The sequence below is a fragment of the Mirounga angustirostris genome, unplaced genomic scaffold (genome assembly GCF_029215605.1).
Source record: "Mirounga angustirostris isolate CCGP_5_RB_7025 unplaced genomic scaffold, mMirAng1.0.hap1 SCAF_11, whole genome shotgun sequence".
NCBI classification, from domain to species: Eukaryota; Metazoa; Chordata; class Mammalia; order Carnivora; family Phocidae; genus Mirounga; species Mirounga angustirostris.
This window is the reverse complement of record NW_026991719.1, coordinates 40,586,069-40,641,851: the sequence shown is the minus strand read 5'-3', so window position 1 is coordinate 40,641,851 and position 55,783 is coordinate 40,586,069. Positions and strand designations below refer to the sequence as shown.

The 55,783-nt window shown below is 38.4% G+C and overlaps 1 protein-coding gene across 4 annotated transcripts; it reads right to left on the bottom strand.

Annotated features, from left to right (window-relative positions):
- Positions 1-364: 364 nt before the first annotated feature.
- On the bottom strand, positions 365-54,865 carry RP2 (RP2 activator of ARL3 GTPase). 4 transcript variants are annotated; one of them, XM_064573987.1, is made up of 7 exons: positions 54,575-54,864; positions 47,378-47,691; positions 34,404-34,544; positions 33,183-33,848; positions 28,620-28,734; positions 4,561-4,646; positions 365-2,810 (listed from the first exon to the last, which is right to left on the bottom strand). In XM_064573987.1, the coding sequence occupies exons 4-7, from the start codon at positions 33,828-33,830 to the stop codon at positions 2,727-2,729; spliced, it is 933 nt and encodes a 310-aa protein (XP_064430057.1). In that variant the 5' UTR covers positions 33,831-33,848; positions 34,404-34,544; positions 47,378-47,691; positions 54,575-54,864; the 3' UTR covers positions 365-2,726. The 4 variants fall into 4 exon arrangements, with proteins under 4 accessions (XP_064430057.1, XP_064430055.1, XP_064430056.1 ...); XM_064573985.1 differs by lacking the exons at positions 34,404-34,544; positions 47,378-47,691 and having other exon boundaries at positions 365-1,627; positions 2,702-2,810; positions 54,575-54,865; XM_064573986.1 differs by lacking the exon at positions 47,378-47,691.
- Between the last annotated feature and the right edge of the window lie 918 nt (positions 54,866-55,783).

The following is a 55,783-nucleotide window of genomic DNA, read 5'->3' as shown; positions in this document are numbered from 1 at the left end:
TTATATTGGAAATTCCTAAGATATAAACAAGTTTTCTACTTCCTTTGCATTTCTCTAGAGTGCTTTGTACACACACACACACACACACACACAGGGTACACAGCTCACGTCTCATTAACATATGACAGAGATTAGAACCATCTATTTTACTTTTATCATTAAAAAATTTGTGCCATGATCAAATCTTGGCACATATATGAGTAGCTGTATGTTACAGAAGCGCACCTCAAAAATTAGTGTTAAGCCATTTTCATTTTATTTTTTTTTAAAGTAACTCTACCCCCCCAGCGTGGGGCTTGAACTCACGACCCTGAGATCAAGAGTCGCATGCTCTACCGACTGAGCCAGCCAGGCGCCCCAGCCATTTTTGTTTTAACAACATTTATTACAAATCACGTTTTATAAACACTAGATAAATTACATACAAAAGCTAGACAGAAATATACAGAAGCAAAAACAGCAGTACTAATAACACAAGAGAAATAAGCTAGTATAATGTTTAAACATGTATAACTTAATAAAATTACTAATTTTTCCTTGCTAATAAATGTTCATGAGTTAAAAGGCTATTAAAAATGAAATGTAGTATAATTACTATCAACATTTGTTATTATAGAAACAACAACCATAGCACTACTTATTTTTAAAAATCTTTTCAAACATTCAGAGGCCAAATGACTGTCCTTAAAGACAAATTAAGCTTGGGTGAAAGCTCTTACCCAACTGAAGAATATAAAATTTTAGGCTTTGGTTAATAGATACTAAATTTAGTGGGTATTTTAAAATTAACATCTCCCTTATATGTTATATTCCTGAGTTTTTTGCTAAAATACTAGATAAAGAACTCAGTTTACAGCTTTGTGTACCATATTTATTTTTAAAAAACAAAAGGTACTATAATTACTGTAAGTGTGAATAATGGGATTTAATAATGTAATCACAATCAGAAGAATAAGTTTAATTTAGCTTAACCGTGGGAAAAATCAATGCCCTCTGACTACTAATTGCAAAGCTTATTTGTAAATTATGATTATAATTATGTTAACCCTGTCACCAAGTTTTATTTGCATCTCATGAAATCATTCTGATTTAAAGAAGAGGTTGAGAATGTAGTATAGAATGCTCTTACAAAAGACTGAAATGATACAATGCTAATGGTTAGCACGAGGCCAGACACAGGGTAGGCAGTCAATTTTACTTATTAAAGTGAGAAGTCTTTGAATGTATTATTTCAGAACATCAACACACAGTTCAATATAGTAGTTATAAATTAATCTGATATATTCAAAAGCAGTTTACACATGAAAATACATTTTTAGTAACAATCGTAAGAGGGATTTTTATAAGCGGCTATTTTCAGTCTTGGTTTTACCAAAATAGATTTAAATTTAAGGTTCCTTTTAAAAATAGACCTATGAAAGCTCATTTCCTATTAGCTGCTATATACGATGTGCAAGGAAGGTTCAGTCCCTTCTTCTCCAGATCACCCAATCAACATCTTCTGAACTGATTACTTTAGCTTACAACAAACTCCTCACAACCGGGTTTCCCCTGGAGAATGAAGCAGGGTATCTGGGGCCTGGGTCCAAGGATGTGGATTTTTAAACAAGTAGCTCTCCCCTGCCTCCTGGTAAATAATTACAGTCAGGTTGATTTGGGAAATAATGCTTAAAGCAGCCAAAAACAGTTTCATCATGCTTGAACACTGCTTGATAAATTAGGTGTATCTGATGAAAATCAAATCTCTCTAGTTTTTTTTTTTTTAAATAATCTGCATAGCTTATCATCATGATTAAGCATTTCATACCTAAATTCACAAGATTTTGTTCTAATTCTCCTGAAAAACCACAAGAGCTAGTGATCTCACCTTTCGGAAAGCTGCCTGTGGTCGGGCTTCTATACGTTTAGCCTTGGCCTTGCATATGCCTTTCCTTACCAGGAAGTACAAAGGTCACCTAGCAGTTGTGTTCAAAAACTAAACGGTGTAGAATTTATTCACAGAATCCTACTACTCACAAAGTAGTCTTGAAACAGCTACACCAACATCAGTTAGTAGAGTTAATTGCAAAACTGGTTATCAAACCCCTATTAATTAAAAAAATGCGATTTACAAAGTACTATATCAATTCTGCGTACAAAATCTCACTTGCCACATTAAGCAATTATTTAACTGGCTATGTATACATGAAAAAAATGTGCAGAGGTTCATTCTAATTGATCAACTAGTAATGAATCTCTAAATTAAAAAAGAAAAGCAGCAATGGAATGTATTCTCAAACAATATGGAGCACTGAGGAAAGTTTAAATTCTTAGAGATTTGAAAGGATATTTAATTATGATTAAAATCATGAACTGCTAGCCACTTCTATGTTCTAATAACGATACCATAAGCAGAGAAACAAAACCACAACCTTACTGAAGTAGGTTAAATAGTTTTTAAGCTGATTAAAACTACTGAATTTAAAATGAACTTTTTTTTTTTTTTTTTTTGGTAGGCTCCATGCCCAACACGGGGCTTGAACTCCCAACCCTGAGATCAAGAGTCCTATGCTCTACCGACTGAGCCAACCAGATGCCCCAAAACAATTTTGAACCTGAAGTAAATGATGCAGTATTCAACAGTTTACTAAAAAATAAACATTAACAGTTTTATCATTAGGAAAAACCGTTGTTAATACACAAATTAAAAAGGGCTTAATACCAAGTCCTTGGTTCCACATTGCACTTCATATTCCCATCTGTATGTCAGCAAAGTTGTAGAAGCTGTCTACATCTGCAGATGCTGTCTCCTTGCTTTCTGATACAAACATCTATTTTAAATATAAAAGAAGCAAAAAATAAATACCAGTAATCCCCAAATTCCAAAGCCCATGTTGTCTACAGAAGTCACAAGCTTGCTATTAGAAGAAATTCAAGTACACCATTTATATAATATATAATCAGTATTCTACAGAATCCATACAATATAGTTTCAGTAGCTATAGTGTAAATTGAGCTCTTTTAAAAGCACTTACGATATAATTAAGGTCTTCGCTTCCATAATACTTCAGTTGTACTTTATCACACTTGGAATTTTACTGTTTTTTAAATATACAAGAGTCAATATTATGAAAGCTACTGAATAGAGGTTTATTTAAAGAATTCTTAGTTTCTTCTATTTCCTAATAACAATCTCAATAGGCTGAGAAGCAAGACTTGAGATTATAATTTTTAAAGCTGCTAAAGATATATTACTAATTTTAAATGAACTATCTGCTAAACATAAGTAAAGCAGTACTCAGCAGAACCCTCCAAAAATCGTTTTTACAAATGTCAGCCAGGAATTAGAGGAGACCTGGGCTCTATTCTAGCTTTATCATAAACTAGCTGTATGATGCTGACAATTCATTCAATAAATCTCTGTGGGCTCACTTTCCACACCTGCAAAATGAGAACATTGGAATTAGATAATCTTTGACTCCTCATTCAGATCTAAAACCTCCAAATCATATAACCATTTTCTCTTTGCTTCCTTTTCTATTCAACCTAATCATATTTGCCCTTCCCCTTAGTACTGTTGTGATGGTAAAATGAGACAAAAGACAAAGTACTTTAAATTATGCGAATTCAAGAAACTATTAGCCAAATCAGACAGCAAAACCAAAAATTTTATCTCAGATATTTATCAAAAAATTATTAGTTATATCTATACTCATTTAGTACTCTTAGATGTTTGGTTTTTAAGTTATATTAAGTCTGAAATTCTTAGATACACCAACCTAATCAACATATCTAGAAACTACCTACATGTAACGACTTCTAGATATAGCTCAAATTCATTTTTTTTTTTTTTTAATGGGCTCTGTGCTGGGCTCGAACCCACCACCGTGAGATCAGGACCTGAACCGAGATAAGAATTGGGACACTCAAACGGCTGAGCCACCCAGGTGCCCCCAAATTCAATGTTTGATGAAGCATTACTGAAACAAAAATGAACAGTGGGCAACAGGATCATCCATCTAAAGTATATAATCTTAGAAATATAACATTTTTCAACATATCACTAGTTTTCAGAAAAGGAAGGACTTAAAGAGACATTTAATGAGACTTTTTACTTTAGAAACTCATGTGTTATTGATGGTTTTTAAATTAGTAGATTCTTGGGACGCCTGGGGTGGCTCAGTTGGTTAAGTGTCTGCCTTCGGCTCAGGTCATGATCCCAGGGTTCTGGGATCGAGCCCCACATCGGGCTCCTTGCTTAGCGGGGAAGCCTGTTTCTCCTTCTGCTTGCCATTCTCCCTGCTTGTGCTCTCTCTCTCTGACAAATACATAAAAAAAAATCTTTAAATTAGTAGATTCTTATTTTGTAAATTTTTAAGCAGTTAAAATTTTAATTTGGCAAGGAAAGACCAAAGCTTAGCTCCCAATTGTTTACCATAGATTCTAAAAATCATGGTCTGTTCTTTTTTTTTTTTTTTTTTTAATTCCAAGCAACAACGGGGATAAAAGTACTATTTAATTGTAAGGAAAAGGAAATGACATGAAAGGTCTGACTGAAATAGAAATAATAAAATCTTGTACCTTGGTCCCATTGAATATCTCATTGACAATAAGCTGGCATCCTTCTACAGCTCCATCTCCATTAAATTCCAAGGCAATAACAGGACCTATAACCAAACACAAGAAGTGTTGTCTGAATATAACTACAAATCATTTATTTATTTACCTATTTATTTATTTAGAGGAAGTGTGGGGAAGGGGCAGAAGGAGAGGGAGAATCTTAAGCAGGCTCCACACCCAGCACGGAGCCCGATGCGGGGCTTGATCTCACAATCTTGAGATCATAACCTGAGCTGAAATCAAGAGTCGGATGCTTAACCGACTGAGCCACCCAGGTGCCCCCAAATCTATTTTAAAATTTATCTTTTTATTCTTTACATTGTAAAGACTCTCCAGCCTCTTCCTTGGGGGGTAAGAGAAGAAGTAGTAGACAGATGAGACACATCACCTTAGCTACTTCTTCCAACTGTAATCATAAAACAAATTAACACAGTCTCATCTTATTATGATGGGTAGCTTCACTGTTATTACAGGACTACGGCCACATTCTTAAGTGTTGTAAATAGTCTGACTTTTCTGGATTTCATTCGTTAAAAACCATAAAAAGTCGACTCATTGAGCAGTACAAAAAAACAGTTGATAAGATGACAAATAAGATCAAAAGCAATTCAAGTCACCCCAAGTAGGTTTTGCCAGGCAGCCAGTCTTGCTTCCAATTCTCCTACTTATCAGCCAAGTTCTGGGCCACCAATAATGAAGCTAAGCCAAGCAGGAATTGAAGCCAGGCACCAGAAGTAATGACCATCTGAAAGTAGTTTTCTTGAGTGTGCCTTAAAACTACATTCTAGAACCAAAGACCAAGTTTTTATTCTCTGAATAGAATATTTGTGCCTCCTTTCCCATACATTAATTTGAATACTTCTAAAGCCCCTGTACTTGAAATTCAAGTGTAAAGGTTTATGATTAAGTTTGGCTTGGATTTAAATACCGCATTGGCACTGCTGGTGTCAAACTGTTGGCAAACGTGGCCATAAGTTAGCCCAGCAAAATATGTCCTTCACTTCAATTACTACTTATTCAGTTATCACTATATTCCTTAACAGATTTTCTTTTTAACTTATAAAGTAGTGGATATGTCCTAACCTGTAGAAAATTATAAATTTCTTGAAAAAAGACATAAACCCATTACACAAACATGGAGCAACAGGGACTAAGAAGTACTAAGCAGGGCGCCTGGGTGGCTCAGTTGGTTAAGCGACTGCCTTCAGCTCAGGTCATGATCCTGGAGTCCCGGGATCGAGTCCCGCATCGGGCTCCCTGCTCAGCGGGGAGTCTGCTTCTCCCTCTGACCCTCCCCCCTCTCATGTGCTCTCTGTCTCTCTCATTCTCTCTGTCTCAAATAAATAAATAAAATCTTTAAAAAAAAAAAAAAAAGAAGTACTAAGCAATGAAGTACTAAGGTGAATGTAGGCATGTGCCATATGACGAGACACAAGAACAAGGGAGAAGACCACGCTACACTAGGCACCAAAAGACCTGAGGGCCTGTGATTTAATATAAACAACAAATACAGAAAAGGCATGATACATAACAGTAAACTGTACAATGAGATACAGAGAACAAAGTATGAGTTTTTCAGGATCACAGTGTACAGAGCAAGATAGGCGCTATATAAAGAAGATAACCACGGAACATTTTCTCAGAAAAATGCATGATTCTCTGTCTGGGGCAAGAAATGGGTAAGATTAACCTGGAATATCTTGTTGAGCCAAAAAGCAAGGAGGCTATCAAAGGCCAATACAGTTGTACCAAAAGGACACAGGAGCCAGCTTGAAGGGGCTCCCAGTGGCCAAAGATGAGACACTGACATCAGAAGGAATAATGACTGCGATTTATTAAAACCTACTGAATATATAAAAAGTCATGAGCTCAAAATGATATTTAGAAGAGAGAAACAAAATTCACTGGACGCCAATGTAGGTTGCTAATGCATCAATTCATTACTGTGAAAACTGATAATTATTTTCCCTTTATTTATTCTGCTTTTCTGTTATGAAGCATATTTCAAGTTAACCAAACGGCTCTGGTATACAAGAGGAGTTCTGTTAACATCCATTAACATATGCAGAGGTAGTGACATGGTTAGAAAATGATCACTTTGCAACTCCTAATAAAATAATTGGATCCTGGGGCGCCTGGGTGGCTCAGCTGGGAAAGCATCTGCCTTCGGCTCAGGTCATGATCCTGGGACCCTAGGATTGAGCCCCGCATCAGGCTCCCTGTTCAGTGAAGAGCCTGCTTCTCCCTCTCCCTCTGCCTCTCCCCCACCCCCGCTCGTGTGCTCTCTCTCTCTTTAATAAATAAAATCTTTAAAAAAATAATTGGATCCAGGCAATAATCATCAATGGTTTTAGCATCCCACAGAGAAGACTGACAGGAAACCCTATGATGAAAAGCTAAGACCGAGATCACCTAAACCTATTGATCAATCAACTAAAGGTTCAACAAACATTATAAGCCTTCTCATTTAATACTATAGGAAATAGTAACACCAAAAAAGTAACTAAACCTGAGTTTAAGAAGGCTTTGCTCTAACTTCTGGTCTACAATAACTCTAGAGGAACAAATGAAACAAACCCATGCATACTACAGGACAACTGACCAGGTTTTTTGTGTTTTGTTTTTGTTTTTGTTTTTTTACAAGAGAAAGGCATGTAACAAAAAGGGCGGGGGATGACAGACCACCTGTTTCTGGTTAAGAGCGATATAAGGTAACAAAACTACACACAGTGAGTGGGCCAATTTTCGATCTGGATCAAATTAACTGAAAATACAGAAAGAATGTTTTCAGATTTGAGGAAAATGTGAATATGGACTGGGTATTAGATGATATTAAGGAATTGTTGTTAATCATGATAGATGTGATATTATATTGTGGTTACTTAAGAAAACATCCGTCTTTAATTTGGTTTTAAGATACACACAAATACTTAGGAATGAATAACAGCACATATCAAAATTTGATTAAAATATTTCAGCAAAAAGGAGATTATAGATTACTTTTTGAAGTATGGCAGGAAGTTGATAAAACTGGGGGAGAGGTACACATGAGGTCATTGTGCTTTCTACTTTTGAGTAGTGATAGTACATTTGGAAATTTGCAAAAAAGAGTTTTAAAAGGCATATTAAACCAAATAAATACTGAATTAAAAAGAAAAAGTTGAGGGGTGCCTGGGTGGCTCAGTTAAACATCTGCCTTCGGCTCAGGTCAAGATCCTAGGGTCCTAGGATCGAGCCCCACGTCAGGCTCTCTGCTTGGCAGGGAGCCTGCTTCTCCCTCCCCCACTTCCCTGTTTATGCTCTCTTTCTCTCTCTGTCAAATAAAAAAATAAAATTAAAAAAAAATAAAAAAATACACAAGGGACAGAAGACTAAGACTGGAATTAAAAAAAAAGAGAGAAAGTTGATAATAAAAGTAGGGTTTCCAGTTTTTACGAGTGGAAAGTTTAAATTAAGGTAAAATAGAGCATGCTTTTATTCAGGATCACTACAAGGAAATACAATAGATACATTGTTTAAAGTCAAACATTTATTACTGAAAGTTCCTGTATTCTATAAAGAGAACATAAGCTAGAATTCAGGAACACAATTTTGGTGGAATTACCCATGCATGTAACTTGGTTGACAGTCGTCTTTTTTGTTTGTTTGTTTAAGTAAGCTCTATGCTCCATGTGGGGCTTAAACTCAGGACCCCGAGATCAAGAGTTGCATGTTCTACCAACTGAGCCAGCCAGGTGCCCCAACTTGGTTGATATTCTTTAAATAGAATATGATGAACTTCCAGGAAGTGACCTAATAATCTACCAACAAAGAAACGCCAACAAAAAAGGTAGACTGGTACATCAGTTTTGGTTAACATGTTGTGGATAATTCTAAATTAAAAAAAAAAAAAACCCTACAATGCTGACAATGCACTTTTTAAGCAGTCCTACTTGTATAATGATGCTGACTACAATTACTGTGATTATTTCAAGCTTAACTATGAGGTCAATAAAGATCACTGGTTAACTTTTTAAAAAGTATTTTAGTGTGAACATCTTATCAAATAGTTTGCAGTAGCTTTGGGGCACCTGCACCCCAATGTTTATAGCATCAATGTTCACAATAGCCAAAATACAGAAAGAACCCAGATGTCCATCAAGAGATGAATGGATAAGTAAGATGTGGTATGGAATATTACTCAGCCATCAAAACGAATGAAATCCTGCCATTTCCTACGATGTGGTTGTAACTAGAGGGTACTATGCTAAGTGAAATAAGTCAGAGAAAGACAAACACCATATGATTTCACTCATATGTGGAATTTAAGAAACAAAACAGATGAACATAGAGGAAGGGAAGGAAAAATAAAATAAGATAAAAACAGAGGGGAGGCAAACCATAAATGACTTTTTTTTTTTTTAAAGATTTTATTTATTTATTTGAGAGAGAGAGAGCATGAGAGTGGGGAGGGTCAGAGGGAGAAGCAGACTCCCCGCTGAGCAGGGAGCCCGATGCGGGACTCGATCCAGGGACTCCAGGATCATGACCTGAGCCGAAGGCAGTTGCTTAACCAACTGAGCCACCCAGGCGCCCCAAACGACTCTTAACTATAGGGAACAAACAGGGTTGCTGGAGGGGCGGTGGGTGGGGGGATGGAGTAACTGGGTGATGGGCATTAAGGAGGGCACTTGATGGAATGAGCACTGGGTATTACATGCAACCCATGAATCACTAAATTCTACTCCTTAAACTAATACACTATATGTTAACTAAATTGAATTTAAATTAAAAAAAATCTAAATATTTGAGCTGTCATGAAAAACTGAGATTTTGAAGCAAACAAAAAAGATTCCTGGAAGTCCTAATACCCTCCTTCTATGTTATTAAATGTGACCTTAGAATAAGTCCCTAGCATGTCTTTTTTTTTTTTTAAAGATTTTATTTATTTATTTGACAGAGAAAGACACAGCTAGAGAGGGAACACAGGCAGGGGGAGTGGGAGAGGGAGAAGCAGATTCCCCACTGAGCAGGGAGCCTGATGCGGGGCTGGATCCCAGGACCCTAGGATCATGACCTGAGCCAAAGGCAGACGCTTAATGACTGAGCCACCCAGGCACCCCTATTATGTCTTAATTAGATTATAGCAACAGCCTCCCAGGTGGTCTCTCTGCTTCCCCCTTAGTAAGACTTACATTTTAAAGGGACCATGACATTCTTCTGCTCTAAAACCTCCAGTAAAATATGACCTATATTTTTATTTTTAATTATTCTAAAAATAACTGAGTTTTTCAGATTTTTATTTTCATTGAAGTATAGTTGACATACAGTATTTTATTAGTTTCAGGTATACAAAATAGTGATTCAACAATTATATACATTATAAAATGCTCACCATAATAAGTGTAGTTACCATCTATCACCTTATGAAGTTATTACAATATTATTGACTATAGTCCCTATGCTGTACTGCTTTTCATCCCTGTGACTTAATTATTTTATAACGGGAAGTTTGTACCTCTTTATCCCCTTAAAAATAACAGACAATTTATTTTATTTTTTTTAAAGATTTATTTTTTTTTTTGAGAGAGAGAGAGCGAGCGAGTGCAGGAGTAGGGGGAGGGACAGAGGGAGAGGGAGAGCATCTCAAGCAGACTCCCTGCTAAGCATGGAGCCTGACGCAGGGCTCGATCTCACAACCCTTAGACCATGACCTGAGCTGAATGAAATCAAGAGTTGGACGCTCAACTGACTGAGCCACCCAGGTGCCCCCAAAATAACAGATAGTTTAAAGCATTAACAAAGCTATACAAGTTAACAAGGTATTTAGGTGTTTATAGCATATATAATAGTAAAATATATAACAACGATACAGGAATGGGAGGGAAGACTTGAGAATATAATGTTATTAAGTCCTTATATACAACAGGTAAAGTGTTATTCTTAGAAGATGTATTTGAATTATTTAAACATACATACTGTAAAACCTAAGGTGACCGTTAAATAAGTTTTAGAAAAAGTAGTATAAATAATAATAGAGGAGATTAAATGGAATCATAGAAAATGCCCAATTAAACAGAAGAAGAGGTAACAAGAAACAAAGAACAAATGGACTAAAAAGCAGCTAGCAAGATGGTAGATGTTTGTCAAGGCATATCATAATCAAATTCACAAAATACACAAAGAAAGAATCCTGAAAATAGCAAGCAAGGGAAAAAACCCCTTAACCTACAAGGGAAGACAGATCAGGTTCACAGCAGACCTGTCTATAGAAACTTAGCAGGCCAGAAGAGAGTAGCAGGAAATATTCAACATGCTGAATGGTAAAAAAAAAATATGCAGCCAAGAATTCTTTATCCAGCAAGGCTGTCATTCAGAATAGGAGAGATAAAGCTTCCCAAACAAAAACTAAAGGAGTTCATGACCACCAAACCAACCCTGTGATAGATTTTATAGGGGGACTCTTTGAGTGGAGGGAAAAAACCCCAAAGCAACAAAGACTAGGACCAGAGAACAACACCAGAAACATCAACTCTACAGGTAACACAATGACACTAAATTCATATCTTTCCATAATCACTCTGAATGCAAATGGACTAAATGGTCCAATCAAAAGACACAGGGCATCAGAATAGATAGAAAAACAAGATCCATCTATATGCTGCCTACAAGAGACTCACTTTAGACCCAAAGACACCTGCAGATGGAAAGTGAGGAGATGGAGAACCATCTATCATGCTAATGGACGTCAAAAGAAAGCTGGAGTAGCCATACTTATATCAAACTAGATTTTAAAACAAAGATAGTAACAAGATATGAAGAAAGGCATTATACCATAATTAAGGGGTCTAATCAAGAAGATCTAACAATTGTAAATATTTATACCCCCAACTTGAGGGCACCCAAATATATAAATCAATTAATAATAAACATAAACTCCTTGATAATAATACAATAATAGTAGGGGACTTTAATAGCCTACGTACAGCAACGGACAGATCATCTAAGCAGGAAATCAACAAGGAAACAATGGCTTTGAATGACACACTGGACCCGGACTTAACAGACACATTCAGAACATTTCATCCTAAAGCAGCAGAATAAACATTATTTTCGAGTGCACATGGAACATTCTCCTGAATAGATCACCTACTGGGTCACAAATCAGCCCTCAACAAGTACAAAAAGGGGCACCAGTCGGTTAAACATCTGACTCTTGATTTCAGCTCAAGTCATGATCTCAGAGTCATGAGATCGAGCCCCGCATCAGGCTCCACAATGAGCATGGAGCCTGCTTAAGATTCTCTCTCTCCCTCTGTCCCCTCCCCTGCTCATGCGAGCACGCGCGCTCTCTCTCTCTCAAAAAAAAAAAGTACAAAAAGATCGAGATCATACCATGCATATTTTAAGACCACAATGCTATGAAACTTGAAGTCAATCACAAAAAAAATTTGGAAAAACCTCAAATACATGGAAGTTAAAGAATATCCTACTAAAGAATGAATGGGTTAACCAGAAAATTAAAGAAGAAATTAAAAAAATACATGGAAGCAAATGAAAATGAAAACACAATAGACCAAAACCCTTGGGATGCAGCAAGGCAGTCCTAAGAGGGAAGTATATTGTAATACATGCCTACCTCAAGAAACAAGAAAAGTCTCAAATGCACAACCTAACCTTAAACCTAAAGGAGCTAGAAAAGGAATAGCAAATAAAGCCTAAAGCCAGCATTAGAAGGGAAATAATAAAGATTAGAGCAGAAATAAATGATATAGTAACAAAAAAATCAGTAGAGTGGATTAATGAAACCAAGAGCTGGTTATTTGAAAGAATTAATAAAATTGGGCGCCTGGGTGGCTCAGTTGGTTAAGCGACTGCCTTCGGCTCAGGTCATGATCCTGGAGTCCCGGGATCGAGTCCCGCATCGGGCTCCCTGCTTGGCAGGGAGTCTGCTTCTCCCTCTCCCACTCCCCGTTTGTGTTCCCTCTCTCGCTGTGTCTTTCTCTGTCAAATAAATAAATAAAATCTTAAAAAAAAAAAAAGAATTAATAAAATTGATAAACCCCTAGCTAAACTTATTAAAAAGAAAACAGAAAGGACCCAAATAGATAAAATCATGAATGAAAGAGGAGAGATCACAAGCAACACCACAGAAATACAAACAATTATAAGAGAATACTATGAAAGATTATGTGCCAATAAACTGGACAACCTGGAAGAAATGGACAAATTCCTAGAAATTTACAAACTACCAAAACTGAAACAGGAAAACATAGAAAATTTGGACAGACCAAAATCAGCAAAGAAATTGAAGCAGTAATCAAAAATCTCCCAACAAACAAGAGTCCTGGGCCAGATGGCGTCCCAGGAGAATTCTGCCAGATATTTAAAGAAGAGCTAATACCTATTCTTCTCAAACTGTTCCAAAAAATAGAAATGGAAGGAAAACTTCCAAACTTACTCTATGAAGCCAGATTACCTTGATTCCAAAACCAGACAAAGACCCCATTAAAAACGAGAATTACAGGCCAATATCCCTGATGAACATGGATGTGAGAATTTTCAATAAAATACTAGATTTGCTAGTACATTAAAAGAATCATTCACCATGATCAAGTGGGATTTATTCCAGGTCTGCAGGGTGGTTCAACATTCACAAATCAATCAACATGATACACAAAATTAATAAAAGAAAGGATAAGAACCGTATGATCCTGTCAGTAGATGCAGAAAAAGCATTTGACAAAATACACCATCCTTTCTTGATAAAGTCCCTCAACAAAGTAGGGATAGATGGAACATACCTCAAAATCATAAAGGTCATATACGAAAGACCCACAGCTAACATCATCCTCAATAGGGAAAAACTAAGAGTCTCCCCTGCATCAGGAACAAGACAAGGATGTTCACTCTACCATTACTATTTAACATAGTACTGGAAGTCTTAGCCTCAGCAATCAGACAACAAAAAGAAATGAGAGGCATCCAAATCGGCAAGGAAGAAGTCAAACTTTGACTATTTGCAGATGACATGATACTCTATAAAAAACCCAAGATTCCACCAGGAAATTGCTAGAACTAATACATGAATTTAGAAAAGCTGAAGGATAGAAAAATCAGTGTGCAAAAATCTGTTGCATTTCTTTTTTATTTATTTATATGTTTATTTAAATTCAATTAACATAGAATGTATTTGGTTTCAGAGGTAGAGGTCAATTTTAACTCTTACAGTTAGACCTATTATCCATTTTGAATTAATTATTTGTGTATGTATGAAGGGTCTAAATCCACCTTTTTACATTTGGCTATCCAAATGACCTAGTACCATTTGTAGAAAAGACAATCCTTCCCTCACTGAATTGCCTTAACAGCCTTGTAAAAAATCAATTTACCATAAGTAAAAAGATTTCTGAACACTCAATTCTGTTCCATTGATCAATATGTCTATCCTTATGTCAATACCACACTCTCTTAATTACTGTAGCTTTATAGTACATTTTAAAATTGGAAGGTATAAGTCCCCCAATTTTGTCTTTCAAGATTGTTTTTACTATGCTGGGAACCAGGCTTGCATGCCTGGACCAACTCCCACCTGTTCATGGTGTAGAATTATTTTTATATATTAAAATATTTGGCAATATTCTGTTAAAAAAAAGAAATCTGTTGCATTTCTATACACCAATAATGAAGCAGCAGAAAAAGAAATCAAGGAATTGATCCCATTTGCTATTGCATCAAAAACAATTAAGATACCTGGGAAGAGACCTGACTAAAAGCAAAAGATCTGTACTCTGAAAACTATAAACACTTACGAAGGAAACTGAAGAAGATATAAAGAAATGGCAAAGCGTTCCATGCTCATGGACTAGAAGAACAAACATTGTTAAAATGTCTGTACTACCCAAAGCAATCTACACATTTAATGCATTCCCTATCAAAATCCCACCAGCATTTTTCACAGAGCTAGAACAAACATTCCTAAAATTTGTATAGAACCACAAAAGCCCCAAATAGCCAAAGCGATTCTGAAAAAGAAAAACAAAACTGGAGACATCACAATTCCGGATTTCAAGCTATATCACAAAGCTGTAGTCATCACGACAGTAAGACACTGGCACAAAAACAGACACATGAATCAATGGAGCAGAACAGAGAACCCAGAAATGGGCCCATAACTATACGGTCAACTAATCTTTGACAAAGTAGGAAAGAACATCCAATGGAAAAAAGACAGTCTGTTCAACAAATGGTGCTGGGAAAACTGGACAGCAACATGCAAAAGAATGAAACTGGACCACTTTCTTACACCATACACAAAAATAAATTCAAAACAGATGAAAGACCTAAATGTAAGACAGGAAACCATCAAAATCCTAGAGGAAAACACAGGTAGAAACCTCTTTGACCTTGGCCATAGCAACTTCTTACTAGACATGTTACCAGAGGCAAGGGAAACAAAAGCAAAAATGAACTATTGGGACTTCAAGATAAAAAGCTTCTGCACAGTGAAGGAAACAATCAACAAACTAAATGGCAGCCTGTGGAATGGGAGAAGATATCTGCAAACAACATATCTGATAAAGGGTTGGTAACCAAAATCTATAAAGAACTTCTCAAACTCAACACCCAAAAACCAAATAGTCCAGTTAAGAAATGGGCAGAAGACATGAATAGACACTTCTCCAAAGAAGACATCCAGATGGCTAATAGACACATGAAAAGAAGCTCAACATCACTAATCATCAGGGAAATACAAATGAAAACCATGATGAGATACCACCTCACACGAGAAACAACAGGTACTAGTGGGGATGCAGAGAAAGGGGAACCCTCTGGCACTGCTGGGAATGCAAACTGGTGCAGCCACTCTGGAAAACAGTATGGAGGTTCCTTAAAATGTTAAGAATAGAATTACCCTATGATCCAGCATTTGCACTACTAGGTATTTACCCAAAGGATACAAAAATACAGATTTGAAGGGATACATACACTCTGATGTTTATAGTAGCATTATCAATAATAGCCAAACTATGGAGAGAGCCCAAATGTCCAACGACTGATGAATGGATAAAGAAGATGTGGTATATGTATACAATGGAATATTACTCAGCCATCAAAAATGAAATCTTGCCATGTGCAATGATGTGGATGGAGCTAGAGTGTATTTTGCTAAGTGAAGTAAGTCAGTCAGAGAAAGACAAATACCATATGATCTCACTCATGTGGAGTTTAAGAAAGAAAACAGATGAATAGGGGTGCCTGGGTGGCTCATTCATTAAGCGTCTGCCTTCGGCTCAGGTCATGATCCCAGGGTCCTGGGATTGAGCCCCACATCAGGCGCCCTGCTCAGCAGGAAGCCTGCTTCTCCCTCTCCCACTCCCCCTGCTTGTGTTACCTCTCTCGCTGTGTCCCTTTCTGTCAAATAAATAAAATCTTAAAAAAAAAAAAGAAAACAGATGAACATACAGGAAGGGGGGAAAAAGGAGAGAGGGAAACAAACCATAAAAGACTCTTAACAATAGAGAAAAACTGAGGGCTGACGGAGAGAGGTGGGTGGGGGATGAGCTAGATGGGTGATGGGGTATTAAAGAGGGCACTTGTTGTGATGAGCACTGGGTATTGCATATAAGTGATGAATCATTGATTTCTACCCCAGAAACCAATATTGCACTGTATGTTAACTAAAATTTAAATTAAAAAAAGATGGCAGATGTTGGTCCAAGTATATCCATCTCTTTTAATGTGAATGGTCTAAACACAACTGTTAAAAGACAGAGATTGTCAGACTGAATTGAAAAGGAAGAACCAAGTATATGCTATCTACGAAAACTCACTTTAAAATTAAAATTTTTTTTAATGGAGAGTTTTTTAAATTAAAAAAACTGTGTGTGTGTGTGTGTGTGTGTGTGTGTGTACGCGCAAGACAGAGAGAGAGGAGGAGGAGTAGGAGTAGAGGGAGACAGAGAGAATCTTAAGCAGGCTCTACACCGAGCATGGAGCCTGACGTGGGGATCAATATCATGACCCTCAGATCACAACCTGAGCTGAAATCAAGACTTAGAGGCTTAACCAGCTGAGCCACCCAAGCACCCCTAAAAACCACTTTAGATATACAGACATCAATAAATTAAAAGAACGGGGATAAGGATATATGATGAGACACTAAAGAACCAAATGAAAGCTGGAGTAGCTATATTTTAGACAAAGTAGATTTCAGAACAAGGAAGATTATCAGAGACCAAGAGGGACATTACATAATGAAAAAGGATTCTCTAAGAAGACGTAACAATCCTAAATGTGTATGCATCTAACAACAGAGTTTGACAGTTTACAAGACAAAATCTAATAGGATCTGACAAGAGAAACAGACAAATCCAGTTAACGTTGGAAACTTCAACACTCTTCTTTCATTAATTCACAGAAGTAGGCAGAAAATCAGTAAAGACATAGGTGAACTGACTAGCACTATGAATCAAATTGACCTAGGGGACATTTACAGAATATTCCACCAAACAACAAAAACAAAAAAACAGATTATACATTCTTCTTGCATGCAAATAAAATATTCACCAACATGGGCTATATCTAATTAAAGAAAATAGAAATCATACAATGTGTGTTTTGGGGCCATAACAGCTTTAATTTAGAAATAACAGAAATACATCTGGACAATGTCCAAATGTTTGGAAATTAAACAGTATACATCTAAATCAATGAATCAAGTAAAAAATCTCAAGGGAAACTAAAAAATATTCTGAACGACATCAGGGGTCAACACACATTTTCTGTAAAGGGCCAGATAGGAAATATTTTAGGCTTTGTGGGCCATATGGTGTCTATCACAACTAATCAACTATGCTGTTGTAGTACAAACAGCAAAACATGATAGATAAAAGATCCAATAAAACTTCACTTATAAAACATACAGTGAACCATATTTTGCCAAAGCCTGAATTAAATAAAAATACATGTCAAAATATGTAGGATGCAGTTAAAGCAGTGCTTAAAGGAAAATTTTTAACATTGAATACATATACAGTTGATCCTCATTATTCACAGATTCCTTATCTGCAAATGTGCCAACTTGGTAAAATTTATCTGTAACCCCAAAATGAGTACGTGGTCTTTTCATGGTCATTCACAGAGAAACACAGAACAGCAAAAATTTGAGTTGCCTGACATACACATTCCTAGGTGAAGTTGAACAAAGTGATCCTCTGCCTTCTTGTTTCAGCCCTCATACTGTAAACAAGCATCCTTTTCAGTTTTAGTGCCACATTTTCCACATTTTGTGGGTTTTGTTAGTGGTTTTGCTGTTTAAAATGGCCCCCCAAACATAGTGCAAAAATGCTGTCTAATGTTCCTAAGTTTAGGAAGGCTGTGATACGCCTTTCAGAGAAAATACCTGTTAGATAAGCTTCATTTAGGCAAGAATTATAGTGCTGTTGGCTCTGAGTTCAATGTTAATGAATCAATAATATATACTGAATAAGATGTCTTTAAACAGAAACAAACAGGCATGCCTGGGTGGTTCAGTCGGTTAAGCATCCGACTCTTGGTTTTGGCTCAGGTCATAGACCCGAATCAGGCTCTGTGCTCAGTGCGGAGTCAACCTGAGATACCTTCCCCTTCTCTTTCCTTTCCCCCCTGCTCCTCCCGTCCCCCCAACCCCCGCAGCTCGTGCGTGTGGGCTCTCTCTAAAATAAGTAAATAAATAGAATCTTTAAAAAAAAAAAGAAAATAAATAAACAGAAACAAACATACAAAAGATTATGTATGGATTGATTGACAAAAATGTTATGACCAGAGACTTGCAGGAACTTAACCCCATATTTCTCCTAGGAGCAGGAGCTCAGTACTCATTAATTCAGTGTTCACAGTGACTTTACAGAATATAACTACTGTAAATGATGAAAAGCAACTGTATTAGAAAAGAAGAAATACCTAAAATCAGTAACCTAATCTTAAATCTAAAGAAACTAGAGAAAGAAAAGCAAATCAAACGTAAAACAAGTAAAGGAAGGAATAATAATTAGTTCAGCAGAAAATAATAAAATTGAAAAGAGAAAAACAATAGAGAAAATCAATGAAACAAAGAGGTGCTTCTTTGAAATTATCAATAAAACAATAAACCTTTATCCAAGCTGATAGGAGAGGGAGAGGACTCAAATTACCAATAGCAGGAATATTAGTGGGACATCACTACTGATCCCACAGATGTTAGTAGGAATAAAGAAATACTATAAACAACTCTATGTCCATAAATTTGGTAACTTAAATGAAATGAAACCATTTCCTAAAAGACAAAAACTATCAAAATTCGGGGCGCCTGGGTGGCTCAGTCGTTAAGTGTCTGCCTTCGGCTCAGGTCATGATCCCAGGGTCCTGGGATCGAGCCCCGCGTTGGGCTCCCTGCTCAGCGGGAAGCCTGCTTCTCCCTCTCCCACTCCCCCTGCTTGTGTTCCCTCTCTTGCTGTATCTCTCTCTGTCAAATAAATAAATAAAATCTTAAAAAAAAAACTATCAAAATTCATTCAAAAAGAAAGCCGTAAGTGCCCTGTAAGTAAATAATTTAATAAGTAAATTAAACATACAGCTAAAAATCTCCCCAAATCTCCAGGCCCAGATGGTTTCATTGGTGAATTCTACCACACATTTAAAGAAGAAATGATACCCATTCTCTAAAATTTATTCAAGATCATAGAAGAGAAAGGATACATCCCAACTCATTTTATGAGGCCAGCATTACCCTAATATCAAAGCCAGACAAAGATATGATGAGAAAACTATAGACCAATGTCCCTCATGAACAAAGATGCAAAAATCTTCAATAGAATATTGGCAAATTGAATTTGGCAACATATTAAAGAGGTAATATATTATGATCAAGGGGTTCATCTCAGGAATACAAGGCTGGTTCAACATTCAAAATTAACAAGTCATTCACCAGATTAAAAAAACATATTATCTCAATAAATTCAGAAAAAAACATTCAACAAAATTCAGCACCCATGCATAATAAAAACTCAACTAGGGACAGAATGAAACTTCCTTAGCCTGATAAAAGGTATATATGAGAATCCTATAACCAACATCATTCTTTACAGTGAGACTGAACACTTTATGGTGAGATTGAATTCTGAAATCAGTAACAGTGCAATAATGTCCTCTCCTCACTATGCTCTACAACACGATAGTGGAAATCCTATCCAGCATAACAATGCCAAAAAAAAAAAAAAGAAAGAAAGAAAGAAATAAAAGGCATGTCAAAATGACAGAGGAACCAACCTAAAAGAATTTTCAATGGCTAAAACTGGAACAATTTGATAGTACTGGATTATAACCCAAAGAATAAAATGCATATTCATGAGTCTCTACTGATAGAAATGATTGAGTAAGTAAACAGGGGAGAAGGGCAAAATATTTCTTAACAGAAGAATTCCAAATAATGTGAACAGATACTACCCTCTCCAGGAGGTGTAGCTTAATTCTCCTTGCCTTGAGTGTAAGCTGGTCTTAGTGACTCAACTTCCAAAGAACGAAGTATGAGAAGGAAAAAGCAGGAACTTTATAGTGTTTGGGAAACCTGGCAGATAACACCTGAACCAAGCCACTAAGGTCAATGCCCCAGTGATAAGTCATGTTGATATCCTGTACCCCCGGATGTGATGTGATGAGGGGGGGCATTTCACCTCTTCCCCCAAAACCTCAATCTAATCAGAGAAACCCAAATTGAGGTACATTCTACAAAACAACTTATCAGTACTGTGAAAGTATTTCAAGGTCATGAAAAACAAGGAAAGACTAAGAAAGTATCACAGATTAGAGGAGACTAAAGAGACATGACAACTGAATGCAATGTGGGATTTTAAATTGAATTCTGGAACAGGAAAAGGACATAACTGGAAAAACGTAAAATCTGAATAAAGACTATAGTTTAAGTTAATAGTATTTTACCAGTGTAAATTTCTTAGTTTTGATAAATGTATCATATACTAACATTAGGGGATGCTGGATAAAGGGTATATGGAGGTTCTCTGTACTACCTTTGCAATTCTTCTGTAAAACTAAAACTAAAATTATTCCAATAATAATATAAAATTATTCCAATATAAAACGTTTATTTAAAAAAAACAACTGAGGGGCACCTGGCTGGCTCAGTCGATACAGCATGTAACTCTTGATGTTGGGGTCATGAGTTCAAGCCCCATGTTGGGCCTAGAGCTTAAAAAAAACATGGGGCACCTGGGTGGCTCAGTCGGTTAGGCATCCAACTCTTGGTTTTGGCTCAGGTAATGATCTCATGGGTCATGAGATGGAACCCTGCATTGGGCACTGCACTCAGCGGGGAGTTTGCTTGAGATTTTCTCCCTCTGTCCCTCCTCCCACTGGCATGTGCACACTCTCTCTTCTAAAATGAATAAATAAATCTTTAAAAAACACAACTGAATGGGAGAACATATTTGTAAATCTTATATCCGGTAAGGGGTTAATATTCAAAATATATAAAGAACTCATATAACTCAACAGGAAAAAAAAACACCAAACAATCTGATTAAAAAATGGGCAAAGGGGGTGTCTGGGTGGCTCAGTCAGTTAAGTGTCTGACTCTTGATCTTGGCTCAGGTCTTGATCTCATGGTCGTGAGTTTGAGCCCCGTGTTGGGCTCCATGGAGCCCACTTAAGATAAATGGGTAGAAGATATGAACAGACATTTTTCCAAAGAAGACATACAGATAGACAACAGGTATATGAAAAGGTACTCAACATCACTAATCATCAGGGAAATGAAAATCAAAACCATGATGAAATTGATCATCTCACACCTGTTAGAATGGCTATCATCAGGGGCGCCTGGGTGGCTCAGTCGGTTAAGCGTCTGCCTTCGGCTCAGGTCATGATCCCAGGGTCCTGGGATCTAGCCCCACATCGGGCTCCCTGCTCAGCAGGAAGCCTGCTTCTCCCTCTCCCATTCCCCCTGCTTGTGTTCCTGCTCTGTGTCTCTCTCTGTCAAATAAATAAATAAAATCTTTAAAAAAAAAAAAAAAAGAATGGCTATCATCAAAAAGATAAGAAACAACAAATGTTGGCGAGGATGTGGAAAAAAGGGAAACCTTGTGCATTCTGGGTAGGAATGTAAATTGGTGCGTCCAGTATGGAAAACAGTATGGAAGTTCCTCAAGAAATTAAAAATAGAACTAAAGTATGATCCAGCAATTCCACTTCTGGGTATCTATCTGAAGAAAATGAAAACACTAACCTGAAAAGATCTATGTACTCTCATGATCACTGCAGCATTATTTACAGTAGCCAAGATATGGAAACAACCATTGATGTCCATGAATGGATAATGAAAATGTGGCATATTTACACACACAGACAATGGAATATTACTCAACCATAAAAAGGAAACTTTTCCATTTGCAACAACATGGATGGACCTTGAAGGCATAATGCTAGGTGAAATAAGTCACAGAAAGATAAATTCCATATGATCTCATTTATATGTGGAATCTGAAAAAACAAAAACAAAAAACCCTAAACTTATAGGTAACAGAAACTTATAGGTAACTTATAGAGAACCTAAACTTTTAAGTACCTTATAGAGAACAGAGTGGTAGTTGCCAGAGAGGGTAGGGTGAGGGGTGGGCAAAATGAGTGAAGGGGGTCAAAAGGTACAAGCTTCCACTTATAAAACACATAAGTCATGGGGATATAATGCACAGCATGGTAACTATAGTTAATAATACTGTAGCACATATTTGAAAGTTGCTAAGAGAGTAGACTGTAAAAGTCCTTATCATAAGAAAAAGAATTTTGTAACTACATATGGTGACAGATGTTAACTAGATTTATTGTGCTGATAATTTCACAATACGCATAAATACTAAATCATTGTTATACATCTGAAACTAATACGTATATGTGAACTATACTTCAAAAAAATATCTAGTAGCTTCTCATCTCAGACTAGAAGCCAAAGTCTCTACAATGGCCTACAAGGCCCTCTATCATTGGACTCTTCCGCCATCTCTCAGACTTTATGTATGTTTATTGAATGAATGAATGACCCTCTAAGACAAAGGAACCCAAGTCTGATTAATCATCAGAACCATCTGTGGAACTTTTTAAAAAGCAGATTCCATCAAAAACTAATGATGTAATGTATGGTGATTAACATAACATAAAAAAAAACACATCAGAAAAAAAAAAAAAAGCAGATTCCAGGGGTGCCTGGGTGGCTCAGTCGGTTAAATGTCTGCCTTTGGCTCAGGTCATGATCCCAGGGTCCTGGGATCGAGCCCCACATCGGGCTCCCTGCTCAGCAGGGAGTCTGCTTATCCCTCTCCCTCTGCCTGATGCTCCCTCTGCTTGTGCGCTCTCTCTCTCTCTCTCTCTAATAAATAAATAAATAAATAAAATCTTTTAAAAAATAAAAAAAATAAAAAGCAGATTCCAAGGGTATACCTCAGAAATTTTTTAATCAGTCTTTCTGGGGTGGGAGGTGGAAATTTATATTTTTAAAAGCACCCTAGATGGTTCTGAGGATTAGTCAGGTTTAGAAGATTCTCAAGATGGAAAACACAATGAATTCTCTCACTAAGCAGACCAAAAGCTTTATCAATTCAAAGTAAATAACTGTGACTGCTTTAACCGAAGAGGAAAATTTAGAGAGTCTGAGGTGCAAAGTATTTGAATAAAAGTGAATTTTCAAAAGAAAAAGTTCACCCTTGGCTCAGAACAGTGGTTTGAAACTGGGAGCAATTTTGCCCCCCAAGGGGCGTTTGGTAATATCTAGAAACATTTTTGGTTGCCACAACTGGGGGTGTTTGCTACTGGCATCTGGGGGCTAAAAGCTAGGGATGCTGCTAAACATCCTATAATGCACAGGACAGCCCCCCACCCCACCACAATTATCTGTCCTAAAATCTCAATAGTGCTGAGGTTGAGAAACCCTCCTTAGAATGACTGATGGCGGGCGCCTGGGTGGCTCAGTTGGTTAGGCAACTGCCTTCGGCTCAGGTCATGATCCTGGAGTCCCTGGATTGAGTCCCGTATCGGGCTCCCTGCTCAGCAGGGAGCCTGCTTCTCCCTCTGACCCTCCCCCTCTCATGTGCTCTCTCTCTCTCTTTCAGTCTCTCTCTCTCAAATGAATAAATAAAATCTTAAAAAAAAAAAATGACTGATGGCCATTTTTAGATAAGGATCCAACCGACCCAAGTCCTGCTAGAATATTTCCTGTGATAGCCTGCTCACTATTCCATATCAGTCAATGCAATATTGAGCAGCTAAAAAATTTTCCCCTATTTTTTATTTTGAAAAAAAAGAAAAATTTCAGACATAGAAAAGTCGAAAGACTAACATAAACATCCATCTGCCCTTCACCCACACCTATCAAATGTTAACATTTGATCCCATTTGCTTTATCCCACACTACATAACGCTTTTTGTTTTTGTTTTGCTGAGCCATTTGAAAGTAGCTGACATCATGACACTTCAGCATGAATTTCCTACATAACCACAATACCATTATCATACCTAAGGATACTAACAGTAATTCCATAACATCATCTCCAAACTTCCCAAATTTTCCCCCCAAGTATCTTACAGCTTTACAGTTCACTGCATCCCAATCCAATGAAGGTTCATTCATTGTACTTAGTTGTTATGTTTCTTTTAATCCACAATAGTCCCCCATCATTTATGTTTGTTTTCCAGGACACTGTCTGAAGAGTCCTAGCCAGCTGTCTCGTGGAATGTCTTCTTTTTTGGATCTGAGTCATCATTTCCTCATAGTGTCATTCAACATGCCCCTAAAATTTCCTTTCTTTCTGATAAGCTAGAAGTGAAGTCTTAGCTTGATTAGATTCAAATTAAGTATTTTGGGGAAGAACTCTTCATAGGTGATGTTGTGTATTTCTTACTGTGTCGCATCAGGAGGAACACAATGTCAGGCTGCCCTGCCTTCAGTGATGCTAAGTTTGATGAGAATGATCACCAAATCTCTGCTGTAAAGGTACATTTCCCCTTTGAATGAGAATGTACAAATATCCTAGCAACCTTCTTAGCAACTTTTACCCCAGTAGTTTTAGCTCCACTGATAATCTTTATCTGAATTAATTATTACCCTGGGGATTGGAAGATGGTGATTTCCAAAGTCTATCATTCCTTCTGCATTTATTAGCTCACAGTATTCTATAAAGAGCAAAGAGCTTTCCTTTATTTCTTCCTCCCCCCCTTTTTATTATCACTATGGATGCATGGATTTCTATTGTTAAATCAATTCCCTTCATTATTCTTTGTGATGCCTAAATTATCCCAAATTTGGCCAGTAGAAACGGATTTAAGCCTGCTCTTATGACCTTTTGGCATGACCTCCTTAGTCTTTGAGTACTTCCTATGGATATCTCTGGTTTTAAAAAGTTAATTATATGATGTTTATTTGCTGAAATTCCTGTAACATCTGCCCATTGGTTTTAGTTCTACTTTTTAAAATTTTTTTAAAAATTTTATTTATTTGATAAAGATTGAGAGAGAGAGAGAGACAGAGACAGAGACAGAGAGAGCGCGCGCCCAAGTAGGCAGAGTGGCAGGCTGAGGGAGAAACAGGCTCCCCGCTGAGCAGGACCCTGGGATCATGACCTGAGCCGAAGGCAGACGCTTAACCGACGGAGCCACCCAGGCGCCCCTACTTTTTTTTAGTTCTACTTTTACTTCCTCCATGTGGAATGTTGTGTTACTTAAACACAGATATTCTATTTGGGGTTGGAGCATTTCTATGAAACCACTCCACTAACACTGCATGAGCACATAAATCATTAATTTAGACCTACTCGTATACTTACTTCATCCCTAATCTCACACATTAGGATGTCCATTACACTTATTACTTGACTCAATTTCTGAAACCTGTTGGGAGTTTAAAGGCTTGTTTTCAAGGTTCCACCAGAATGCTCCCATGTCAAAACAGCTACATCAAAGGAGCCACTATAAAACACTGATGAAAGAAATTGAAGACAAAACAAACAAATGGAAAGATAGTCCATGCTCATGGATTGGAAGAACCAATATTGTTAAAATGTCCATACTACTCAAAGCAACCTACAGATTTAATGTAATCCCTATCAAAATACTAACAACATTTTTCACAGAACTAGAACAAATAATCTTAAAATTTGTATGAAACCACAAAAGATCCTGAGTAGACAAAGCAATCTTGAAAAAGAAGAATAAAGCTGGAGGTATCTCAATCTCCGATTTGAAAGCTATAGCTAATCAAAACAGTATGTTACTGGCACAAAAAGAGACACATAGATCAATGAAACAGAATACAGTCCAGAAATAAACCCACACTTAAATAGTCCACTAATCTATGACAAAGAAAGCAAGAATATACAATGGGGAAAAGACAGTCCCTTCAACTGGTGTTGGGAAAACTGGTCAGCTATATGAGAAAGAATGAAACTGGACCACTTTCTTACACCATACACAAAAATAAATTCAAAATGGATGAAAGATCTAAATGTGAGACCTGAAACCATAAAACTAGTAGAAGACACAGGCTATAATTTCTTTGACATTGGCCACAGAAACATTTTTCTAGGCATGTTTCCTCAGGCAAGAAAAAAACAAAAGCAACAAAGAAAAAGGCAACCTACTGAATGGGAGAAGATACTGCAAATGAATATCTGATAAGGGGTTAATATCCAAAATATATAAAGCTCTTATGCAACTCAAGAGCAAAAAACCAAATAATCCAATTAAAAATAGGCAGAGGACCTGAACATTTTCCCAAAGAAGACATACAGATGGCCAACAGACACATGAAAAGATGCTCAACATCACTCATCATCAGGGAAATGCAAATTAAAAAACCATAATGAGATATCATTTTATACCTGTCAGAATGGCTAACATCGAAAATATAAGAAATAACAAAGTGCTGGTTAGGATGTGGAGAAAAAGGAACCCTCATGCACTGTTGATGGGAAAGCAAATTGTTGCAGCCACTGTCAAAGACCGTATGGAGGTTCCTCAGAATGTTAAAAGTACAACTACCCTACAATCCAGTAATTGCAGTACTGGATATTTACCTGAAAAATACAAAACACTAATTCAAAGGGATACATGCACTTGTATGTTTACAGCAGCATTATTTACAATAGGCAATTTATAGAAGCAGTCCAAGTGTCCATCAATAGATGAATAAATAAGATGTGGTGTGTGCATGCGTGCATGTGTGTGTGTGTATAAAATGGAATATTATTCAGCCATTGAAAAGAATGAAATCTTGCCATTTACAACAACATGGATGGAGTTAAAGAATATAATGCTAAGTGAAATAAGTCAGAGAAAGACAAATACCATAGTGAAATCACTAATTTGAAAAGATACATGCACCCTATGTGCACTGCAACATTATTTACAATAGCCAAGTTATGGAAGCAAGCCATGTCCATCCATAGATGAATGGATAAAGAAGGTGTGGTATATATATAAAATGGAATATGACTCAGCCATAAAAAAGAACGAAATCTTACCATTTGCAACATGGATGAAACTAGAGGGTATAATATTAAGTGAAGTAAGTCAGCCAGAGAGAGACAACTACCATATGATTTCACTCATATGTGGCATTTAAGAAACAAAACAAAGAAAAAAAAGACAAAAAGCCAGACTCTTAAATACAGAAAACTGGTGGTTGCCAGAGGGGAGGTGGGTGGGGAGAGGGGATGAAATAGATAAGAGACTAAGAGTACACTTATCTTGATGAGCACTGAGAAATGTACAGAATTGTTGAATCATTATACTGTATACCTGAAACTAATATAACACTGTATGTTAATTATACTTCAATTAAAAAAAAGGAGCCAATCATAATTTCCAATATATATTCTAGAGTAGATTCACACACTGGGTTAGAACAAATCCTTCATACTGCTACAATAACCACAAAGGTATATGAAATACTGTATTAATGGCTGAGTCATACCCAGCATTAGTTATTAAAATGATCCCAACAATCCTCCAACATTTTCTTTTTTTTTTAAGATTTATATATTTATTTTAGAGAGAAAGAGCATGGGGGAGCAGAGGGAGAGGGAGAGAATCTCAAGCAGACTCCCTGCTGAGCACGGAGCTGGACGCAGGGCTCAATCTCACAACCCTGAGATCATGACCTAAGCCAAAATCAAGAGTCCGACACTTAACCACCTGAGCCACCCAGGCGCCCCTCCTCCAACATTTTCATACAGGTTTTGCAGTTATTATAATTTACACATAAAAAGCATGTAAATGCAGATGTACCATCTTTTTAGGGTATACTCAATCAGCATTGCATATTACTATACATATTTGCTCAGGCCAGTAAAGAAAAGCCTGATGAGCCTTGAGCAAACAATGTCCCTGCTCTGACAGATAAACAGAACTCTGTCCTCTAGAATCAGTATGCCTTCAAATACATACAGACAGACATAACCCTTCTGGAGGGCATATGAATTCCAGTTTCTCTGTTTGCAGACGTATTTCCAGTATCTGAAATTTGTTGGTGGCATTTGCCCACTGGGGAAAACAATTCTAGTTATGCATGAGAAGTTAATCAATCACATTAAATACATAAAATAGTATACCATTTTATTTGTATTTCTTATTTCCTTTCCAGTATGGTCAAAGCCCACTGAAGGCAGAAAGAATCCTTATGAAGTGCTTTGTAACTCTGGGCAGGGAGAATGAAACAGTCACTCACTGTAGTACAATAATATAACAACAATAAAATAATAATTAAAATAACAAAATATATAATAATAGAGTATGACTTTCAAGTACTAAGATGACAAAAGAGGAAAGAAAACCTAATGCCTAGTTAGTTACATAGGAATTTTTGAATGATGTAAAATTTTGACATTTTTGAACAGTAATAGAAAAACGATAAAACAAACAAGAAGGAGAAGGCAATGTAAGAGAAATGCTAAAGGCAAGAGCAGATCTAATCACATGTCAAGTGGATAAGCACACAAGTACACCAATCATCCAGAACGTACCTTTGTTCAGAAGAGGAAGGAAGTCAGGTGCTTTTTCCCCAAAAACCCTTTGAGCATCCTCGGCTTTCATTGACACTTCCTTTGTCTGAACTAGGAAAAAGCCTTTACCGACCATCTGTGGAAAATAAAATTTCATTTAGAGTTTAAAATGAACTTCTGAGATTAAAACAATATTTTTCTATTCTAGTATTTTTCTGTACAAAATGCAACACAGCATGCTGATTTTTGTTTGAATCATCACTCTAATTCAAGGCGTTTGCTCTAACAAGTTTTCACGTACACAAGATTTTTCCAGATGGGTAGTCTGCAGTGCCTAATTTGTTTGTCCAATGAGAAGAGAATGGTCAAGTAGGTAAACTAGGGTACATTCATCGCATGATGAAATAGCATAGTTCATTAAACATAACAAATAATAAAATGGGGAAAAGCTTATGTAATAATTTTGAAAAGCATGATACAAATATATACAGTATAGCACAATGGTGATAGACCACATTTATGGAGCCCTACTGTGTGCCAGGCAGTTTTATGCGCTTTACATGTATAGCACATTTAACCCTCTCATGAGGTAGGTACTATTATTACCCTCATTTTACAGGTGAGAAAATGAAGGCACAGAGTGGTAAAGAAACTTACTCAAGGTCACATAACTATCAAGTAACAGAACTGTGATTCGAACCTAGTTAATCGGATGATAGATGAAATAAATGAAAGATTATTCCTAAAAAGACTATTCAAGATATAGTATGTTATGGATGATTTTTTTTGTTATGGATGATTTTTAAACATTTCTACTCTTTATTTCTACAATTCTGTACAATAAGTACACATTAATTTTTAGAATAATGATGAAAGTAGTTTTTAAAAATGCAAAGTATTCAACCACTTTAATTTTTTTTAGCAAAGCCTATTGGATTTTTAAGTATAAAAGTAACATACATATATGCTCAACACAGAACACCTGAAAAATGAAAAAAATAGAAACAAATATGAACCAAGGTGCCACCACTCAAAGGTGCCACTGCCATTTGGGTATACTTCCTTTTACCCTCCCAGTTTTCTTTTTCTCCTATTACAGAAATGACACATGTTCATTGTAAAATCCATATAACCACAAAAAGAAAAGAAAATCCTAATCTTAATCCAATTCCTAAGAATAACCACAACTGTTAACATTTTAGTATATATAACTTTCCACACTTAGATCTCTAAAAAAAATTCAGATACTTATATAATATTCTACAAATTTTCACTTACTTGACTGTGAATATTTCCCAGCTATTCCACTATAAAATTACTTTTAATGGCTGATAGTATTTCATCCAATCAGCTACATCATCCCATACCATTCCATCAAATTGGATTCAAACTCAAATCCTTTTTCAGAACCCTCAATGCTGCCTCAGAAAAAAGAAACATACATAAAAAAGTAGCAGAAAATTGCGTGGACATCCACTGCCAGGTGATGACTGCAAAGTTACTTAAAATATCAGAAATAATCCTACATCTGTTTCTAATTTTCTAGATGGCTCACTATCTCTCATTTTATAGTCAGACACATAAACTGACAAGATGATTAATTCAAAATACTGTTACCTAAAAACAAATAATGAATTACAAAACTTGATCTATTTTGATATCTCACTGCAGATATCTGGAGACTCTTTTTTCATGGAAATTCTTCTACTTAAAAAGACTTGAAAATAGTGGTAACTACCCAACTTAAATTATGCATTACTTCCAAACAATTCAAACTACTTTTACTCTAATTTATCCTGTGCATATCTGTGATGTACCTAAGAGGAAGCAAGAAATCTGATTTTTAGGAGAGAAAATTGAGGCCCAGTAACTTCTCTTGATTCCCTTTGGAATGTGCTTTCTGCTTTATTCAGCTTTTCTGGACTTCCTATCTCAAAAAACTATTATGATACATTTAATTTATAAAAACAATGTGAAACAAAATTCTGTGATACTCCTAGGGTTTAACAAAACCAGAGTTAGCAATCACAGTTCCAGTCGAAGCTGTCTTAAGGTATTCAGGTTATGATATGAGAAAGACTCAAGTTTTGTGGGGTTTTTGTTTTGTTTTGTTTTTTATCTCAGAATTAGGTAGCTCCTACACATATTTTCCTGGGAACTTGAGCTTCATTTTTTTTTTTTGAAAAAATATGTAATCTCTCCCTTAATATGTAAGTCAGTGATCTTTTAGCATGTTTTGATACCCTCTTCACATGTACTTGGCATTTTCTTCTTTTTGTTCTTTTGTCATTCCTTAATTCTGTGCTTTCAGAATTAGGTAGGATAACTCCAACCACAAAGTCCCAGGGTTTTTCCTTCTAGGCTGAAGGGTAGTATCTGCCTTGACTCCCCACACTTTCAGTCACATTCCTGCTCCACCAGGCACTCGTCAACGTTCCTTTACCACTGGGGCAGCAGATTAGCATCATGCTTAAGGGTTCAGACTGTGCTTTAAAGCCAATTCCTACCAAAAAAGGAGTTTAACCTGAATAATTACATCGTCTGAAAACTGTATGTAGATTTCTTTCTAAGTCTGGATTTAAATCATGGCTCTGCTGTTTACCAGCTGAGTGACCTTTTGCAAGTTACTTGCTCTCTCTGTGGCTCATTTTCCTTATCTGTAAAAAGGGGACTAAATGGCACCTATTTCATAGGTTATTCTAAATTAAGTGAGTTACTTCATTTAAATTCCTTATAACAATGCCTGGTATACAGTAAACACTATATAAGTGTTAGCTATTATTACTGCTGTTGTTGCATTTTTGTTTTAAAATATCTTGTACTCCAGAAGGATATCTAAAGAACATCATTCTTCCTGGTCACATGTTGCTTTCAAGTGCACACAACGCTGCCATTTCACACATCAGATACCCAAAATTAAAAGGTTAAGAACATCTGATGACTCATGAAGAAAGACTGTTTGTTTTGATGGGATTTTTTTCCTTTAAACATGCTATCTATTCTTTATGTCCACTTCTCAGTTCTTACCAAAAAAGGAGTTTAACCTGAATAATTACATCGTCTGAAAACTGTATGTAGATTTTTTTCTAAGTCCCCATGAAGTATAATGAAAATGCTGACCTCTCAGATGTTGGATTAGCATGTGATTAGATTGCTCAAAGGCCAGAAGTACTTTTTCTATATCTTACCAGATTCATAGCATGTTTTCAGCAGATTGGCATGAACAAAAAATAAAAATACCACAGTCTTAAAATTATACTTTGGTTTCTGTTGTTTTGAAAACTAGACTTCAGATATACTTTGTAGGTTTCAGACATGGGTTTTCTACATTGTAGGATGTATAGCTACAGAGAGGTGGTCATTTTTAGTGTTTTTCCCCCCTATAATCTTCCTTTTGACAGAACAGTTTCAATTTTTAGGGATGCCTGGGTGGCTCAGTCATTAAGCATCTGCCTTTGGCTTAGGTCATGATCCCAGAATCCTGGGATCAAGCCCCGCATCAGGCTCCCTGCTCGGCAGGGAGCCTGCTTCTCCCTCTCCCGCTCCCCCTGCTTGTGTTCCCTCTCTCGCCGTCTCTCTCTGTCAAAAAATAAATTAAAATCTTTAAAAAAAAAAAAAAAGAACAGTTACAATTTTTTTAAAAATCCATTCAAAAGGAGACTTGAGTTTTCCATTCACTTCTTCATTTCCGGAAGTTTGATTTTTAAATTTGACCACTCCTGCAGAACATCTGATTAATGGGTGACCAATACATCCCACTGCTGCCTCCCTACTGGAGCACCCACCAACACAGGAACTGCTGCTTCTGGAGCCCCTAATCTCTACGTCCCCAGTTATTTTTCAAGTGGAAGCTGCTTCCGCTAGAAGGACTCTTCTTTAATCCCAAACTCACCGAGTCCCTGCTCCTGAGCCCACCACCTCTGCTATCCCAGCTCCCACCTCATTCTTACACACCAACCTCCCCTTCCCATAGCAACAGGGCAAAGGAGAATAATGTGGAGGTGGTTTTCACAGTCGCCCCAGTGGCCAAAAGTTGTACTCCTAAATGTTTTTGCCACCCCTTCCAACCAATTAAAACTCCAAAAAAATATTCCCAACTAAGTAAGGTCATGCTTTACTATGCAGTACTATTGTAAGCTTCCGTGGAAATCATTCATTATAACGAATGGAAGCTCTCTGAGGGCAGAGAATTTTGCCTATGGGTCTCCATCTCCAGCATATACTATAGGTCATCAGCTTTAAGTTGCCATCAGTTGTAAGCAATGTAAAGTTGCATTTCAGATAAGCAAAAATGTGGAGAACAAATGTGCATCCTATAGTCAATGAAATATGGCAACAGAAGTAACTCTTCACATAATAAGTGCTTAATAACTGCCTACTGAATTATATATTTTTTAAGTTTCTTTGGGAAAGTCTTTTGAGGCCCAAGCAATCAGCTTACAGATACATCTGCAGGCGGGAGGGGACTAGAACTTAAGGATTGCCTGTATTCCTAATAATCAATTTTGAAAAGAATAGAAGTTCTCCAGAAAGTGGTGTGTTCCTATCTAGGTGTGTGTCTGTCTCTCTTCTCTCTCTCCTTACCTCATCAATTAGTTTTCTGGCATTTGCAATAGTGTAATCACCAGCAAATAATACCACTAAGCATGACTCATCGCTGCTCTTCTGTCTCTGACCCCGAGATACTGGAACAATACTTCTATTGACTTCTGTGGAAACTCGGACAGCTTTGAGCTCTTCGGTAGTAGGTAGAGGAACATGGTCTTGCACTACAGCATTCTCTGGAAGAAGGCTCCAGTTGAGTTCTCCTGACACAGGTGTAAAGTCATGAATGTTGCTCCAGGTATTATTGAAGATACTTAGCCCTGCATCTTTGAACTGGAACGCTAATTCAGGGTAGTACCATTGGAAGCAGCCAAACTTGATGTTTGTGGAAGACTCAATGATGGGTTGAGTGGCACAGCACAAAAAGACTTCCAGCTTTCTACAATCCCTCACACGAAACTGCTGGCAGGCTAACGTGCACTTGCAATCTCTGCAATTCCGGAAAAACACACTGCCTTTCACAGGTCCCAGAAAAATTACGCAGTTAGTACAGTCGTCGATAGTAATTGTAGCAGAGTGATCAAAGATGTAGATGTTACAGTTCTCACAGTCTTGAATGAGAAACTGTTGTCCTGCCACTTGGCCAGGTAGGCGACCTACTGTTTCATCCTTCAGGCCACTGAACATGTAGTCTTTTGGATCAACCTGCAGGGACAAAACACAGGCCTTGAGTATTACTAACATTATTCAACAAATACTAGTCAAGTGTCTACTGGGTACCAGGCACAATTCTTGGTGCTAAAATAAGAAGTTCCTACTCTCACCGACTTTGCAACACAGTAAGAAAATGAACAGCACAAATTATTTTTTTCCAATAATTAAGAGGAATGAGGGGGGGAAAAAGGGAGAGGAAACTGTGATACAGAAAGACTCAAGGACGTATCAACCAAACAATGTGTGAACATTGTGTGGATCCTGTTTCAACATACCAACTATAGAAATACTTTTTTGAAACAATTGGGGAAATTCTCACGCACACAGCATTTTGGATGATATTAAGGAATATTTCAGCTCTGACCCTTTCTTTTTTCCTGATGCTTCAATTTTTAAATTTTTTAAATTCAAGTGTAATTAACATACAGTGTTATATTAGTTTCAGGTGTACAATGTAGTGATTCAATAATTCCATACATCACGCGGTGCTCATCACAAGTGCCCTCCTTAATCCCCATCACTTATTTCACCCATCCCCCCACCTACCTCCTCTCTGGTAACCTCCAGTTTGTTCTCTATATTAAGAGTCCGGTCTTTTGACTGTCTTTTTCCTTTGTTCGTTTGTGTTGCTTCTTAAATTCCACGAGTGAAAATGTAAAACAACTTCTGCTGCTTCTTTAAAAACTTCTGAAATTGGAAATACACCCAGACTGAAATATATTTCTCTATCCTTCAATATATGGATGCATGGGTCTTAGTTTCTAAACCCCGACTGATTTCTGCAATATGCTACAGAAAATGGAAGAACCTGAAGGCACAAGAACTACTATATGGCATAACTCCCATCTGCAAGTTTGATTCAAATATTTATTGAGCTTTTCCTACAATGTAATTCTTTAAATGCCACCATTCCTATCTTTAGATATTCTAAACTAAAGCACACATAACCTTTTAAACCGTATGCCTGGAATTTGTCACATTATATATTTTAAAATTCTAACTGACCTCTAAGAGCCACAAAAAGGCCATTTTGATTTTTTTTAAATTACATTTGAGTCTACTTGCACTGTTTTACCTTTTTGCAAATATTAAATTTCACGCAAAACTATTCATGTGTCAGAAATAGACTCCCATACAGCAGGTAAAATTTTGATTATTCACCAAGGATAATTTAATCATCCCAACCATTTCCAAACTAACTTAAAGTGACTTATTCAGTATTGCACAATAAATGTGGTACTTATCCAGTTTTATATAATGTACTAGAAGGAGTGCTGGTCTGTAGCATGAAGCAATAAGAGAGGCACTTTGTTTCCCAGTCTTAATTTTGTCACCTATAAGCAACATCATCCTGGAAGAGGCACTTCAACTTTCCAGATCTTCAGTCATTCAACCAACATTTGAACACCCAATATGAGCCAGATAGTCTCTTAGGCACTAACATGAGTATGACCAGCTCTTCCCATAAAAAAGTAAACACTAACCTAAACAGATGATTTAAAAACAACTTGGATGTGTAATGCAAGATGCCTAGAATATTGTGGAAACACAGAGGAGAATGACACCTGGGGTGGGGGAGGTAGGGGTGTAAGACTTTACTAACAAAGTGAGAATGAACAAGCTGAAGATCACCACATAAAACGGGTAGGAGTAAAGGATCCTCCCTTCCCACACCAGGCAAAAGTGAAAGAATTAACAAAATAAACCTCTTTGGAGAACGTGAGGAAAAGCAAAAGTGGTTTGGTGTTTACCAGTGATACTAGAATGGGAGTAGATGAAGCTAGAGAGATAGGCAGGGGCCATATTATAAAGCCTGGAAGTTATCCATGGGCAATCGGTTACCACAGGAAGATTTTAAATAAGAAAAACTTACATTTCAGGAAGATTACTCTGATAAGAATATGGAAGTGGAGCATGGATCTGAGACTGCTGCAGTCAGTCATCCAGTAAGGACTGGACGTAGAGCAGTGGTTAGGAGAGAAGAGGAAGATAGGATAAATTTGAGAAATCCTGAGGAAGTAGAATCAATTTGGTAATTCAATGGCTATAGGAGGTAAGGCAGAAGAATGGATCCAAAATGATTCCTAGTTCTCTAGTCAGTGTTTTTCAACTCTTTTGGACTATAATCCACATTAGTAGATTCTTCAGCACAGCGCAGTACACCTACTTGTGAGCATTTGTGCATGTACACATACCAAAGAAATAAAAGCTTCACAAATAATATTTACCCTAATTTTGTGTTAAGCCCCCCAAATTTTCTATTATCCCACTGATGGGTTTGAAAAAACACTGCTCTGATTTATATGATTGGATGTTAGTGTGCTAAACATCAGAAGAAGGGAAAAATACAGGAGGCAAACACAGGTTTAATGTGGAAAGAAGTGTTCAAGCAATTCTATTTCTAGGATTTTATAGGTGATGCATGTATATAAAGGTACCGGGGCACCTGGGTGGCTCAGTCTGTTGGGTGACTCTTGGTTTCGGCTCAGGTCGTGATCTCATGGATTGTGAGATTGAGCCCCATGTCAGGCTCCGAGCTCCGTGCGGACTCTGCTTGAAGATTCTCTCCCTCTGCCTGCCCCCTCAAATAAGTAAACTTATCTTTTTTTTTTCAAAAGAGGTACAGTATTCCAGTTTGGTCTCTACCAAGAAACTGAATTAGCATGGTTGCTGGTTCCCTATTGCTTAAGATCAACCCCAAAGGGACCATGTAAGAAAAACACCAAGAAAAGGGGAAACTATGAGAAGTCCCTGTGGTGGAGAGTGGGAGGATAAAACAGAAAAGGAACCTCTGGGATTTCTGCTCTTGCTTCTCCCCCACCCTAAATCTTGAGACAACAGTGCTTCTCCAACACCTGCTGGGACTCAGATCTCTGGTTCAGGCTTCCTGTGAGTAAATTCAGGGCAGGACAGAAACCCTGTGCTGGTGAAGAGCTGGGAAAAAACAGGTGGGGACTAACTCTGACAGTTGCTCTGGACCTCTCCAAACCCTCATAACTGGCAGATTAAAATCTAAGGAGTGTCTTCTAATGTGCTTCTCCCAACTACTGATTGGTCAAGGAGACCAAAAAAATTAAGAAAATATATAAGATCTGAACCACACAATGAGAAAAAGCTTGAGTTCTGCATCCAACAAGTAGAGTGTACTCACAGTTTTCTTAAGGACACATTAAAGCTTTTTAAAAAATCATATACTAGATCATAAAGCCTAAACAAATTTTAAACGATAGATAACTTACAGACCATGATACGGGACCAACATGTAATTAAGTTAAAAGTTAATAACAAAAGATACTTTTAAAAATTCTTGCCTGCTTGAAAATTTAAAAAACACACTGCTAAATAACTCATGGGTTAAAGAAGAAATCATAATCAAATCTAAAAATACTTAGAATTAAATGTTAAGGCACCACATTTGGGATGCAGCAAAGATGGTGCTTTGAAGGAAATCTATAACCTTAAATAGCTATAATAAAAACACTCAAAATTAGTTAAATGTCCATCTTAAGAAATTAGACAATAAACAATAAACCTACAGAAAGTAGGAGAAAAAAAGACAAATAGAAGTTAATGACTTAGGGGCGCCTGGGTGGCTCAGTCGTTAAGCGTCTGCCTTGGGCTCAGGTCATGACCCCAGGGTCCTGGGATGGAGCCCCACATCGGGCTCCCTGCTCAGCGGGAAGCCTGCTTCTCCCTCTCTCTCACTTGTATTCCCTCTCTCGCTGTGTCTCTGTCAAATAAATAAATAAAACCTTAAAAAAAAAGAAGTTAATGACTTAGGTATTAAATATATAATAGAAAACATCAGCAAAGCCAAAAATATGGTTTTGGGGGGGGCAAAAAATAGGCAAACTTCTGGCAAGAATGACCAAGGAAAGAAGAACAAAACACGAACAATATGAATGAAAAGAGGGATATTACCATAAATAGAGGTTAAAAGGAGAATAGTATCAACAACCATATACCAACAAGTTTCAAGAGATTTTGTCTATGAAATGAACAAATCTCTTAAAAAATAACTTCTCACAACTGACTCCAGAGGAAGTTAAAAGCTTAAATAAAATGCTATTACTGCTAACGAAATACAACCAGTGGGCTAAGTGTTCCCACAAAGAAAACACCAGGCCCAGATGGTTTTATAAGCAGATTCCAATTTTATTTATCCCAGGTTTATGCAAACCCATAAAGACAATAGAAAGAGAAGGAACAGTCCTAACTCATGCTATTAGCCTGCCTGGCAAGAACCTAGTAAGAAAAACAAAGACATAACAAAAGAAGAAGATTTTAGGTTCATTTCACTCACATCTGTAGATGGGAAGAAAAAAAAAAAAAAAACACCCTGCAAATTAAATCAATCCTATAAAAAGAGAAAGCACCACAACCAAGTTGAGTGCAAATGGTTCAGTATTAGAAAAATCTTTCAATGTAAGTCACTATTATGTGATAACAACTTATATTTTGCTCCTAATTCCTATTGATCTGCTGTGGGAATGTATTCCTCAGTAGATCTGAAGCACTTGTTGTGACTTGTCTATGTCCTCTGATTCTCCTTTGCCCAGACAGCCTTCTCCTAGTTCTTCTTGTCCACCTGTCAAACTTGTTTCTGTGAAGCTCTCCAGTTTCCTCAACCAGGAAGCCTGCTCCCCCTTTTCGGAGGATCTATATTGCATTAAATAGCAGCTTCTATCCCTTCCTGTACAGCGATCTTTGGGCTGGGATCCTGTAACCAATCTACTTAAAACAGAAACACCTCCTCCAATACTACCTCTTTACCCTTCTTTATTTTTCTCCAAAGCACTTAGCTTCCTTTTAATGCACTACGTATGAATTATATTTATTGTCCTTATTCCACCAGCCCTCCATTGGGACATAAGGTCTATGAGGGAAAGGATTATCTGCCTTGCTCGCCCTTGTTTTTCCCTGCACCTAGAACAGTGCTCAGCACCACAGGGGCACTCCATACACCCATGTTGAATCCATTTTAACTACTTAGTCTTTGTTACCTCAGAGTGTAACTGGAGGTAGGTGGTCCCCAGGGGTCGTTTTAATATACAAATGTGAAGAGTAACTAAGTTTGGTAATCACACACTTCCCCACTCCCCCATTCTCCACGCCATCCCCAAAGAAGAGAGATCCCGATAATGATCAAGAACATGATATTCCTAGGGACATTTAGTCAGGTCACTGTGCAAGTTGGCCAACTTCTGAGTAGGAAGATAATTATACACAAAGGAGGCAAAGGCACTCTTAATACCAGTCCTGGGTTTCTCCTTTTTACATTCTCTTCTCTCCCATACCTGTGGTAAAAGAAAGCTGCGGCTGCCTTCCACTTGGAAGAGCCAGTCAAAAGGGATGGGAATGTGGTCATGGAGCAGGCTAATGGGATCTGGATCTAATCCAGGCCTTAAAGTGGAGAAAAGAGAACATGCAAGAGTGGTTTCAGTCAGTTCTGCTTTAGGCCTTAAGGAGGGTAAAAACATTGTCTGGTCTTCTTCAGCCTGTCACCTTGGCACCAATCCACCTCCCACAGTGGGGGTGAGAAGATCAAGAGCACCAGGATTAGGTGTAGGGAAAAGGAGCCCAGGAGTTGGCCTGTCTCTACCAAGGCCTCAGATTCAATGGGCAAGTAGAATCTTCAAGTTTCAGTTTACGGTTTATCTCACTGTACCAGAAACTCCTTAAAACTCTGATGTAAGGGGTGCCTGGGTGGCTCAGATGGTTAAGCGTCTGCCTTCGGCTCAGGTCACGATCCCAGGGTCCTGGGATCGAGTCCCACATCGGGCTCCCTGCTAGGAGGGGACTCTGCTTCTCCCTCTGCCTCTGCCTCTATCTCTCTCTCTCTCATGAATAAATAAATAAAACAAACAAAAATTAAAAAAAAAAAAAAAAACCTCTGATGTAAAACTTTGTATTTTCCTGGGGAATTAATTTGGGGTTCAAGATTCTGGCCAAATTGTCTTTGCCTGAGATATGGATAACAAGTTCAAACATTTGCAAGCATATTTATCTGAGAATTAAGTAGGGAACAAACCAGTGTTTGGATAAAAATAAAAAAACAGTTGGGGCGCCTGGGTGGCTCAGCTGGTTAAGCATCTGCCTTTGGCTCGGGTCTTGATCTTGGGGTCCTGGGGTCTGCAGGTCGGGCTCCCTGCTCAGTGGGGAGTCTGCTCTGCTTTCCCATTCCCTCTGCCCCTCCCCCCCCGCTTGTGTGTGCTCTCTCTCAAATAAATAAATAAAATCTTAAAAAAATAACAGTTAATACCTGTTACTTAAAGGAATTTGGCAAATTTGTTTTGCATGGAAATGATACGTAAGATGTATAGTATTTGAGAAGTTTCAACTATATTAATTATAATTAGTACTATATCAGTAGTTGCAGTTAAGACTTGTTGCAAACGCAGAAATAATATCCACTCTTTCTTAACTTTGAAATTACTGAGCTGCTGCCTTAGTCTGCACAGGAAGTGTTATGTACTGAATACCTGTATCCTCTCAAAATTCAAATGCTGAAGCCCTAACCCCCAAAGTGATGGTACTTGGAGTTAGGCCTTTCAGGTTTAGAAGAAATCATAAGGGCAGGGCCTCATTATAGGATTAGGGCTCTTAGAAGAAAAGAAGAGATCTCCCTCTCTTCCTCCCTCTGTCTCCCTCCCTCCTTGTGCACACACTAGAGGAAAGGCCATGAGTCCACAAGAAGGTAACTGAATATGAACCAGGAAGTAGGTCCTCACCAGTGAGAACTGTGGAACTCTTGGCACATTACAATTCCGTCCAAATCCCTGCAGTAAGAGACCTGACCAAACTCCAGCATGTCTTCTAGCAGCACAAAGCCATGTCTCTAGAAGGACCCTACCCCCTACCCCCATTAAAATTCCTGCCTGGAAAATTTTCCTGCCAGGAAAATTTACTACTTATTCTAGCCAATGCTTGATAATAGGCCCCTGACTTCCCTTTCTTAGAGCATTTATTAAAAAGGGCTTAACAGGAGCGCCTGGGTGGCTCAGTCAGTTAAGCGTCTGCCTTTGGCTCAGATCATGATCCCAGGGTCCCCGGATGGAGCCCCGCATTGGGCTCCCTGCTCAGCGGGGAGTCTGCTTCTCCCTCTTCCTCTGCCGCTCCCCTTGCTTGTGCACCCTCTCTCTCTCTCAGATAAATAAATAAAATCTTTTTTTAAAAAAGGGGGCTTAACAGTTGTGAATATGTAAGTCTTAAAACTCAGAGATATCTTTCTCAAGGACCGAGAGTCATTCCTTTGAAATATAATTACCAGGAAGGATAGGGCCTCTGTGTACCAGTCTCTGTGGGAGGAGAGAATCCTAAGGTTGATAACTGCGAGTGAACAAACACAGCTGGTTTAATCACATTTACACTGACCAACTTTGTAATTTTCACTTCTCTGACTTTACGGAGCCCCTGCTCTCCCTGTTCCCTCATTTTCCTGATAAAATTGCTGAAATCAGCTCTACACAAATTGGTACGGAGCTCAGCTCTGTCCCCTAGTGTCAGCAGTTACTGAACAAAATCTGTTTTCAATGCTTTAATGTCCAGCAGTATTTATCTTTGACACCAGACACTCGATCTGCTGGTACCTTGATCTTGGGACTTCTCAGTCTCTAGAACCATTTAATAAAGAAATGTCTGTTGTTTAAGCCACCTAGTCTATGCTATTTTGTCATGGCAACCTGAGATAGACTAAGACTGGTCGTCATAACAAAATAACAGACCAGGTGGCTTAAACAACAGAAATTTGTATCTCACACTCTGGAGGCTGGGGAAGTCCAAGATTATGGGTGCCATCACGGTTGGTTTCCTTCCTGGGTGAGTGCAGGGCAAGCTCTCTGATGTCTCTTCTTATAAGGACACTAATCCTATCAGATCAGGGCCCCACCTTTATGATCCCTTTTAACCTTAATTACTTCCTTTGAGGCCCCATCTCCAAACACAGCCACACGGAGAGTTAGGGCTTCAACACAGGAATTTTGGAGGGACACAAATACTCAGTCCATAACAACTGCTAATGGTGAGGAGTTAAGTGTAATTTACTATTCTTCTAAGTATTTTATCCAGACACCTCAGTTCTTCTAGTTATGGGGAGAAATTAATGCTGTAGTCAAAGATCCTCTAAGCTAAAAAGTTCTATAGTACAAAATTATTTGGACTATAAATATGGTCTACAAAGGAGAAATTTAGGATTTATGTTGCTGTACTTTCTCAACAAATCCTGAAAGTTCTTCAAAACAAAAAGTAATAATAGATAACCTGAAGCTTAGTACAATAGTAATTTTGCAAAAGTTAACTCTTTCTCAAATAAAGTGCCCCAAACCACAAACATGGAAAGGTCATATTTCAAGCTACCTTTTCACAAGAGCCACTTATGAAATGAGCTTAGTTTAGGCTGTATTTCTTACTACAATCCATAAAAGGTAGTAGATACACTTTCAAAATCAAAGAAACATTTCAACAGCTGCAATTCACCCGATACAGCTACTAAACTAAGTTAAGCATTATTTTCCTAACAGAAAACGAAAGTAAACATCTTATTTTTTTACCGAGTAGCAATGCAAATTTTCCATTAAAATTCATCTCCACAGGTAAACTTCCATAATGATAATCTGAGATGAAATAATAGAATTTTTAAATTTTCATGGAAAGCCTGTCTGCACAGAAGTCCAAAATAAAGCTCAGGCGTATAAGAAGCATGTATAGGTACAAGGCACCAATCCCAGTGCTTTATAATCATTCACTCAATACTCCTAAAAACCCCGGGGCGCCTGGGTGGCTTGGGCTGTTGAGTGTCTGACTCTTGATTTCAGCTCAGGTCATGATCTCAGGAAGGCGAGATCCAGCCCTCCCTCGGGCTCTGCCAGCCCTCTCCCTGCCCCCCTGCATGTCCACGCGTGCAGCTTTCTCTCTCTCAAATAAATAAATAAAATCTTTTTAAAAATACTCATAGAAACCCCTATGAGAGTTGTGTACTATTATCTCTGTTTTACAGGTGAGAAAATTTAGGCACTCAGAGGCTAAATAACTTGCCCAAAGTCACACAGTTAGTAAGTGCTTGAACTGAGTCTCAGACCTAGGCAGTCTGGCTCCTAAGTACATTTTCTTGGTTGTTTCTTCATATTTAACCATATTCAAACAGAAACCAATGTTTACTAGGCACATAAATCAATGGAACAGCATAGAGAGTTCAAAAATAGACTTATGTATACACTGGCAAAAGTGCAAAGGCAATACAATACAGAAAGGAGAGTCTTTTCAACAAATGTTATTGGAACAACTGGAAATCTATAGGTAAAAAAAGAAAAAGAATCTCTCATATTTTGCACCATATATAACAATTAACTCAAAATGGATCACAGAACCTAACTGGAAAACCAAAACTCTACAACTTCTAGAATAAAGCGGAGGAGAAAATTGTTGTAATCTTGGTTAGGCAAAGATTTTCTAGATGTGAAACCGAAAACATAATCCATAAAAGAAAAAATTGAAAACTGGACTTTTATCAAAATAGAAAACTTTCATTCTTCAAAAGACACTGTTAAGAGAAGACAAATCATTAATTGGGAAAAACAAAATCTGCAAAACACACATATGACAAGGGACTTGTATCCAGGATATATTAAAATAAGTCTCAAAAGTCAATTAAGAAAACAACCTAGTAAAAAAGGGGCAAAAGATTTTAATAAACACTTCACCAAAGTAAATATATGGATGGCAAATAAGTACATGGAAAAATGCTCAACATCATTAGTCATCAGGGATATGCAAGTTAAACCACAATGAAATACCACTACATGCCTGAGAATGGCTAAAATTAAAAAAAAAAAAAACCCTGACCATACCAAGTGCTGGTGGCGTAGCTACTGGATCTCATACATGGCTGGTAAAAATGCAAACTGGCATAGCCAGTTTGGCAGTTTCTTATAAAATTTAACATACAATTTCTATATGAGTCAGTAATCCCACTCCTAGGTATTCGCCCAAATGAAATGAAAAATCATGTTCACTCACAAACCTGCATGCAAATGTTTATGGTAGCTTTATTCATAATTACCCAAACTGAAAACAACCCCAACGTTCCTCAACCACTGAATGGATAAACAAACATGGTACACCCATATAATGGAATACTACTCAACAGTAAAAAGGAACTCCTGATACATGCAGTAACATGGATGACTTTTAAAAGTATCATGCTAAGTGAAAGAAGGCAGACTCAAAAGGTTATATACTACATGATCCCATTTATATGACATTCTCAAAAAGACAAAACTATATATAGGGATAGGGGCACCCAGTCCGTTCAGTTGGTAGAGCATGTAACTCTTGATCACCGGGTCAAGAGTTTGAGTCCCATGTGGGGTGTAGAGATTACTTAAATAAATAAAACTTTTTTATTTTTTTTAAAGATTTTTCATTTATTTATTTGACAGAGAGAGACAGACAGAGAGCACAAGCTGGGGGAGCAACAGAGGGAGAGGGAGAAGCAGACTCCCCACCGAGCAAGGAGCCCGATGCAGGGCTTGATCCCAGGACCCTGGGATCATGACCTGAGCCGAAGGCAGACGCTTAACTGACCAAGCCAGGCGCCCCCAAACATTATGCAAATTCAAGGTGTACAACGTGATGACTGGACACGCGCGTGTATTTGATATGCATATATACTGCAAAATGTTTACCACGGTAAGGCTAGTTAACACATCCTTTACCTAACATAACTACCATTCGGTTGTTATGGCGAGACCGTTAAAGCTCTGCTCTCACAGCAAGTGTCAAGTACACAATACTGTATTGTTAACTATAGTCACCATGTTGTACATTAGATCCGCAAAACTTTCTCATCTCATGCGAGCATCTTTTCATTATGTTATTGCTAATTGCTGCAGGGAATCGCCATTCATAGCTTTCTTTAGTCATAGTTTCTGTTCTCTCATCAGAACCACCAACTGTCCAATTATTTGGGTATTCCCCAGTTAAATTTCTCAGAGTAGAATATGACCCAGCTAATTTCTTGGTAGGCGAAATCCTAGATTGCTGGCCCGACTATGGATTTGTTGCTTTGGGTCAGAGGAGTCCCTGGCCTTCAGTCTAAACAAGTGTGGCTAGCGGGCCATCATAGGGCCCAATGACGCATGCACAAGGGCTTCCCCTTGAGTGGGAGCTGTGGGTGACCCACAGTACACTTGGCACGTGGATACAAAGTCCCATGACTCCAAGGGGCCCCTGGGTGGCTCAGTCTGTTGAGCATCTGCCTTCGGCTCGGGTCATGATCCCAGGGTCCTGGGATCGAGTCCCATGTCGGGCTCCCTGTTTGGCGGGGAGTCTGCTTCTCCCTCTCCCACTGCTTGTGTTCCCGCTTTCGCTGTGTCTCTCTCTGTCAAATAAATAAAGAAAATCTTTAAAAAAAAAAAAAAAGATAAAACTATAGGGATAAAAAAGTGATCAGAGGCGACTACAAAGGAGCATGAGGAAATCTGGGGGGATGATGGAACTGTTCTATATCTCAATTGTGATCAGTTACTCGACTATGTTCATTTGCCAAAACTCGTAACTGTACACTTTAAAAGGGTAAATTTCACTGTATGTAAATTACATTTCATTTAAAATAAAATTACTTAAAATTTCAACATTGTTAAATCAGTTTCAGGACTACACAGCTACATAGCTGAAAGGTTATTTCATAAATGAAAATGGCAGTGCCAAGTAATTATAGAAATAATAATAAATACCAGTACCTTGAGCTTATGTACACTGAGGATAAAAGAAGGTGAAGCACTGTATTTATATTAGTTCACCATGTTGCTAAATTGATAACCACAAAATAGGATTATAAAATTTTAGGATTGAAAAGGATTTTCCAGGGGCGCCTGGGTGGCTCAATCGTTGGGCGCCTGCCTTCGGCTCAGGTCATGATCCCAGGGTCCTGGGATCGAGCCCCGCATCGGGCTCCCTGCTCAGCGGGAAGCCTGCTTCTCCCTCTCCCACTCCCCCTGCTTGTGTTCCTGCTCTCTCTCTCTCTGTCAAATAAAATCTTTTTTTTTTTTTAAAAAAAAGGATTTTCCATACCATCTAATTTAATCTTAATCTAATTTTACATCCTATCACATTCCCTTTGTTTACCCCAATTTGCCTGAATGCATCTAGCAATGCTTACCGCCCCGCCGCCATCCTGAGATGCTCAAAGAATTAGAGAACTCGAGTGGATCTTGGGAAATTGAAAGCTGGAAAAGCTAAAGGCCTTTACCAATGAGGTATACTGGTGTGTAGAATACAAATTAAAACCCCAGTCCCATATACTTTTCACTCTCTGTGCTTTTCCCCTTTACCAAAACTTTATGTAAGTGAAGAAATTTGAACCCTCAATACACTGTTGGTAGAAATATAAAATGGTACAGACACTTTAAAAAAGTGCAGCAGATCTTCAAAAAGTTAAACATAGAGTTACTATATGACTCAGGAATACCTAGTCTAGGTATATCCCCGAGGGAAATAAAAACATATGTCCACATAAAAAATTGTACACAAATATTCATAGCAGCATTATTTGTAATGGCCAAAAAGCGAAAACAACCCAAATGTCCACCAACTGATGAATGAATAAACTGGACAAATAAAATTTATAAGTAATTATTCTGTGGAATATTATTCACCAATAAAAAGGAATAAAGTACTGATACATGCTACAATATGGATGAATCTCAAAAACATGCTAAGAAGCCAGTAACAAAAGGACAAATACTGTGTGATTCCATTTATATGAAATGTGTAAAATAGGCAAATCTATAGAGATAGAAAGTAAAATTGTGGTTTCCCAGGGCTGGGGGGGGGACGTGGAGAGAGGGAAGTGGGAATAACTACTAATAGGTATGGGTATTTCTTTTGTGGGGAATGAAAATGTTCTAAAATCAGATCATAGTAATGGCATCATAACCCTGTGAACTTACTAAAACTACTGAACTGTGTACCTTAAGTAAGCTGTATGGTAGATGTATCGCAATAAAGCTATTTTTTATATTAAAACTGTTTAATTTTATTGGCTTCATTATTATATGTGCTTAAATTTTTTTTATTTAATCACTTTAGAATAGTGTAAACATAAGGGATTTATGCCTGGCTTTATGTTTATACATATTTGAATAGAATTATAATAAAATAATAGTCAAGTAGAAATCTATATTAGTCTTTTATAGGTATCCATTACTTATATATTTTTCCCCCAGAGATCACATTTTTATTAATATTTCTATTTATATACACTGCATATATATCCGATTATAAAAATAAGGAGTGCTTATTATAAAAACTTTAGAAAATTTAGACATTTATTTCTAGTCCTTTTTAGGACTAAACATATTTTTTTCTGTTTTTAAAAATTTTAATTCCAGTGTAGTTAACATAGAATGTTAGGTTTCAGGTGTACAATACAGTGATTCAACAGTTCCATACATTACCCAGTGCTCATCAAGATAAGTGTACTCTTGATCCCCTTCACCTATTTTACCCATCTCCCCACCTACCTCTCCTCTGGTAACCATCTGTTTGTTCTCTATAGTTATGAGTCTGTTTTTTGGTTTGTCTCTCTTTTTTTCCTTTGTTTTGTTTCTTAAATTCCACATGAGTGAAATCATATGGTATTTGTCTTTCTTTGACTGGCTTATTTCGCTTAGCCTTTATACTCTCTAGCTTCCATCCATGTTGTTGCAAATGGCAAGATTTCATTCTTTTTGTGGTTGAGTAATATTCCATTATATGTATACCACATCTTCTTTTTCCATTCATCTATTGATGGGACACTTGGGCTGCTTCCATAATTTGGCTATTGTAAATGATGCTGCAATAAACAAAGGGGTGCAAATTAGTGTTTTTGTATTCTTTGGGCAATTATGCAGTAGTGCGATTACTGGATAGTGGGGTAGTTCTATTTTTTATTTTTTGAGGAACCTCCATACTGTATTCCACAGCAGTTTGCATTCCCACCAACAGCAACAGCGCAAGAGGATGCCTTTTTCTCCATATCTTGGCCAACACTTGCTGTTTCTTGAGTTTTTGATTTTAGCCATTCTGACAGGTATGAGGTAATATCTCATTGTGGTTTTTTTTAAAGATTTATTTATTTATTTGAGAGAGAGAGAGAATGTACACGTGAGCAGGGGGAGGAGCAGAGGGAGAGGGAGAGAATCTCAAGCAGACTCCCCACTGAGCACCGAGCCCAACACAGGGCTCTATCTCATGACCCTGAGATCATGTCCTGAGCCGAAATCAAGAGTCTGAAGGCTTGGGGTGCCTGGGTGGCTCAGCCGTTAAGCGTCTGCCTTCGGCTCGGGTCATGATCCCGGGGTGCTGGGATCGAGCCCCGCATCGGGCTCCCTGCTCGGCGGGAGGCCTGCTTCTCCCTCTCCCACTCCCCCTGCTTCTGTTCCTGCTCTCGCTAACTCTCTGTCAAATAAATAAATAAAATCTTAAAAAAAAAGAGTCCGAAGGCTTAATCGACTGAGCCACCCAGGTGCCCCTCACTGTGGTTTTAATTTGCATTTCCCTGGTGATTAGTGATAAAGCTGTTTTTAAAATGAATAAACAAAGAGCTAGTTACCTCCTTTAAAAAACAGTAACAACAACTTTACGGAAAAGATTTAAAAACATGTGGACAAATTCGTTGATCCTCCTCTCATCAAAAGGTCTCTTCCCCTTGAACGTGGGTGGGCATTTGTGACTACCTCAACCAAGAGAATGTGGCAAAGTAATGCTACATCACTTAAGAGGCTAGTTAGAAAAAGCCATGCAGCCTCTCCTGGTCTCTCTTAGGACACTTGCCCTTGGAACCCAGCCATCATGCTGTGCAGAAGCCTGGGCCACATGAAGAGGCCCCTGGCCCTCAGCCCTAGCCAAACGCCAGAATCAACTTGCCAGCCAGCTCTGTTATTAAGCCATATTGAAAGCAGATCCTCCAGCCCCCAGTCAAGCTGCTGCATCTGATGCGACAGAGAGCAGAGAGCCAAACTTGATAAACCCTACACAAATCACAGAGTTATGAACAAAATAAGTACTTGCCATTATTCTAAGCCACTGAGTTTTAGAGTGGTTTGGTATGCAGCAATTGATAACTAGAATATGTACTTTACATACTTAAAAGGCTAAAAACAGCATCTAGCCCCCTACTCAATGCAGATACTTCTTTCTAGTAAGTGGCCATCCAACCGCTGTCTGAATCTTTTGACTAATACGGAGATCAGTTCCTCACAAATCCACTCCTTCCACTGATGAACAACCCCGGGAGTTATGATCTGCTTTATAGTAAGACCGGTTCTGTCCTGTCCAATCTCTGGTCTGAGTTCTATCTTCAGAGGTGACCATTACTGTCTAACCCCCTTTTGTCAGGACAGGGCTTCACCCTGTTAAATAGTAACCTTTAGCATTGTCCCATTTTATAGCCAAGGAACCTGAAATGCACGAATTGACTGCTTTATCCAAAGTCATGAAACAGACACCAAATAAAATGCAGTTACTTGAATCTTTGGTATAAGGCTTTTGTCTAGTTTTATTTCTATCAAATATGAGACAAATGTAATGGATACAAGATGTGTTGCCCATACTCAAACTCACTTATGCCATCATTGTTTAGAGGACAAATCCTCATTTCTATCATCTAGGAGGAGTATTGGTATGAATAACTGGAAAATGAAAACTACTTTTCTGTACCACTCATCTTTTCCTTGTTTGCACTTAAATATTTCCTGTTTTAACTCAATAAAAGCAGACAGCTCTTTAAGGGCAGGGATAATTTTTATAATTTTGAGTCTTCCTTGGTGTTTGAGTACTTATATATTAAATAATTTGCCTAGCCATGAGAGGCAGCATACAGATAAAAAGTGTAAAAGCATTTCTTTCCAAATAACTTAAAAATGGATGGAACTAGAGGGTATTAGAAAGACAAATACCATATGATTTCACTTATATGTGGCATATAAGAAACAAAATTGATGAACATAGGGGAAGGGAAGGAAAAATAAAATAAGGTAATAATGGACAGAGAGGCAAACCATAAGAGACTCTTGACAACAGGGAACAAACAGACGGTTGCTGGAGGGGAGGTGGGTGGGGGATGGGGTAATTGGGCGATGGGCATTAAGGAGGGCACTTGATGGAATGAGCACTGGGTGTCATATGCAACTGATAAATCACTAAATTCTACCCCTCACACTAATAACACACTATATGTTAACTAACTTGAATTTAAACTAAAAAAAATCTTACAATCCAAAAATATTTCTCATGCCAATGTAGTAATTGTACAGTAAGCTTTTCACTTTTTCCAAGTTAGCAGCAATAGAAAATAAGCTTCATACACTGCTGATTACAGTATATCAGTTGCCATGACAACACTTAGTCTCCAAACATTCTGAGGCAATTTCTCCTAGCTTCAGTCCCCTAAGACTGACCCAATTACACAACTCAAAACCCAAAACCCAGAGGGTGCCTCTCAACAAAGACACTCTGATTACACAACCTAAGGAAAAATTTAAACACCACTTTTCCAAATTGCAAGGAAACTTTTCAGGCAATGAATTATGTTTTTACATCTAAAGTTGAACGGTAATTGTCTGATGTAACTTTAAAACGTATCTCACTTATGTTCTCTGGGCTGTATTTGCATTCTGTTCCTTTTAAGGTACAACTGAAATCTTCTAGGGGCAAGCAAGACCATACTAAACTCAGTAGAAGTATCAATGGACTAATACAGAACATTTGTACACTAGCCTAGATCAACCTTATGAGAGATAAAGAACTAGAAAAAGAATCTTTAAAATCATATAAAATTTAGCAGGCTACTATAAATGAGGCACCCTAGAGTGCACTCCTAATAATTCCAAAAGAAGGGATGCCTGGGTGGCTCAGTCGGTTAAGCGTCTGCCTTTGGCTCAGGTCATGATCCCAGGGTCCTGGGATCGAGCCCCGCATTGGGCTTCCTGCTCCGAGGGAAGCCTGCTTCTCCCTCTCCCCCTATCAGTCCCCATGCTTGTGCTCTCGCGCACTCTCTCTCTGACAAATAAAATAAAATAAAATAAAATAAAATAAAATAAAATAAAAAATTCCTAAAGAAAAAGAAAAATCCCAAAAAGGTAAAGCAATGTTGGGAAATGTGGTACCTCCACTGTCTCAAAATGTAAGCTAGTAATTCTCTTTCTCTAATAGGCCAACAGAGCTTTAAACTGGGTTGTTTTCAAAATATAATGCTCATCTAGTAAGAAAAATTCTGATTAGGTGAGTTGATCAATATTTTAACTTTTATTATGTACAGACCCAGAAGCATGAGCTTATTTTACATATCCAGTAATATGTCTTACACCTCTACAACTACAGTATCTACTAGTGTTACCCCCCAAAATGTTCCCTATAAGCTCAAAACTATCTACAAATGGAAGTTTACATGCTCAGATGGGGGAAAAGTTTAGATGTTGGTGTCCACTATTCTATTTTTCGATGCATTTACTTAGCCAAAAAGAAAAAGAAAAAAAAAAATCACAGAATACATCCATGTATCTAAAAGGAGAAAGGGGCGCTTGGGTGGTTCAGTCGGTTGGGCCTCTGGCTCTTGATTTCAGCTCAGGTCATGATCTCAAGGTGATGGAATTGAGTTCTGCATTGGGCTCTATGCTCAGCCCAGAGTCTGCTTGTCCCTCTCCCTCTCTCTCTCTCAAATAAATAAATAAATAACATCTAAAAAAAATAAAAAGAGAAAGATTAACATATGAGATTCTAACTAACCTGAACATTATGTTAATAAAGGTCAACTGTTGGGGCGCCTGGGTGGCTCAGTTGGTTAAGCGACTGCCTTCGGCTCAGGTCATGATCCTGGAGTCCCAGGATCGAGTCCCGCATCGGGCTCCCTGCTCGGCAGGGAGTCTGCTTCTCCCTCTGACCCTCCCCCCTCTCATTTGCTTGCTCTCTCTCATTCTCTCTCTCTCAAATAAATAAATAAAATCTTTAAAAAAAAATAAAAAAAAATAAAGGTTAACTGTTTGCACAGCAAAGGAAACAGTCAACAAAACCAAAAGACAACCGACAGAATGGGAGAAGATATTTGCAAATGACATATCAGATAAAGGGCTAGTATCCAAAATCTATAAAGAACTCATCAAACTCAACACCCAAAGAACAAAGAATCCAATCAAGAAATGGGCAGAAGACATGAACAGACATTTTTCCAAAGAAGACATCCAAATGGCCAACAGACACATGAAAAAGAGCTCAATATTGCTTGGCATCAGGGAAATCCAAATCAAAACCTCAATGAGATACCACCTCACACCAGTCAGAATGGCTAAAATTAACAAGTCAGGAAACGACAGATGTTGGCGGGGATGCGGAGAAAGGGGAACCCTCCTACACTGTTGGGGGGATGCAAGCTGGTGCAGCCACTCTGGAAAACTGTATGGAGGTTCCTCAAAAAGTTGAAAATAGAGCTACCATATGATCCAGCAATTGCACTACTGGGTATTTACCCCAAAGATACAAAAGTAAGGATCCAAAAGGGTACGTGCACCCCGATGTTTATAGCAGCAATGTCCACAATAGCCAAACTGTGGAAAGAGCCAAGATGTCCATCGACAGATGAATGGATAAAGAAGATGTGGTATATATATACAATGGAATATTATGCAGCCATCAAAAGGAATGAGATCTTGCCATTTGCAACGACGTGGATGGAACTGGAGGGTATTATGTGGAGCGAAATAAGTCAAACAGAGAAAGACATGTATCATATGATCTCCCCGATATGAGGAATTCTTAATCGCAGGAAACAAACTGAGGGTTGCTGGAGTGGGGGGTGGGGTGGGAGGGATGGGGTGACTGGGTGATAGACATTGGGGAGGGTATGTGCTCTGGTAAGCGCTGTGAATTGTGCAAGACTATTGACTCTCAGATCTGTACCTCTGAAACAAATAATGCAATATATGTTAAGAAAAAAAAAAGAAGAACAAGGTAGCAGGAGGGGAAGAATGATGCGGGGGAAATCGGAGGGGTAGACGAACCATGAGAGACGATGGACTCTGAAAAACAAACTGAGGGTTCTAGAGGGGAGGGCGGTGGGAGGATGGGTTAGCCTGGTGGTGGGTATTGAGGAGGGCACATTCTGCATGGAGCACTGGGTGTTATGCACAAACAATGAATCATGGAACACTACATCTAAAACTAATGATGTAATGTATGGGGATTAACATAAGAATAAAAAAATAAATAAAAAAATAAAAAAGTTAAAAAAAAATAAAGGTTAACTGTAAGACCATTTATTACGAAGTAATGAGTCAAAGGGCAACTGAGACTACTCTAAATAAAAAATAAATAAATAAATAAAAGCACTTTAGTTTTAGCCTATGGTTTCAAAACACAAAGCTAAAATAAAAATCAAATACACAAGCTTCTCTATGGCAGACAGTTCAAGGTTAAAGAGCATTGTTAGAAATACTAAGGCTGAGGAAATGAATCTTTTAAAAACTGTCCACCAAATAACTTCGAATGATAGGTGCAATCTTCTTGTATGACAGAAAGCACACTACTTTCCATGCCTACGCAATAAAATGATGCTATCATATATAGATAAGAGAATTAATATACCATGCAACCCAAGAAGGATCTGAGAAACGGGGTAGAAAGATGCGGCTCAGAATTCTGCAAAAAGCTTCCAACTGCTTAAATCTGACACTTGGAGAACTGAGTTTCCATGAATAAATTATTCTGGCGATTGAAAACCACGCAGGAAGGGCTATGAAATCATAACAATCAATACGAACTTCACTATAAAATATCCATGCGTAAAGATATGTTGCATTAAGCAAGGAAGTAACTGTTTACAACGTTTATTTAAACATCTTTTTGTTTGGAAAAGAAAAATTGCCAAATCTATCAAAGTATTTTACTAAGCACAAATGCAGAACTATGTAGAAAGAGGAAACATTATGAAATTTATGACTAAGTGTGTTTTGTGCAACACTAGGGGACGTTTCAAAGCTTTCTCGTTTCTGGCTGTATACAAAAGTAAAAAGAAGGGCGTTTCCATTCATTGAAAACAATAGTAAAATATTGCCTGACTTATGCTGGTTATTTTCACCATACAGTCCTGACATAACGTCCCAAGACTGATTCGATTTTCATTATTCCTTTCGGGTAACTGGAAGAGGAGGAAAAGCAAAGCCGTACGCTCAACAGTCCGCTTCCTAACTGAGAAAATTCAGCAGTGGAATATACCATTAGGCACCCAAGAGATTTAGCGGCTAGGGCAGACAAAAGAGAAAACAGCCACAGACGAACGTGAGCCGCGAAAAAGATGAGACTCGGTCCCACGTGTAACTCGAGGACTGGACAAAACCCCGCTCGGCGCTGCCGGTGAAACGAGCAGATTTCGGGGCATTCACGGCTCTCCTTGCTTCCCTGGAGTCCACCCCTGGAGCGCAGGGAAAGCCCCCAGGGCTCTGACAATGAGCTCTAAGCCCCCTTCCAGCGCTTCGCAGTCCCCCGCGGCGCCCCCTCCAGCGGTGTATTTCACCGCACCCCAAAAAGTCACTCCCCCCGACTTCAACTACTCGCGTGAGAGAGGAGAGCGCGCGCAAGAGAGCTGCAGCTGCTGGGTCGGCCCCCTCAGCGCTCCCGGGCCGCCAGGGACCCTCGCGGGGCGGCTCGGGAGGGCCTGAGACCAGCGGCCGCGGGACTTTGGTTACCTTCTCGCGCTGGTCCCAGCTGTACTGCTTCGGCCGCTCCTCCCCGCCCTCGGGCTGCGACTCCTTCTCAGCCTTCCGCCTGTTGGAGAAGAAGCACCCCATGGTCCCGATTACTCCCCGCCGGCCCGCTCGTTCAGGTACTCCCTGGGAGTGTGGCGCGAGGCCCGGGCGCCCGGGCCCCGCAGCTCTCCGGACACCGCCCCGCCAAGCCGCCCAGCCGTCCCAAGCCCGGGTTAGCCCGCCAGGCCCAACACCCCTTCTCTTTCTCCTCTCAGTCGCCCAGACGACCCATCGCAGCCAATGACAACTCAGCGCCCGGTGAGCCAATCAAAGCCCGCGAGCCCTGCGCGGCCTATGAAGAGAGGTCGACGTACGCACACAACCAATCCACTCCCCGCTCCGGCGCCAGCCCCCAGGGGCGGGCCCTGTGGGCTCTGGCGCACGCACAGCCGACCCCGCCCCCGGCCCGGCCCCGCCTCTCCGAGGATGCCGTGGGCTTGCTGCTCAGAGTCCTGCTCAGAGCCCTGCTTCGGCGGCCGTGTCTCTTTGCCCTTGGTTCTCAGTTTCCAAGTTCTAGGCGCGGGAAGGATCCCTAGTTGAACATTAAGCTTCAGTTTTATGATGCAAGTGGTGAGGGAACAGGAATTGCAGCTGACACAGGAAGAGGCCCTGAAATTCGTAATTTTCCCCTCCTTTCCCCCCGCCGCCCCCCCACGTTGTCTGACTAGTGTCGCCCCCTTCGGAAACTTCCCCCAACCACACCCTCTTTTGCCTTCTCTGTGCTTTCTTAATATTCCTACGTATCACTCTAAAATTGCACAAGTACTTAGCAAAATAATTGTGTATTCTCTCCCTATGGGAAATGTGAATTTCTTGAGGCCAAAAGGCCTGTCTTAAAGAGCACGTATCTTTGAATTCCCTAGGCCTGGCTCAGCTCCACGCTAGGTGCTCAATAAAACGTTTGTCAAATGAATGCATGAATGAATGCATGCTAGTGAAGGAAGTATTTATAACCTCTTTTATATATTCCCTATCAAAGAAAGTGACTTGTGTGTGTGTGTGTGGTGAGGGAGAAGGGGGAGTTACAGTAAAGGGGTTCTTCTTGTGAAATTTATAGCCTAGTGGAGGACATAAGCATTGCCATATAAGCAGTCAGCTCTAAGCAAGTGGTATAGGGTTTGTGTGAAGGTATTAAATATATATATATAT

What these genes read in the sequence shown, in the direction of transcription:
- RP2 (XM_064573984.1), bottom strand. Translation starts at nt 54,676, where the DNA reads ATGGGGTGCTTCTTCTCCAACAGGCGGAAGGCTGAGAAGGAGTCGCAG. An exon ending in CCAGAAAACTAATTGATGAG is followed by an intron (nt 28,735 to 33,182) that starts GTAAGGAGAGAG and finishes TATTTTCCACAG; the next exon opens with ATGGTCGGTAAAGGCTTTTT. An exon ending in CCTTCCTCTTCTGAACAAAG is followed by an intron (nt 4,647 to 28,619) that starts GTACGTTCTGGA and finishes GTTTGGTTATAG; the next exon opens with GTCCTGTTATTGCCTTGGAA.